General features: G+C 34.1%; 3 protein-coding genes and 1 non-coding gene across 4 annotated transcripts; 1 reads left to right on the top strand and 3 right to left on the bottom strand.

The window, feature by feature from the left end:
• Positions 1-30624: 30624 nt before the first annotated feature.
• On the bottom strand, positions 30625-33020 carry LOC139877517 (DNA-3-methyladenine glycosylase-like). The gene is made up of 6 exons (XM_071864956.1): positions 32697-33020; positions 32390-32461; positions 31811-31934; positions 31448-31518; positions 31042-31099; positions 30625-30943 (listed from the first exon to the last, which is right to left on the bottom strand). The coding sequence occupies exons 1-6, from the start codon at positions 33018-33020 to the stop codon at positions 30768-30770; spliced, it is 825 nt and encodes a 274-aa protein (XP_071721057.1). The 3' UTR covers positions 30625-30767.
• A 2099-nt stretch (positions 33021-35119) lies between these two features.
• Positions 35120-37633, top strand: LOC139876879 (uncharacterized). The gene is made up of 3 exons (XM_071864278.1): positions 35120-36281; positions 37041-37120; positions 37293-37633. The coding sequence occupies exons 1-3, from the start codon at positions 35412-35414 to the stop codon at positions 37384-37386; spliced, it is 1044 nt and encodes a 347-aa protein (XP_071720379.1). The 5' UTR covers positions 35120-35411; the 3' UTR covers positions 37387-37633.
• A 1498-nt stretch (positions 37634-39131) lies between these two features.
• Positions 39132-39213, bottom strand: TRNAS-GCU (transfer RNA serine (anticodon GCU)). The gene has a single exon. It is a non-coding gene; the product is annotated as a tRNA-Ser (tRNA).
• Positions 39214-47247: 8034 nt separating this feature from the next.
• On the bottom strand, positions 47248-60155 carry LOC139877591 (homeobox-leucine zipper protein HAT14-like). Its single transcript, XM_071865024.1, has 4 exons — positions 59815-60155; positions 58975-59372; positions 47776-47855; positions 47248-47670 (listed from the first exon to the last, which is right to left on the bottom strand). Exons 1-4 carry the CDS (start codon positions 60140-60142, stop codon positions 47412-47414), a joined length of 1065 nt encoding a protein of 354 aa, XP_071721125.1. The 5' UTR covers positions 60143-60155; the 3' UTR covers positions 47248-47411.
• Between the last annotated feature and the right edge of the window lie 11934 nt (positions 60156-72089).

Here is a 72089-nt window from a genome sequence, read left to right as displayed (position 1 = left end):
CAGACACACTAATGCAGACCTGGTTCGCTAAGACCACCGCTCTGATACCAACTGAAAGGACCCGTTCATATACAATATAAACGATTCACAATAGTTGATTACATCACGAGGTATTTGACCTCTATATGATACATTTTACAAACATTGCATTCGTTTTTCAAAGACAAACTTTCTTTACATCGAAAATTGACAGGCATGCATACCATTTCATAATATCCACTATCCAACCATAAGTTGACTTAATAATAATCTTTGATGACTCAATGACTCGAATGCAACGTTCTTCGAAATATGCCATGAAATACTCCAAGTAATATCTTTAAAATGAGCATACGCACAGCGGAAGATTTCTTTAATACCTGAGAATAGACATGCTTTAAAGTGTCAATCAAAAGGTTGGTGAGTTCATTAGTTTATCATAATCATTCATTTTCATCATTTTAATAGACCACAAGAATTTCATTTCCAGTTCTCATAAATATACGTCCCATGCATAGAGACAAAAATCATTCATATGGTGAACACCTGGTAACCGACATTAACAAGATGCATATAAGAATATCCCCTATAATTCTGGGAAATCCTTCGGATATGATAAAAATGATTTCGAAGTACTAAAGCATCCGGTACTTTGGATGGGGTTCGTTAGGCCCAATAGATCTATCTTTAGGATTCGCGTCAATTAGTAGATCGGTTTACTAATTCTTAGGTACCAAGCAAAAGGGGCATATTCGGCTTCGATCATTCACCCATATAATGTAGTTTCAATTACTTGTGTCTATTTCGTAAAACATTTATAAAAATTGCGCATATATTCTCAGCCCAAAAATATAAAGGGTAAAAAGGCAAATGAAACTCACCATACTGTATTTCGTAGTAAAAATACATATAACATCATTGAACAAGTGCAAGGTTGGCCTCAGATTCACGAACCTAAATTAAGTATATATAGTTATATGATGGTCAATATTTGTATAGCAATTTAGGTTAGGTCATAGTGTACCACAATCCTAATGCTCGAGTCTAGTATGCAAAAGTCAACAAAAGTCAATTTGACTCAAAATGATTTCCAAAATTTATACATGATTATTATATAGTTTAAATATCGTCATTTTATATTTTTAAATATTTTTAAAAGATTTTATTAGAGTAAATAATATAATTCATTTATTATTAAAATTTATATAATAAAAATATACTTTTATATCTCTTAAGTAATAAAATTTATAAAGTTCAATTAATATAATAAGATAGGTAGTATTAACGTAATTATATTACACGTAGTAAAATATCTTTGTATTACATATTTATTTGATAGAATAACATTGATAATAATAATAAGAAAAACTTGTATTATTTTGTAATAATAATTATTATTATTCTATTAATAAAAATATCTGTAACATCCCAAATATTTAAGGTATTATTTTATGTAATTTTTTTATTGCTAAGAAATTAAATGGTAAAGGTTATTTTATGTTAAATGGATAAAAGTTAAGTTTATTGGTTAAGTTAGGAAGGACTAAGGGTGAAAAGTTAAGAATAAGGACTTCTCTAACCATAGTTGTGGTGGGGAGGGTAGAAATTGCTAATAAGCCAAAGTTATTTTATATAAAAGGGATTAAAATGCTGGAAAAATAAATTATTAAGTGCAAAATACAGAAAACCTTCCTGGAGTTCTTGTGAGTGTCGACATTTGCAAAGGGAAGAGGAGGATCCATCAATTGTTAAAATTAAACTCATGCAATCTTGAATTAGTGAAATCTAAGACACCCTAATCACTTTAGCAAGCTCTAATCTTCCAATTTCACTCTCTTTGTGCACAATTAGGGTTCTTAAACTCTAAAAGTCAAGGTATGGATTTTGTGTCCAAGTATTGCTTATATGGTGTGTTTATGATGAGTTTTATGCTTAAATAGTTGCTAGTTGTTGAATTGTGCACAATTGTTTGAGTTAGAATGTAATTGTTATTGATTTTGGAAGAGGAATTATGTATAGACTTGCATGATGGATTTTTTGTTATGAATATGGTGAATTTGGTGATGTTCTAGTTAAGTTTCTAGTCATGCACACCAAGTGTTTGTTAAAATGTCTCAAAGAGATGATTATGTGTTCTAGCTAGAAATTGTGATGAAGGATGTTCATGTATGAACTTTTGTTATAGTTGTAAGTTATAGAAATTGATAATTTGATAATTTAATGGTGTTAGTAATGAAATTGGATTACTATGCACATTTGATGATTAATGAAAGGATTAAAGAAAAAGTTGCATGATAGAGCTAAAAGGGATGAGTTAGTAATGTACATGATTAAAATGTGATGTTGAATTGGTAACATTGTCATCTTAGGAAAAATGAGATTTTAAGGCTACTTGTATGCTTGTTGTGATTAGGGGGTTAAATGTGTGTGTAAGTATGAAAAGATGTAATGATTCAAGAAAGTTGTGTTTTGATTGAGTTATGTGATTAATGGGGTTAGCTCATGTATAGGTGCTAATCAAGGAAAAGAGATTTCAAGTGATCAAGGAAATTCAATTAAGCAAGGTGAGTTCATAGGGGGTAATATGGGCGGGTCAAGAGTGGCTTAGTGTTCTCGGATTGCATCCGTGCAAGAGAGAAACGACTAAGTGCACTAGTTATGTAGCTTAGATAGAACTATTGGGTTAACCTAATAGTTGTATCTATGGTTGATGTTTAGCTTAGGCAAGGTTATTACATTGCTAGTAATCTTGCCTATGGTTTGTGTTAGCTTAGACACATTAAGTGTCTATGTATGAGATGATGATAGCTTAGGCATATTTAGTATGTCTATGGTTAGCTTAGGCATGATTACTAGGTTCGGCCTAGTAAGTCATGTCTATGGTATGAATGAATTGGATCCGAATGTATGCAAGCAACCAATGGGTTGAAGGATAAGTGTTATGATTTGTGCCCAAATGTTTTGTGTTTTGTGTTTTATTACTTTCCTATAACTCACTAAGTGTAAAAACTTACCCCCATGATGTTTTATGTTTTAGGTACTAAAGTCCATCGTGAAGGTAAGGAACCCGTGTGAAGCACTTGAGGAGCATTGGCATTAGAGTAAGTGGTATTGCAAGTCCCTTATTGTAAACACGCTCCATGGTTACCGCTTATCAACGCCTAGTGTTTTGGTATGAGTCATGTTTGTTGTTGTCAAACTTGGGACCTAATGATGGTTGGAGTATGAAAACATGTTTTGAAGTCTAAATGTTGTTTATGGATGGTCTAAGATATTAGAAACTGAATCTTTATGTTGGTGGATGAATTATGCTGTTTTAAATGTGTTTGAGAATGATGAAATGTGCAAAAGTTGGTTTAAGTAAAATGTTGCAGGTCAGGCACCCGGACCAGTGTTATGTCGCGCCGCGGCCAAGGGCTCCGCGCCGCGGCAATGAACTAAGGTTCAAAACAGAAGTTGGGTTAAGGAGATAAAAATTTTATGTGTTGTGTCGCGCCGCGACAAGGCAGGCCGCGCCGCGGCAAATGCCTTGTCCGGCCAGTAACTTAACCTTTCAAAAAAAAAAAAAAAAAAAAAAAAATTTTACTCGAATCAAGGCGTTAAAAGTTGGTATCAGAGCTGAGGTTTAAGGGACTTGGATAACCCACGATAGGGATTATCTAGGCTTAAACCATTGTTGTGAAAGGATAAGCGGTTTAGGACTTGCATAAGTGTTTAAGTCGTATAGTTGTGCCATGCTCCATAGGGTAGAGTCATTGACAAGACCCATAGAATAATGAATAAGATTACGAATTGGTTTATGTAAGGAGTTTGATACTCGCTAGCCATGATGTCGTGGTAGACTAGATGTGTAATGAAATGGTGTAATAACAACAGGCCATTGCTATTACTTCATTCTAGTACACATGGACGTCTACTATGGTCATGGTGAATCGAGTTAGGAATTCTTTCAGATTGTTTGGTTTTGATGAATAATGGTGTTACCGGTATTTGAACTAATGGGTTGAATGTAATTTTTAGAAATGGCTATTGTATCACCAAACCGAGGTCAAGATGAGGATGATGAGTACGTCCGCACCCCATCCACGGAGTCTATAGAAGACTCTCAAAACGAATCGGAAGAAGTTAACATGCCAAATGACATTTCGGGGCAAATAGGGCAAGCCTTGATACGTTATACCCCAACCTTGTTAGAAAAGATCAAGACATTGATCAATGATCAATTAGATGAGAAGTTAAAGACTCTTATTGCTAATAACCCTACCTTAAGAGGTGAAGGCGGTAGTGGGGTAAGACAAGAAGAGGTAGAAGCCCCAAAGAAGAAGGATGATCGTTTTGAATACAAGAACTTTGCAAATTGCCATCCCCCCGAGTTTCATGGTAAGGTTGACCCAATCGTTAGTCAAAGGTGGATAGACGAAATTGAAGAAACTTTTATGTTATGTGAATGCCCCGAGCATTTAAAGGTAATTTACGCGGCACATCAAATGAAGGGTAGTGGTTATGAGTGGTGGAATTTTATAGTTAAGTCTCATGGGCGAGACGTGGCTACAAGTTTCTCATGGGACAAATTCCGTGAAATGTTTATGACTCAATTTGCTCCGCCCGCCGAGGTTAGTAGGTTGAAATCCGAGTTTATGAATATAGAGCATGGAAGTAAGTCGGTGACCGAGTTTAATGCTGAGTTCAATGACAAGTCTCGTTTTTGTCCGGACTTCGTGTCAAGTCCCAAGTTGATGATGGATCATTATCATGAAAAGTTAAATCCCGAGATAAGTGAATTTATCGACAAGAGCACTTATAAGACCTTAGCCGAGATGATGAATAGAGCACTTGTTAGAGAGCATGAACTTAGGAAGAAGGCGGCGTTTAAACGGAAGTTAGATCAAGACTCTAAGGCGATGCATAATGTTAGTCCGAAGAAGGGTAAGTTTGGTTCCGAATCCCCGCACAAGTCAAAAGGGGGTTTTGTGTCGTAAGAAAATAGTGTTAGTTCAATCACCAAGTGGAAAAGTTATATGGATTTATGGGAAACGAGCTAGGCGTGCAATTCCTATATGCACATATGCTAAGGCTAAAAGATTTTTGTCTCATGGGTGTTGTGCGTTTTTGGCACATGTTGTTGATGATTCGAAAAAGGTTGTTGAATTAGATGATGTACCAATAGTTAACGAGTTTCCGGATGTGTTTCCAAGTGAATTGCCCGGTGTACCTCCCGAGCGAGAGGTAGAGTTTAGAATAGATTTGATACCCGGGGCCACGCCAATTGCCAAAGCTCCCTATCGATTAGCCCCGTCGGAAATGAGAGAAATGATGACTCAATTACAAGATTTGATAGATAAAGGTTTTATACGTCCTAGTAGTTCACCTTGGGGAGCTCCGGTTTTATTTGTGAAAAAGAAGGATGGAACTATGAGAATGTGTATTGATTATCGAGAATTGAATAAAGTCACTATTAAGAACAAGTACCCGTTGCCAAGGATAGATGATTTGTTTGATCAACTACAAGGTGCTAGTTTCTTTTCAAAGATAGATTTAAGGTCGGGTTACCATCAATTGAAGGTGAGGGAAGAAGATGTCCCTAAAACGGCTTTTCGAACAAGGTATGGTCATTATGAGTTTGTGGTTATGCCGTTTGGATTAACAAATGCTCCGGCCGCGTTTATGGATTTGATGAATAGAGTTTGTCGACCGATGCTTGATAGGTTTGTAATTGTGTTCATTGATGACATTTTGGTATATTCTAAGAGTGAAGAGGAACATACGGTACATTTAAGACAAGTATTAGAGACTTTAAGAAGAGAAAGATTGTTTGCTAAGTTCTCTAAGTGCGAGTTTTGGCTTCGTGAAGTTCAATTTTTGGGCCATGTCATTAACAAGAAGGGTATTTGTGTTGATCCGGTGAAGATAGAGGCAATTATGAGATGGGAACCACCTACGAATCCTACCGAGGTTAGGAGTTTTCTAGGTTTAGCGGGGTATTATCGGCGATTTATACAAGATTTTTCTAGAATAGCCACCCCACTCACCAAGTTGACTCGTAAAAGTGTGCCATGGAGATGGGAAGAAAAGCAAGAACAAGCGTTTCAACTCCTTAAGGAGAAGCTCGTTCAAGCTCCCATATTGGTTTTACCGGAAGGGAATGAGAACATGACGGTTTATTGTGATGCTTCTAAGAAAGGCTTAGGGTGTGTATTGATGCAAAATGGGAAGGTCATAGCTTATGCTTCCCGACAATTGAAGGAACACGAGAAACGCTATCCTACGCATGATTTAGAATTGACGGCCGTGGTTTTTGCTCTAAAGATTTGGCGTCATTATCTTTATGGTGTTAAGTTTTCCATTTATACCGATCATAAGAACTTAAAGTATTTGTTTGATCAAAGGGATTTGAATGATAGGCAAAGGAGAGGTCTCGATTAGGTGAAAGATTATGATTGTGAGATCTTATATCACCCCGGAAAAGCGAATGTAGTAGCGGATGCTCTTAGTAGGAAGTCAAGTCATCAACCGATTAAGATAACAAGCTTGGCTATGGTAATATCACCTCAAATATTTGATGATATTCGTGTTGCACAAGGTGAAGCATTATCGCCCGAAAACGTGAGAAAAGAAAGAATCAAGGGGCAAGTTGACGATTTTGTGGTAGATTCTCGTGGTTTAAGGCTTAGATATGGGAGAATTTGGGTACCTTTGCAAAGTGATGTTAGAAGTGAGCTCCTTGACTTAGCTCACAAGTCTAAGTATTCGATTCACCCCGGTGCTACGAAAATGTATAGAGATTTAAGGAAAGACTATTGGTGGCCGGGAATGAAGAGGGATATAGTTAAGTATGTGCACAAGTGTCTTACTTGTCTTCAAGTGAAAGCCGATCATCAAATGCCCTACGGTAAAATGCAACCTTTAGAGGTACCGGTGTGGAAATGGGAGCATATTACGATGGATTTAGTGACTAAGTTGCCTAAGACCCCTAGACAACACGATGCAATTTGGGTTATTGTTGATAGATTGACTAAGAGTGCATTATTTTTGGCAATAAGAGAAGCTTCGTCGTCGGAAGCAATGTCAAAGTTATATATGAAAGAAGTTGTTGCAAGGCATGGAGTGCCGGTTTCTATTGTTTCGGATCGAGACACCCGATTTACATCGCGATATTGGAGAAAGTTTCAAGAGGAAATGGGTACTAAGTTACATGTAAGTACCGCGTTTCACCCGCAAACGGATGGTCAAAGTGAGCGGACTATACAAACTCTCGAGGATATGTTAAGAGCATGTGTTATCGATTTTGGTGGTAGTTGGGATGCTCATTTACCATTAGTTGAATTTTCATACAACAATAGTTATCACTCTACAATTGGAATGGCACCATATGAGATGTTGTATGGAAGGAGGTGTAGAACCCCGATTTGTTGGGGCGAAGTAGGTCAACGGGAATTAGGAAGCACGGAAATAGTACAACAAACCACCGAGATGATTGACCAAATTCGTGAAAGAATAAAGGCGGCACAAGATCGACAAAAGTCTTATGTAGATAAAAGGAGAAAACCGATAGAATTTCAAGTAGGTGATAAAGTGATGCTAAAAGTTTCTCCATGGAAAGGCATCATTCGTTTTAGAAAGAGGGGAAAATTGGGTCCAAGGTTCGTGGGACCATTTGAGATAGTGGCGAAAGTTGGGAAGGTAGCCTACCGTTTGGCTCTACCCGATGAATTGAGTAATATACATGACACGTTTCACGTGTCACAATTGAGGAAATGTTTGGCGGATGAATCAACCTATGTTCCTTTGAATGAAATTGAGGTCGATAATAAGTTAAGGTATGCGGAAAAGCCGATAAAAATTATGGATCAAAAGGTTAAGCACTTGAGGAATAAGTCGGTAATATTATTGAAGGTATTATGGCAATTTAGAAAAGGTTCCGAGTGTACATGGGAACCCGAAGAATGGCTCTTGAAGTATTATCCGTCGTTGCATCAAGAATGGTTCGCAAGGACGCGAACGATCCAAGAGGGGGAGAGTTGTAACATCCCAAATATTTAAGGTATTATTTTATGTAATTTTTTTATTGCTAAGAAATTAAATGGTAAAGGTTATTTTATGTTAAATGGATAAAAGTTAAGTTTATTGGTTAAGTTAGGAAGGACTAAGGGTGAAAAGTTAAGAATAAGGACTTCTCTAACCATAGTTGTGGTGGGGAGGGTAGAAATTGCTAATAAGCCAAAGTTATTTTATATAAAAGGGATTAAAATGCTGGAAAAATAAATTATTAAGTGCAAAATACAGAAAACCTTCCTGGAGTTCTTGTGAGTGTCGACATTTGCAAAGGGAAGAGGAGGATCCATCAATTGTTAAAATTAAACTCATGCAATCTTGAATTAGTGAAATCTAAGACACCCTAATCACTTTAGCAAGCTCTAATCTTCCAATTTCACTCTCTTTGTGCACAATTAGGGTTCTTAAACTCTAAAAGTCAAGGTATGGATTTTGTGTCCAAGTATTGCTTATATGGTGTGTTTATGATGAGTTTTATGCTTAAATAGTTGCTAGTTGTTGAATTGTGCACAATTGTTTGAGTTAGAATGTAATTGTTATTGATTTTGGAAGAGGAATTATGTATAGACTTGCATGATGGATTTTTTGTTATGAATATGGTGAATTTGGTGATGTTCTAGTTAAGTTTCTAGTCATGCACACCAAGTGTTTGTTAAAATGTCTCAAAGAGATGATTATGTGTTCTAGCTGGAAATTGTGATGAAGGATGTTCATGTATGAACTTTTGTTATAGTTGTAAGTTATAGAAATTGATAATTTGATAATTTAATGGTGTTAGTAATGAAATTGGATTACTATGCACATTTGATGATTAATGAAAGGATTAAAGAAAAAGTTGCATGATAGAGCTAAAAGGGATGAGTTAGTAATGTACATGATTAAAATGTGATGTTGAATTGGTAACATTGTCATCTTAGGAAAAATGAGATTTTAAGGCTACTTGTATGCTTGTTGTGATTAGGGGGTTAAATGTGTGTGTAAGTATGAAAAGATGTAATGATTCAAGAAAGTTGTGTTTTGATTGAGTTATGTGATTAATGGGGTTAGCTCATGTATAGGTGCTAATCAAGGAAAAGAGATTTCAAGTGATCAAGGAAATTCAATTAAGCAAGGTGAGTTCATAGGGGGTAATATGGGCGGGTCAAGAGTGGCTTAGTGTTCTCGGATTGCATCCGTGCAAGAGAGAAACGACTAAGTGCACTAGTTATGTAGCTTAGATAGAACTATTGGGTTAACCTAATAGTTGTATCTATGGTTGATGTTTAGCTTAGGCAAGGTTATTACATTGCTAGTAATCTTGCCTATGGTTTGTGTTAGCTTAGACACATTAAGTGTCTATGTATGAGATGATGATAGCTTAGGCATATTTAGTATGTCTATGGTTAGCTTAGGCATGATTACTAGGTTCGGCCTAGTAAGTCATGTCTATGGTATGAATGAATTGGATCCGAATGTATGCAAGCAACCAATGGGTTGAAGGATAAGTGTTATGATTTGTGCCCAAATGTTTTGTGTTTTGTGTTTTATTACTTTCCTATAACTCACTAAGTGTAAAAACTTACCCCCATGATGTTTTATGTTTTAGGTACTAAAGTCCATCGTGAAGGTAAGGAACCCGTGTGAAGCACTTGAGGAGCATTGGCATTAGAGTAAGTGGTATTGCAAGTCCCTTATTGTAAACACGCTCCATGGTTACCGCTTATCAACGCCTAGTGTTTTGGTATGAGTCATGTTTGTTGTTGTCAAACTTGGGACCTAATGATGGTTGGAGTATGAAAACATGTTTTGAAGTCTAAATGTTGTTTATGGATGGTCTAAGATATTAGAAACTGAATCTTTATGTTGGTGGATGAATTATGCTGTTTTAAATGTGTTTGAGAATGATGAAATGTGCAAAAGTTGGTTTAAGTAAAATGTTGCAGGTCAGGCACCCGGACCAGTGTTATGTCGCGCCGCGGCAATGAACTAAGGTTCAAAACAGAAGTTGGGTTAAGGAGATAAAAATTTTATGTGTTGTGTCGCGCCGCGACAAGGCAGGCCGCGCCGCGGCAAATGCCTTGTCCGGCCAGTAACTTAACCTTTCAAAAAAAAAAAAAAAAAAAAAAAATTTACTCGAATCAAGGCGTTAAAATATCAATATTTATATTTACTAAAAGTGATATTATGAATAAACGATAATTCTAATTATGATAACTTTAATATTTACGATACTTTTTAATATTAACTTTAAAATAATAACTCTATTTAAAATGATAAAAATAATGATATTTTATAATAACAATGACATTTATATTAAAATGATAATTTTCGTTAAAATGATAGTTTTAATACTAACGATACTTTTAATAATAATAATAATAGTAATAATAAGAACGGTAATTTTATCTAAATCAGTATCTTACAATATTTTAATTTCATCATGATACTCATACTCATTATTTCCTAATCGTTTCGTTTAATAGCTTTTAATCGACTTTTATATCGTGTTCATAATAATGATAATAATAGTAATCAAAATAATTAAGTGTTACTAATATTAGTTTTAATTACAATAATACTAATAATGATAATTACTATGACATTATTAACGATAATAATAATAATTATTTTAATGATAAAATAATACTAATAACAATAACAATAACCATTTTTAAATAATGATATATATATTAATAACGATAATAATAATAATAATGATGATGATGATGATAATAATAATAATAATAATAATAATAATAATAATAATAATAATAATAATAATAATAATAATAATAATAATAATAATAATAATTAGATAATAATAATAATACTAATTATAACTTTAACGATAATAACGATAGTAATAATAATAATAAAAATAACAATTTTTAATGATAAATCCTTTTATTGATAAAGATAATAATAATAATATTAATAATAAGATAAAACTAGAACGACGCTAATAACGACGATAATAATAATCATTTTTACAAAAATTCAACTGACTATAACTTCTAATCCGTTCATCGAAACCATTCGATATCTAAATGAAAAGTTCTTAATTTTTCGCTAGCTTTCCAACGACATGCATATCTTATACCTTATCTCAACCGCATATGTAACTAATTCAGGATTCAACATAACCTATCTACTGGCAATATCAAAAGTACAAGCATGCATAATCCTATATTCTCGAGCACTAGTCAGGGATGCACTATTAATATGTAAAAATTAAATTATGAGTACTCACGTATCAATATTGAGATTCAATATTGCAGGAAAGGTACGTAGACGTAACGGAGATGATAAATACTAGATTGACCTCACGAGCATACCCATAAACCATACTCCTCACCTCCATAGCTATAACCCATAATTTCCTTAGCCCTATCCTACTCGAAAAACCATTTTTGAAAACATGCGAGCAGAACCTCGTCGTAGTATTTTATGTATAATACTAATAATAACACTACTTAAAAATACTAATATTAATAAGATCAATATTAATAAACTTAATATTAATAATAATAATATTATAAATAATAATAATTACATGCGAAGTGCTAGATATATAAAGGTGAATGTATGTGTGCTTAAAACTCGATTTCATTTGCATTTAAAGAACAATTTCAAGTCTAACACCTCATGCAATCGCATAAGGTTTCTGTGTGATGCTCATGTGATTGCATGAGCCTACTTTTACAGCTCATTTGCATTATATCTCATGCCGACACTGTTTTTATATTATTTATATATTTATATATTTAATTATATATTATATTATATTTATGCTCATGGTAAAAATGTAATTTTTACGCAAATGACATGGACGTTGTCACTCGACTCATGTCCTGGTTTCGGTTTTTCAAACGTCGTTTCGTACACTAAGAAAACTAGCCTTTTACATGTAATGACTCGTACCCTTAATAAAACAATAGATTTAAACAATGAAAACAATCTCACTCAAAATGTAACTTTATTCATTTGAGTGTTTTGGTCATTTGCTTCTATAAATCAATGTTTTGTTGTTTGTCAAAATGTATATTTTTAATTTAGACGTTTTATGACTAAGATAATATAATATCTATTACCTTGTAAAATACATATATGTTTCTATATATATTTATGTATTTATTAAAAATACAAATTTGTACGTATTGTATGTAGTTGAAATATTTATTTAATAATATAATATTTAGTTTTCAAAACTAATTCTATTTTAAAGTTTGTTTGAAAATCGTTTAGAAAAATAATGTAACACGTAACGTTTTTATTTTTAAAACTTAAATAGATATAATTCATTTATGTACTTAATTGTTTTAAATATTAATCGCATCACTAAGCGAATGTTACTATCGTGTTCTATACTAATTTAAAAACATAAATATTTAATGAACATATTTTAATGTACGTTGCAAGTTATTCATATATCTAGCAACTAATATTTCAACTTACGTTATTTAAACATATATATTAATAAACTAGTTCTATTTTGTCGAAAAACATTTTTAACTTAAGAGAGTAAAATAATATATAAATCATAACAGGTTTCAAGTTATTAACTTATAGTTTATTCATGAGTTGTAGGGTTAGGTCAAATGGATAAATGTACGTATGAAATCATCTTAACATGACAAATGGTTTTATCTTGCCGACGAACATTAACTCAATTATTTACTCTTCATGAGAAAATATTATTAAAGCCTAGTAATTAACCTATCAATAGTCACGAGAAAATTATTGTAAGGCATGTATTGAAAATCAAACAGGAGTCTCCACTAATCCTTGTCTAGTTCCCATTAATTGACACTTTTGTTCTTACTTGTAATTCACTTTACCAATTATTCCGAATACCGTTAAAAAGGAAAGGTTTTTCTAAATCAAAGTGGACCTCTCAACAGAGACTAGTAATCATAATTCAATGTACCTGATAAATCAATCATTTGATCTTATCTTCTAATTCCATCGATAAATATTTTGAAACAGATACAATCATGTAAAGTATTAAATCTAATATTTTATTTATGTTTCAAGTTATAATATATACATATATACATATATAATCATATTCGTTCATATAATGGTTCGTGAATCATTGGAATTTGGTCGAGGTTAAATGAGTGTATGAACACAGTTTAAAATTCTTGAGATTCAACTTACAAACTTTGCTTATCATGTCGGGAATATATAAAAATTAAAGTTTAAATTTGGTCGGAAATTTCCGGGTTGTCACAGTGCCTAGTAAGTAAAACGTAAAAAAGCGCATGTATTCTCAGTTCTAAAAATAGTATAAGTAAAAAGGGAAGCTATAACTCACAGTGATAAAAGCGGTAAAGTCGATAATGAAAGTATGCAAGTAGTAAGTCGGTGCGAAAGGTCGTTGAAACGACTCGTCCATATTACTATAAACGCAGTACGTTATTCATTGATCCCATAGCGAGGTATTTGACCTCTATATGATACATTTTAGAAAAATATTGCATTCGTTTCATAAAAAGCACACCATTATTATACATAATGCATGTTTTAAACAAGTGGGCGATTATTTAAGAAATAATCTCCATGATACATCGGTTACCAAATACTACACACATGATATAACAGTCGAATATAATACATGACAAAGGTTTTATTGAATGCAACACTTCATTTAAACAAAAGCATGAGACTCCATGCACAGCTTGCTCAGATAATGCAACAGCGGAAGACTTTCTTAAGGACCTGAGAATAAACATGCGTAAACAGTCAACACAAAGGTTGGTGAGATATATAGGTTTACCATCGATATAAATATAGACCACAAGATTTCATAGTTATAAATATATGTACACTCGCAAGTGTATAAAAGTATTCTATAAGTTGTTGAGCGCTTCGGTAACCATACTTAATCATTAATGTGGCATATTCCCTTTATTATGAAATCTCCCTACACTGTACCAAGTGTAGTAAAAACGAAGTACTATGCAACCATTTACGATACTAGAGCGACTAGCCCAGTTGGGGTTGTCAAACCCGATAGATCTATCAATAGGATTCGCGCTTACATGTTCTTACAACATGTAAATATTAGTTACCAAGCTATTAGGGAAGATATGCAAGGTGGTACAACTCAACGTAGAATATATTTCAAGTACTTGTGTCCATGGCGTAAAACATAAAATGCATGTATTCTCATCCCAAAATATTTTTAGAGTTTAAAAAATGGGACTATATACTCACAGTAGTAAAAGTATATTAATAATAAGTTTTTAACTTATTAAAAATATGACCGTCGTCCTTGGATTCACGAACCTATAACAATAATAATGATTCAGATAATAATACGACATATGAATAAAATAGAGCAAGTTCATAGAATACTTATATAATAATTTTTAACATTTTATGTTATTAGTCCATTGTTAGTAGTCCTTTGTTAGTAGTCCAAAATAGTCCGAAAAGTCCAACAGTCCAATAATCGGTATATATATATATATATATATATATATATATATATATATATATATATATATATATATATATATATATATATATAATCTTAGAATTACCCCATGACGTATTGTATATGTATTGTCTTTGCATCAACCCAGAGACGTATTGTATACGTATTGTCTTAGAATTAACTAAGACGTATTGTGTACGTATTGTCTTAGGATTTATCAAAATGTATTGTATACTTATTGTGTTAGGACGTACCAAGAATATTATTATACATATATACAATCACAGAATTAACCAAGATTATAATATTTTATTATACTACTGATAACATGTCCAAATATATATAGGATATAGGAAAAGTTAACAAGGATATGGTTAATATAGTTTTTATAATATAAATTTCGTCCATACAATGTTAATTTTAGCAGATTTTGTTTTGCTCGCCAAATATTCATTACAACTCCGTTTAAAGTGAATCAAATTGCTATGGATTCATTAAGAAGTAAATTTTACAAAACCAGTTCGATAAGTTCATCCCAAGTAGTAATTTTTAGAGCTTTACCCTCTTTATGTGTCGGTGGACAGATTTGGAAAAATCCCGGCATCTACCTAATATATGATTTTTGATAAAATACTTTCACTTTGTCTAAAATCATGAAAACAATACTGGAAGTCTTATTTACATATATTAACATATTTCCAAAGTCTTAGCCTCGAACTCAAAGTCTAAGATAGGTTTTTAATTCCCAACCCAAAACAGCCCGCTTTTTACCGAATGGAGATTAAAGGATATATGTTAAGCTTCAAGGTGTTCTTCATATGTACAAGTTATAAGTTCTTATATTAACTTAATATAACATCATAATACATATAAATAAGTATTATTAGAGTTAAGTTAGAAAGATTAGATTAGTTTTTCAAACAAGCTTGGTGTTCACCAAAACAAGTTCTAGTTTTTACAAGTTTTATAAGTATAATAAGATAGCAACTATACAAGGAATTAAACAAGAATTTTGAGAAGTATTTTACCTTGATTATGAAGAGGAAAGTTACTGAGATTAAAGTATGATATGAGAGCATTCAAGTGTGTGTTTTTAGTTTGAGAAAATGTGAAGTAAAAATGAGTTAAATGGTCCTTATTTATAAGCTTATAATTTTGGATTTTAGTGAAAATATCTAAGAAAAGTTAAATTGTATTAAGTCATGCATGACATATTAAATTGATTAGGTCATGGATGACATATTACATAAATAATTGCAGATTTCTATTGGTATATACCAATAGTAAATACTTCTAGAAGCTGTGTATAATATGGGTAAAAATACCGTATGAATGCGAGTAGAATTCTTGAGAAAATTGAACAGAAATACGAGTATAGTTATCCTTTATATGTATTGGTATATTATAATGTGTATTCAATACTTGTAAGGATGTATTTACACTCGTAATACATTATATGTAAATACATTTTAACATAAGTTAATTACGTCGTTTAAATAGTAACATATATATTGTTTGAAAACTCTTTAAATTAGTAGTATGAAAATATATATATAATACTTTGTTAATATACTTAATGAGATATTTAATTATCATATTTTCAAGTTAAATATATATAAATCCATATATATACACAATAATTAAACAATTAAACAATTAAATCAAGTTATGACGTTCGTGAATCATCGGAATAAAAGGGTGACCAAAAGCTTGTGTAAAACTCTTTCCGGAGGTTCAAGATTTATTAAAATTCATTGCTTATCAAGTCGGAATTATATAAAGATTAAGTTTAAATTTGGTCAGAAATTTCCGGGTCGTCACAGTCGTCAACCTAAGTCAAAGGTCACTAGGTCAGTATATTGTTTCCAAAGGTTTAAAAGTGCATAAATTAAGTTTAAGTGTCATCATCATCATCATTCATCATCATAAAAGCTAAGTAAGTTTGACAAGAATAGAGATTCGATAAAATAGGCTGACTTCGGTCAGCTGCTACGACTTCTATACAAAACGAAAAGACGCGTAGTCAGTGGCTATGGCTCCGTATATGAGTCCTCTAACCGTTGACCAATTTTCAGAAACTAACTCATCTTCATTTGACCGTGGCGACGGTTTAAGTGCGAGTAGGTCAGAAATTTCAGCACAACGTTACAAAGGCGTAGTGACTTTCGGAGGGCTATAAATCCTAAACCGTATATCGGATTAAGACGAGGCCTAAACGAAAAGTCATCTGCTCGAAACGAACTAACTGAAAATCAATTTTCAGAAGTCCAGGAATCTGATCAGATCCCAAAAAACAGTAAACAAGTGCTCCGGTGGAGTTCTTGGTGCTTGATGCTCATCACGGTTCTCATCATTGATGCTTGTAAGCTTCAAGTGTACAACTCTTTGATGGGTTAGCATCACCTTGACCAAGATTCAACCATCAACACACAATATGTTAAGACCAAGTAAGAACACAACTCATTTAAAAGTCTTAGATGGATGATGAACCAATGTTACATCATATCCTTAGTCTTAACACAAATACAAGTTCTATTTACAACTAAAACTACAAACTTTACTTCAATCAAACAAATATGAACACAATCTTAATCAAATGAAGTGATGGAACCCTAAGCTAGAGAGCTTGGATTCTTTTCACACAAGTTATAAGATTATAAAGCTAGAAAGCTTGAATCTTTGGTGTTCTTGAAGACCTTGAAGCATAAAGCTTAGATCTTCAAGTTACATGAAGACCACAAACACAAGTTTTGATCTTTATAACATAATAATGAGATCATAAGTTAGAAAACTTAGATCCAACAAAAGAAATAAAGATTCAAAGTTAGAAAGCTTGAATCTTGGTTTTTCTTGAAGATCTTGAAGCATAAAGCTTGGATCTTTAAGTTACATGAAGATTACAAACACAAGATTGAATCTTTATAACAAAATAACAAGATTAAAGCTAAAAGATTTAGATCTACAAAATAGGTGAAGATTCAAAGCTAGAAAGCTTGAATCTTCCATGTTCTTGAAGGATTCAAATCCATGTTTGAATCTACAAGATGTAATCAAGATCAAAAGCTAAAAAGCTAGACCCTTTGATGATGATGATGATTTCGTGAGAGAGAAGGGAAGAAGAAGAAGAAGAAGAAAAATCAAATACTTACACTTTTTAGAGAGAGAAAGGCTAGAGAAAGAATTAGAGAGTAAGTGTGTGTAAATTGCAAATGAGATTAAGTGTGAAATGGGTGAAATAAGGCTTGTATTTATAGGTGGTGAGGTGAGGGAGGGGTGATGGTGGCCGTGGGTTGGGGGGGGGGGGGGACAAGGGAGACACCTTTTTACTTTTTGGTTAATGGTTGTCTAAAGTTGGTGCTTATGTTAGGAACCCATGCAACATTAAGGATAATACTTGACAAAAATGCTAGTATGTTCCCTCTAATAAATGAACATTTGTCTTACTTATTAATGGGTCACTAGTTATTTATAATTGGGCTAATTAAATAGTCCACTAGCTAGTGTAGGGTGGGCTAAGGTCCAACAAGGTAGAAAGTCCAACAAGACTAACTAGTGTGCTCTAGTGAATTACTAAGCGTAATTAAGCATCCAAAAACCCAAGTAATTGTTATTATAAAATAACAATTAGTATTTCGTAGTCATAATATTCCGATTACGACAAAAGTTAAACGTGTACGCAGTACGCAGTTCGTTAAAAACGTCAAGTAACACTAACGGTCATAAATGCTTCCGGGGGTTAAGTTAAGTAATCTGCGTACTTAAAGGCACGTTTTAATATATAAACGAAAGTAATCCATACGTAGTAAGATCCCAGAGTATAATATAGTTCAGTACGCACAAATACGCAGTTTCGTGAAAGCACAAAGCACAAAAGCAAGTCGAAAAAGTCGGGTCGTTACAATTGATCTATTCAATGATATGAACACAGATAAAGAATGAACAAATATCGAAGAGATTATTAATATTGAATTAGCAAATGGGAATGAATTACAAGTTCTCTATTTATAGATTGAGAAACACGCTTCTCAAATCTTCAAAAATCTATTCCATAACTAACTATTCGAAATATAAGGAAACTAGATAATATCAAATCTCTTCAATAATCTTCTCCTAGAAATCAGAGATATTCGCTTTGATGAAATATCTTCATTCTTATCTTCTAGGATTTCACGCGTATTAGATTCAGTCTTTATCTTTTATCGGCATCAACAAAATCTGTGTTTCAGTAGAGCAGATTATGTATTCTTCAATCTTTCAGACTCTAATTGTACAGACTTTAATTTTAGAGACTCATCGGATTCACATAATTCCTAATACGAACATCCATTGCCATCCCTAGTTGTGTGTTTTCTTGCCCTCTCGAAGTCAACATCCATCTAATTCCCATTTAATATAGGACAATGCTACACGTTATCCTAAGAGTTACGTTTATCATTTTTCTTAATTTTATATTGACAGAAAAAAGAGTAAATAAAATGTCTAACTATAAAAATAAAAATAAAAATTAAATTAATAATTATAATAGGGATGTCAAATTTTTACACCATAACTATAACTTTTATTGTTATACTCCGTATTAATTTAGGAGAAATGATATTTTCACTTTAGTTTTTAATAATTTCATTTATGTTTGTGCATTATCAGTTTGTATTGTACAATAAAAGAGTGCACTAGTTTATTTATTGAATTTATCAAAATATGAAGTGGAAATATCATTACCCTTAATTTAGTGGTGCATAATATATATTTGTTTTATTTGCACGAGTATGATATAAAAAGATGAAATACATTCATACATAAATTACATTAATATAATTAAAGTAAGAAAGTGCATTTTTAATTGTTTTATTTAAGCTTTGCACATGGGACGTATGGAAAAAGTTGTCTGAAGATTTCCCGCACGAGACGTTTGAATTTCAGCTTGATAGATGGGAGATTAAATTACCATGAGAGTTTAAATTTATTTTTCTAATAAACTCAAACTATAAACTAATAGTGAAATGATCCGTGAAACCACGAGTTTTTTTAAATGAAACAGTTTAATGATGTGTTTTAGGTATTAAGTGAACGTAAATACTAAAGTCATTTAGTTTAATGACCCGTGGAACCACGGAGTCCGACTTTGAAACTCGTCAGCTGAACATTTCATCAAACACCTAAAATGCATATTATACAATCCACATCCAATCATAAGAGATAATATTGATTGTCATTTTATTTTAAAAATTTAAATTAAAATATAAATTTAAAATTAGTTTCCTTCTGCCTAGCTTTTATACCTTCTCGTACTCAATTCAAAATAATTAATTAAAATAAATTAAATTTATATAACTTTAATAATGTAAATGATTATTAATAAGATTTAATAATAATTAATTAATTAAGAAGATTTAATTTTAGTTCAAAATTATTTAGATTAATGACATCACCCATCATGCTTAGATTTTTTTCTTTTATTTTTGATTTTTTTTAACAAAAAAATTAGTCTAATAATGACATCATCATTATAGGGTTTTAATAGAAACTGTAGATTGAAGTCTATTTTTGCTTATTTCAATAATTTTCTCTATTAGTATTGTTTGGGTGAAAAATTTATGACGATTATATATAAAACTTTTCTAAAAAAATAAAGTAGTTGACTTGACTTATAAAATAATTTTTTGTAACGGTAAAAGATTTGGTAAAAGTTTTTTTTAAAGACTCTGTACAAACTAACGAAAAGCTAAAAAATATAAAGGATTACAAAGAGTATAGTGGTTATGCAATTGCGAAAAATGAACGTGTGGGTGATTTAGTCCCCTCTGGGTAATCATGAACTAATCCAGAACTGTAGTTTAAAAAAAAAAAAGACAAGGAATATAACCGTTATTGAAGCCACGTCAACGGCCAATTACATAAGCTATAAAATAAACTTATAGGTTATGAAATATTCGGTAAGAAATTACATAATACACTTGGTATAATGGAAATATGTGATATGTGATTAACATGTAAATTCGAGGAAAAAGCATGAAGAATTTCCTTCAAGTTCAATTTTTAGAGTCAAGTGGCATATATTTTGATATTGATTAATTACGACAATTTGTTAGCATCCAAATCTCCAATGTAATTTCGAAGAAACTATAATATCGCGACCTTTAATATATGACTCACATTTATTATCATATAAAAAAACATACGTACCTCAAATCACTATACTAGAAATTACTCAACTTTTCCTTATTGGTGTAAACATCGACTCAACTGTAATTTTTAAATAAACTATAGTTATTCATGAGTATTATTATTGGTGTAAAAGAGCCATACTATTAGAGTATTCTTATTGGTGTAAAAGAGCTATACTGTTAGAGAACTAAGAATTTGAACATTAGTTTTCTTTTCGAAAACGTTTTCCGTTTTTTATAGAAGTTTTCGTTATTTTGTCAAAAAAAATAATAAAAAAAATTGAACATTAAATAAACAAGTTCGACTTTTATAACCGAGCTCAAAGAAACTAGTATGCCTAAAACCTTAAATGCCTGAATGCATATATGATTTGTTGATGTGACATCCATGTGCATGCACATGTGGTACATATTACTTCGGTAATGAACAATGCCGATCAAGATCAAGATCAAGATTAGAAAATCTAAAGGGTGATTAAAAGGATTAATCTCTTGCAACTTGTTGGTCAATATCACTTGCCTCCTGAGGGATTGATCACTTGAACTGTGAACCATTTACATTTTAGTACATGTGTTATACTTACAGGCAGCATATAATAGGATGGTCAGTGAATTGAGTCAAAAACAAACGTACAATAATCTAGTTTTAGCAGCGTACACCTTACTAAAGTACTCGTATTCATCATGTAGCCCATAACACACTAACCTTATTCTATTCAACAACATGCTATCAGTCGAGCGCAATGCAATACATCGATAACACTTTTATGTGATGGTAAGCAAAATTTCAAAACATCAAAAGTTAAAAGATAATATTAATTAGGATTTTGCTAACGTTAGCCTTTAGGTTTGTCAATAACGTGCTTTATTTATTGTACAATTAGATAAGTGTCAGTTAAAAGTGATTGGTAACTGATATTACTTCAGGCACAGTCAATGAACCCAAATCCTTTAGTTTCAGAGAATGCAAGTTCAGGAAATTATCTTTCTTTGAGGAGACTTTCGGTATGGGTTGCGGTACCAATGATTAAGATGCGATTAATGGCGGTTCTTGTGGACGGTTGTAAGGATTTAAAAGGTGGTGCGATGGCTGGAGCTATTCAGAGCCTGCTAATATTATCAGGTCATTTAAACTTGCTGGTATGTTAGAAAGTGCAATTCGGTCTTCTAACACACAATATGATGATCCTGACCTTTTGGATAGATTGCGGGTCAAAATGATGCCACATAATGTTGGGAACCGAAGGTGGGATGTGTTTTCGTTAGACTATGATGCAAGAACCCCGTTATATGCTGTGTTTACAGAATCTATAATGGCTAGAAAATACCAAGGTACAAATACATTCGTTATAAGAAAAAAGAGTAGCAGTCAAGCCAACAAAAAGAGAACGCTAAATGAGGTAGAGGAGGCAATTTCAGGTCCTGTTAATGAGCAGAATATTGGTGAGAAGATTGCTGATCCTAGCGCATCGACTTGGTCAACTTTCGTTGTTGGTAAGAATGTGTGTCATGGTTTATGTGTTTGTTCGAATATTAAGTGTCATGGTTGTTGTCGGGATCAGTTTGATCACAACAAGAAGGGGGGTCGAGTTCCGTTGAAGGTGCAAAGTTAACAAGGGGGATGATGAAACTTATTTCATTTACTACGCGACAACGAGGATGATGAAGCTTTTGGTGTTCTGGTTCAAGATTTGTTTGATACGGAACTGGTTGCTAAGGATCTTGATGTTTGACCCATTTCATACTCTTATAGATTGTCGATTAACAACTTTGCATATTGTTAAAAAAAAAAAAAAAACACTCTGCATACTATTAAACATTCTTTATGGATAACGATATTTTCAACTTTCTTTTTACTACATCCACCATTATTTCATTTTTTTTTTTTTGAACGGCAAATTATATTATAAAAAAAAACCCAAATGATACAAAATGTTCTCACAAGATGGAAACATAGCAATACTGAGCTAGAATCCTATGTTTACATCAAAACACACAATTACATCAAAAATTATAGCAAAAGAACTTGAGGATTACATAACCAATCGAGCCACTCAAGTTTTTTAACTTTGCACCGGTTCCCAATCCACTCGAAACTTTTGAGTTGAATATCGCACAAGGCAACCGGAGGCGTCCAACATTTTTTCGAGAAGACCATTTGATTTCTATTTTTCCAAATGAGGTATACACACGTCCAAAGCACTCCTTGCCAAATCTTCGCACCCATATCCGAGAATTGTGAATACGAGGATTCGTCAAGCAAACTATCGAGGCTTCGAGGTAATGAGCCCATCCCCCACCAATTGAAAACTTTAACCCAAACGACCCAAACCTTTGGACACAAGAATAATGCATGTTCCACCGTTTCGACTACATCACCGCATAGGGGACAGAGGACGGAATGGAGATCAATACTACGCTTGTCAAGTTGTGACAAACCGGGATTCTCTCCCTCCGAACCCTCCACACAAAAATACTCACCTTTTTTGGAACTAATTTATTCCTTAATGTTGCCAAAGTCGACCCGTTTGCAGCCTGACCTGAGTCTATGAGAAGATTAGAGAGAGCCTGTGTTGAGAAGGAACCCGACCTGCATAGCTTCCAATTCCAACGATCTTCCCTGCCATTCGTGAATGAGAACCCCGAAATCATTTCTTCTAATTCTAACAATTCACCTATCGTTCTCCCTGTGATGTCTCGAATCCAAACCCATTCGGTAATCCACTTGTTGCCATCCCATTTTATACGGTCCGCCACTCTCGCATTTATATTGGATTCTAACCGAAACAACCTCGTGAATTTTTGCCTTAAAGTTTTGCCGCCTAGCCAGACATCATCCCAAAAGTTCGTCAAGTTTCCATCGCCAATCACCTTCGAAATTGAGCTGGAAAAATTCACGCCCATTCCATCTATTTCGTAACCTGTTTTAACAACATTCCTCCATGGAGAGTTAGAACGCGAAAAAGTAGAACCCATCCCCTGAATAATTGACCCCGAAATCCCAAAAATGCTTTTAATAACGCTTACTCACAAGGAGGTGGGTTCGGTAAAAAACCTCCACCACCACTTGCCGATAAGCGCCATGTTTTTAAATTTAAGAGAACCAAGATTAAGACCCCTCTCCGCCCAAGGACGGATTACATCGTCCCATTTTACCCACGAGATTTTTGACTCGTCACCCGCCCCACCCCAAAAAAATTTTCTTCTCACACTCTCTAATTTTTTGAGCAAGCAAGGCGGGGCACGGAAGATCGAAAAGTAGTACAAGGGCAAACTATTGAGAACCGAAGAAACAAGTGTCAAACGGCCACCAAAAGACAACGTACGTGCCTTCCAATCCGATAATCTTTTTTCGAATTTATCTATCACCGGCTTCCAACTTGAGTATTTATTCATCTTAGCACCAATTGGCAACCCAAGGTAGATAAACGGAAATGACCCGACATTACAACCAAAAGTACTCGCAATCTTTTCCACTTCACTTTTATCAACTCCCACACCATAGAGATTACTTTTGTTGTAGTTGATCTTTAGTCCCGAGCACCACTCAAAGCATTTAAGAAGTTTCATAAGGCTCTCAAAATTTTCTATGCTCCAACTTCCGAAGAACAAAGTGTCATCCGCATATTGTAAGTGAGAAATCAGAATGTTATCATTGCCTATCTTCACCCCACTATAGAGATCATTTGCTACCGCCGATTTAGTTAGCCAGTTAAGACCCTCAGCCGCAATAATAAAGAGGAAAGGTGAAAGCGGGTCACCTTGTCTCACACCCCTACCAAGTTTGAACTCTTTCGTTGGGGAACCGTTCACAAGAATCAAAATGGAAGCCGTCTTTAAACAAGATGCAATCCACCCTCTCCATTTAGCACCGAATCCCATAAAACCCATCATGTCGTCCAAAAATTCCCAACTAAGACTATCAAAAGCCTTTTCGAAATCCACCTTGAACATCATGCTTTTTATTCTATTATTTTTTAAGAACTCGAAAGACTCATTTGCGATAAGGGCACCATCCATTATATTTCGACCTTTAATGAAAGCACTTTGTTCCAATCCCACAAGACGTGGTATAACCTTTCGAAGTCTCAATGAAAGTAGTTTCGCAATGATTTTGTAGAAACTACCAATCAAGCTAATAGGCCTATATTCGCTTAGGCTTACCGGGTCCGCCTTTTTAGGGACAAGTGTGATAAAAGAAGAATTACAACCCTCCGATAATTCGCCTTTATCCCAAAACCAATTAACTGCCGCAATCAAATCATCACGAATAATAGCCCAAAACTTCTTAAAAAACCTCAAGTTGAAGCCGTCCGGGCCGGGGGCTTTATTACTAGCACACTCGTTAACCGCCCTCCAAACTTCCTCCTCCGAAAAGGTGACCTCCAGGCTAGAGGCTTCCTCCTCTGTTAGCTTCAAACAATCGATACCACGATCCCGTCCCAACTGATCGTGACCAACAGAAGCTGAGATGTTGGCCTGATCAGGAGCATAGAACACTGGCCCAACATTAATCGGCCCATCAGAATTGATCTCAATTGGCCTGTTTAACTAACTCGGCCCACCTGTAGATGATCCACTTCCATCGTGGATGAAACCACCCAATAATCTGGGTCTGACCAAATCAGCAGCTCGAAATTGTTTATGGAAGTGCTCGAAAACAATTTCTTTTACCAACTTCGGCTCTTCTATCCATACCCCGTCAACCATGATACCCCTCAAAGCACACTTGTTGTATTTTCTTCGAATCGTAGCATGAAAATATTTCGAGTTTTCATCCCCATCAAGGATCCACTTGACCTTAGCCTTTTGTTTAAGCATATTTGTTTTGACATTTTCTTTTTCACCCCAAAGACGTCTACATTCAAGCCATTTATCTCGATCCGAATCATCAAGAGGTTGACATTCCGCTTTTAGTTCCCAATCCATCGCTTCCTTCTTTAATTTGGCTATTTCATTGTCAAGAGACCCGAATTTAGATGCACTCCAAGATTTTAAAGCAAGTTTAACACTCTTTAATTTATCTCTAAAGATACAATCTTTCCTTGTCCCTCTAACCGGTAGAACCCAAGCCTCCATGATTATTTTATCCACTTCGACACAATTATACCACTCATCGAAAACTTTAAAAGGCTTTGGCCCATAATCAAAAACTCTATCTCTTAGAATCAATGGGCAATGATCCGAAAGGTGTCGATCTAAGGCAACAATTGAGAGATCCGCCCAAAGATTTAGGAACCCATCCGAGACTAAAAACCTATCCAATTTAGTAAGTTTAATCCCATCGTCGCTTATGCGTGTGAACTTTCTTCCGCTAATTGGAATCTCAATCAAGCAATTCCGCGTGATGAACTCATTAAATCTATCGGCCCGACTTTGATGGAATTGTGAATTCAACCGATCCGAGCAATTTCTAACCTCATTAAAGTCTCCACATAGAAGCCACTTTGAACTAACACTACCCAATAAGTTATCTAACAATTCCCACAATATCTTTTTGCCCCGGTCGTTGTGTGGTCCATAAACATTCACAATAGTTGAATCTTCCCCCGTTCTTTCCCATTTCCCCCTCACCGCTAAGAAATAATCACAACAAGTGTAGCTTTCTACTTCAAATTCATTTTTATCCCAAATAACCAACAATCCCCCAAATTTTCCAACCGCATCCTTTTGAAGAAAACCAAGATTAGAGTTGCCCCACAACAAGTGTACCCAATTTGCTGAAACCATCTTACATTTTGTTTCTTGGAAAACCGCTATAGAGGGTCTTTCTTTCAAACACATACTACGAACCCACCCGAATTTCCCCTTAACCGCAAATCCCCGAACATTTAATGAAAGAATCTTCATTGAGAAACAAAGACAAACGAAACAAAAGAAGGAGACAACTTACTTTGGAATTGAGGTGGACCACCTCAATCCGATTTGTTCCCCATATTTTTTTACCTCATCGCTATTGAGCGATTTGGACTTGCCATCAACTTTCTTCTCTGTTGCGGTCCTGTCTTTTTTTGGAATCACCACTTTTCTTTTCCCTATCTTCCCACACGATCTACAATTATACGACTTGCCTTTAGCAAATTTAGAGTCACAACGATTATTAAAACTCTTAATTCTTGTTGCTGCTCTACAATTAGACATAGCCATCACATAGCAATCGCTGCAATATGATATCTCAGTCGATCTCTTCTTAGTACCATTAGACTTACTGGTTTTCTTCTTAAGTAATCGAATAATGGGTTCACTCTCACTTATGGAATTACTTTCAACAGACAATGGACATTTAGAATTAGCCTCCTTATTGACCCTACCATCATCGTTAACTCCCAGGTCATAATCACCTTCTATATTCGCTCCTTGGCCTGCTTCGTGATTATTAAGATTCTGACCACTAATATTTGGCCCAACAAATGTGTTCTCTCCTTTATTATTCTTTGGGCTTCCCTTACTTGCAGGCCTGTTAGACTTCAGCCCACTATTAGAATTTGAAATTTTACCAGGATTGAAATCACGCGTGACATTAGTGCACTCATTATTAGTGGGATTAACATCATGCTTTGATTTGTCCACAAATTCGCACGCCTTATCACCTTTATTGAGATTAGGGTTACTTTCACGCTCTGCATTAATTACGATATTGGGGCCCCCAACTAGCCCGTCGCTTTCCTTCCCTTCGCTTTCCATCCCTTGAGATTCTCCAACAACCTCATCATCATCATTATTACAGTTGTCACGAATTTCACAGTTGCCTGACTCCTCATCTTCGATGTTAACACCTTGAGGCATCACCGAAAGGTTATTGCTTGCCGGAATATCATCTTCTTCATCACCTGATTGATCTGAATTTCCTGACTCATCCGAGATATCCTCATCACTTTTAAGGACTTCATTTAGGAGACTAAGCTCATCATCCTCAGGAGAAATATCATCATCCTTATTACTGTAAACCTCATCAGAATTGACACTATCTGAATCCCAATAGTATGGATTTTGTTCTCGAAAACATATATGACACCCATGAGCATTTCCGCAATAGTCTGATATAGTATCCTTATTCTCCATCTTAACCTCATTGATTTCCTCATTGACATTGATAAAGTACACCTTGGACTTGTACACAAGCTTTAAGGCATCCTTGACTATTTCTGGTTCTTTTAACTTCACGAAAACTCGACCATTTAACAACGATTGATTGCCGGTGATAGAGCAATTTTCTAATAAGTAAACAACCCCATACCATTCAGCAATCGAGGAGAATGTTTGTTCCGACCAACAAGGCAATGGAACCCCACTGATCGAAATCCATGCCATCCGACCTTCAGGCCAGTTAGAGATATCCCATTTACAGATCTTATGGATCCACTTGTTTAATGTGAGTTTACCCTCAACTGCTTTTTCCACCGCCTCAGTTGAAGATAAGATCAATACAATGCTCAACCCCCCTAGTCGTTTTACCTCAACATCCGGATAACCTTCATCTCTGAGTATCGAATCAAGGTTTTCAAGGATTCGTGGAGTTCTTGCCTCGGCTACAATCGCCCTGTTCAGAACCTCATTGTTTTCCTTGCATGAACTATCTTTAATATGCACCACCTTTTCCTTCTTTTTCTCATTCAAGTTAGGCGCACCCCTCATGTAACTAGTTTTCTGTTTCCTCAAGTCATTTAGAGATTCACTAAGATCCCTTTTATCCCTACCTAGAACCTCACTGAACTGACGACCGTCTTGTAATTTATTAGTGTTGGCATCCACCTTTGATCTTGGGTTGTTACGATATATTGGAGGAAAATCCTCATTCTTTCTAGGAGCCCGAACCGTTGCCATGAAAATCGTGATTCTGTGTTCCTCTGATTCAGAAAACTTGATAGCTTCAAGTGATTGTAATAATCTAGAGCTATCTTTGACATCCGCAAACCTTACGAAGGCAAATCTCTTGCCGTTTTGAAGTCGTTTCCCTGGGACATATACATCCCTGACCATCCCATATTGCTTGAAGATTTTCCAAAATTCAACCACCTTCGATTCCTCCGGAAAGTTAAAGAACATGAACGATGTGAGACGGTTGCGATTCAACCACCTGTTGCTGTAGCTCTCATAGTTGCCGTTGTGCCGCCCTCGTTCTCGATCCGACTCTGCCCTTGACATGCCTTGCCTCACTCTGTCACTTTCTCTCTCTAGTTTTTCTCTCTCACACATTCTCACCTCTTTTTTCCCATTATTTCATTTTAATTTCCAAAATACCCTTTTATCTCTTCGAGTACTACGTGCATATCAATTTGTGCATATCAATTGATTTACTCTGTACGTATTTTTCCCCTTTCAATCCTTCCATCTTTCTTGCATTTCTTCCTTGACTAGATCTTGCAATTCTTCTCACCTAACTTTTTGTTTATATTATTTCTCATTTCATGCTATCATCATCCCTGAACTAGCATACTACTCCGTATGATTCTATGCATGGGCGGAACTATCAATAGACAAGGGAGGGCACTCGCCTCCCCAAAATTTGGAGTTGTATGAGTAATTGTATAGTATTTGAGGGTATAAATTAATTTTATATAGTGTTTGCCCTCTTAAAAAATTTCAGCCGTACAATTCATTTTGAGAAGCCAAACCGTCTCTTGAATCTTCTTCAAGAGTGTTTTTAAGAATTTCCCAAATCAAATCACTTTGACACATACAAATCACGTGTTTGTTCACATATTTTTATGTTAATTATTTTTTTTTTTGGTCTCGCTATTATGTCAAATTCATATAATCTTTCTGTTTGTTATTCTAGCACTTGAGTTTATAAGTTTGTTATTAATTTACATCCCAGTACAATATTAGCTACTTAAATTTTGGATTAAACTCATTAACCTTTTAGTCTGGTTTCTTGATTTACTCTTCTCATTTTTCTTTTTAGATTTATTTTTTTTCTTTAGATCCGAAGAAGTACTTTTCACAAATAACATTCATTTTATAAGGGTTGCCGTAGAATATTATATATCTTTTGAATTTATGGAATGTTCTAATGGTTTGGGTTAGTAATAAGATAGGTTTGTTAAAAAGGAGGTGAAGGTTTTCAAACTGACTTGTAATATTTCTCATTTTCGGATATACTCCGTAATATGACGATGTTGATTTAATTAACTTTCGCCCTCCTAAAAATAATTTTCAACTTCCGCCACTGATTCTATGACTATTTCCTACCTGTAAGTTTTTGTTTTCAACTCAATATTTGGTTTATAGTATTCAATCGGTTTGAATACAAAGCCAGTAATTTTTAACAAATATTTTGATTCAACAAAATGGGTTTTACTTAAGTTATTCAATGGTTGAACATGGACAAAAGTTGTTGGGTTGAGTAAAATCGGATTGAAGTGAACTCAACAAATGGTTCGGATTAATGTAAGATGGATTACGGAAATAAAATTGTGAAGGAAAAAAAATAGAGAATTTGTGTGATTGAATGACAACATATTTTTGTTTACCGATAGATACAAATTAATTAAAATTAAAAGATATAGTAACTTACATAAAAGGATCAGAGAGGAATAATCATTCACTCCGTAATCTGTATTAAAGAAATATAGAATAAGGGTATTTTAGGAAATTACACAAAATATTGGTGGATGGAGTAAAAAATGAGGTGGAAATATCAATACTCATTTATACCTCAGATAGTGTTGAATAATAATGTTCTTGTCATTACAAACTGCAACTTAATCAAAAACAAAAGTATGATTTACGACTTTACGTAGTAAAAATAAATCCTTTAATCATGACTACAAATAATTTTCAGGAGGATTTCAGTCTTTCGGATCCGACCCATTCACGCATTGCCCTTTTACCTAAAAAAATATATTGAACTTATTCGAGATAAAACACAACCCAAAATCATCGGAAGATTTGTAAATGTGTCTAGATAGCCACCTTTGTTGATGTATTCACCAAAAGGTTTATAGCACAGAACGACATGATTCACTTTGTTCAACAGTTGAAATAATGCACATCCAAAGTCAAAACTGTAATTCATTGATTTATTAGATTTACATTTCATTAGTTTTTACCTTTATGGTTCAAGATCCATACAACAAATAACTATACATGAAACATAGAATATGATTTTCGTCAACGTTAACAACAAAAACCATTTGTGATTGATGTTCTTAACCAGGAGATAAAGGTGGCCTGAGGGTGTTTTTAGGTGCACTTATCCAAGGGCTACCTGCAATTGCAAACCTCCATAATGCACTAACATGTTCGGGCAAAGCATAATCTATACCCACGCGTGGACCCACTACAATTTCCTTCACTTCTGGCCCCTCCAACAGTTCCAGCCCACCTAAAAGACCAACCCATTTGATTATTTCATTTTCATCTCAATTTATAACAAAACCTTCAAAAAAAAGAACAAAAAAAAAATGTTTCATCAACTATTACCAGGAGTGAAGAGGGCATGTGTAGACCACTCAGTTGAAAGCCCTAATGCTTGACCGACCTAAATGATGTAATCCAACAAAATTATCACATTTTAGAACAAAATGTGACTGTGGGCGAGCCAATCTGGGTTCGTGATCCAGCAACTTTATTATTAAATTGTGTATATTATAATTATTAAATATAATTACAATTACAAAAACATAATTATAATATGATTTTTTATATAATTGAAGAAGTTATTGCACTATGCAATAGTAACACTTTTGCAGCTTAACATATATGACCCATTTGACCACTTTGCTTTTAGGAAAATTTATATGGTCATAAGACAACACAAATCAACACATTTATAAGCAAATGGGTCAAAATTGAGACTTGTGCTTGGGAAAAGGCGATTGAGACTAACCTTGCCAGGCCCAGTAAGAAGAACTGGCTTCTCGGTATCCAAACCCCTACGCTGTTTAATAGTATCCAACCCTGTACTTCAGATCAGATGTTAGTAACTAATACTTGTTTCCAAAGTTAAATATTAGTTTGTTTGACCTTGAAAGTCAAACATAGCTAGCTTACACGTAATCTTTAGATTAAAAAAAAATTGAACATTTGACTTTAATGTCATGTATTAAGACTATTACTTTTAACCAAACAGCAGAATCTTAATGATTTAAAGAACCTGCGATTGTTGTGGAACATCTAGACCGAAAAACATGCAACTTTTATTCGAGTATGCAACAATAAGAAAGAAAAAAAAACAATCATAAATGATTACCAGAAATAGGAGCACAAGAACGAATCAAGACAGCCGACCCAATTCCTTCTTTGTCAGCTACAACATTCAGCATGTTGTGCATACCGTAGCAAAGATACACATAAGCATGCCCTCCTGATCCAAACTATGCAATATTCCAAATGATAAACGAAAATTAAAACTTATTAAAATGCTAAAAAAAAATTTGCCAATTCACATTAAACACCACATAATGAAATTTTATGCAAATTATAGCAACTTTTGACCTCTACTGTAGCATACCTTCAAAATATAACAAATTATTGCAATATAAATCTTCGGTTTATAATTATTGGGTAAGATGACATGTGAAGCTTCTAGGGCAAATACAATTAATGGAAGAATGCCTAAACTTTCATGATAATACTTTTTTTATTCAAAGATTAAGATTTTATTGTCACAATACTAATATGCTCATCAAACAATATACAGAAGCAATCTTTAGGTACATCTTACGTGCAACATGATCTTAGAAACAACTTCATATCGTCATCAACCTAAAGACCAATTCATACGAAAAGGCGGAAATTGAAATCGAATTTATGTAGTAGAATGTCTTACAAGAGGAGCAGTTCTTGATGTAACGCCAACTCGACCATGACAAGCTGAATCGTTAGACCTGTATGCTTCTACCTGCAATTTTACCAGTTATTTTGATATACAACTCATACACACACAAATATATCATACACTAATCAATATACACCTCAATTTAATACCATGAATCCCTAGTTTTTTAAAATATATATGCAATAAAAAACAACTAAATTAATAATAAGCATACTTGCTTCTAGGGTTCCATTTTACTAATAAGCTCTTAAAACATAAAGCAAAAATAAAATAAATAAATAAATATATGATACTTTACCTCTGTAATTTGGAGAACAACATCATCTTTCTTAAGATACTTGCCAAGCAATTGAGGTGCAAGTTCAAGAGCATCAATTTGATAAAAATCAAGACTCAATATTTTTGGGGGTTTCTCTAATAAAAAAGTGTGCTTTAAGTCTTCTAATTTAACATCAGATTGGGTTATGGATTTTTTCTTGATTGTTCTACGTTTTGGTTTGGGTTTTGATTTAGGGTTCAATATTGGGTCACTTTTTACGATATGAGGTTTGGGTTTACTATTGGAACAATTTATGGGTTTTAGGGGTTTGATGACTCGATTGAATCGTTTAGTGATTTTCATTTTGAAGATAAAGTTTAGGGCTTTTTGATTGGTTTTGTAGTGAGGAGACAATTGTTTTGGCGGGTTTTCGATGAACATATATACTGTAGGCAGGGGGAAAGTGTTAAGGGTCAGGGGGCGGCCACGGTGGATTTTTTTTTTTTTTTTTTTTCAGTGTAAAAATTTTGGGTTTTTCGACTTTGTCTCCGGTGGATTTTATTTTTTGCCCTCAAACTTACATATTTTGCCTCAAAACCTTCATATTTTGACTCAAATTCTACAACTTTTGCCCCAAAATTTTCAAATTTTGCCCCAAAATATCCAACTTTTGTCCAAAAAAATTGCTACGATTAAAATTTTTTTTTTTGCCCCCGATGAAAGAAATCCTAGTTTCGCCACTGACTGTAGGGATGTATGGATGGGTGTCTCCTTCAAATAAATCAAATAGAATTACCGAGAAAAATTATACACAAAAAACTTTTCTATATATTAATCATATATTAGTATTGAAACTTTTCTAACAAACAATTAGTTAAAACTTTCTAAAATGCACGTAAAAGTGTCGATTATATGTTGAATTCAAAGTGACAGTTATTGAATTATATAACCCTAAACTAGACTATGAGTTGTTACTTTAGTAAACATAACCCGAAAGTCGCGCAAACCAGATCACTAACGCTAATTCGTAAACTTTAGAATGGGACGCCCGACGACCAATCTCGATAGTAAGCATTGGGCGAGCGATAGGGAGGACGGTCTCTGGACTGATTTCTGTTGGCAAGGCATAAGAGCCGTTACCTATAGCCTGTGTGTTCTTCTACGGAATTACCCAATGAATGTCTCCTAACGCCGCAATAGGGACTACTTTTATACGTGTAAAAGACATGCAATTCTTATAAAACTTCCACAGTATATACTTTTCTTTGTTTGGCAATCTTGAAAATACCTTATCATTTTACTTATTTTATTTGTTATACCTAAACATATAAGATTTATCTATATATAAACAGATAAATTTTGTGTGTTCAGAGACAAACCTTACTCATATGTATATGAAATAGTTTTTCCTTAACTACTTCAAAATATACTACTAATTAAGTTTGAATTTTAAAATGTTTTGTGAGAATATCAAGACGTCAACTAGTATGTCATATGACTTAATTAACACACAACAAGGACATTGCCATTATAAAAAGCATCAAAAGGAGATAGGTCTACAAAGATAAACACGACTTACTAAAGGGGTTGTAATAATCTTAAACACCTAAATACACGTAAAATGGAGTATTTACGGATGAATTTTTTGGAGAAATGATGGTACGTTAACATCAAATTGTTATAAACATTTAATAACAACTGTAAACTAAATAACCAAATGTATGTATCAAAGTTATCAATATTCTATATCTTCATCAGAATATCCTACAACTTTTAACAACAAAAGTATAGTTATATGGTAAAATCCTACAATTTAGGGCGGAAGATTTAGATCTATCAATGGAATGCTTAGGCTTTGTTCTAGAGCCGTTATTTGCAGAGAAAAGAATTGATTTGAAAGGAAATCAAAATCACAAATGTGTTCCCAAGTTTTGACAGGAAAGAAAGTGATGGGAATAGATGGGTATTTTACTCTTCGACCCTTCCTTCCAAATTGGAAGATTTGAAATCCATCCCTTTCATTTCATTTCCCTTATAAAAAAACTGGAGAACAAACCCTTATAGTTGACTATTCTCAAAATATGTTACAAACGACACAACATCATGTATGGCTTTATATACTAACTTTTGTGATAATCATTGTTAATAATATTGTTTCACTTCTTCTGATCTTAAGACCAAGTCGATCACTATCAGCTGATTTTTTTATGTTACCTCATCAAATCTTTCAATCTACCATGTAAAAATAATCTTAAATATTAGTACTTCTTTCGTCTCATAGTAAATGTCCAGATTACTGTTTTGAGTTATTATGTTATAAGTATTTACCTTCTTGTTTAACCAAATTAAAAAAGATTAGAGTGGATAGTAATGAAATTTGATAGAAGAAAATTGTAGTTAAATGCGATTTTTAATATGATACCAAGTAACTCGGGCGAGTTAACTCAGCAAACCAAATAACAGCCGCCCAATCGATGGAAACCTCCAATTAACTAATTTATAACTAATTTAACCACCATCTTCTAGATCCTTCCGTTAACCAACTAACCACCGCCCCCCCAAATTTCACTTTCATTCACTCGCACATAAATCTAGGGTTAGGGTTTCCAACTTCTAGAATACTCTTCTCCCACTTTTTGAAACCTCTAGATACACACTCGTCTGAATCTATAATTTCCTACACTAGCAACCAATCGACGTCGTCTAAATAGCAACATACACTCTAATTTCACACACTAAACCCTAATTCAACAAATGGCGAAATACGGCGAAGGTGATAAACGTTGGATCGTTGAAGACAGACCTGACGGAGCTAACGTACACAATTGGCACTGGGCGGAAACTGATTGTATGCAATGGTCAAAGGATCTACTATCCAAATTACTTTCAGATCATGTAATTTTATCAGGTGAAGGTAATTTGTTTATTAAGACTAAAAAAATTGAGAAAATTGAAGGTGAAGCTTATGTGAATGTACGGAAAGGGAAAATTATACCTGGTTATGAATTGAGTTTGTTGATTAATTGGGAAGGGGAGGTTAAAGATAGTGATGGAAAGTCAATTTTAGTTGCTGATGGTGTTGTTGAAATTCCGTATATTTCGGACGAAAATGCTGACGAGGATCCGGATATTCGGGTTATTGTTAAAGATGAGGGACCGATTGGGAGGAGATTAAAAGATGCTTTTTTGATTAAAGGGAAGGAATTTGTGTTGAATCAGGTTAGGGTTTATGTTGATGCTATGGCTAAAGGTGGACCTGCTAAAGATGAGTTGGAAGTTAAGAAAGTGAATTCGAATTCGAAGGTGGTGGGACCGGATGTGAAGGTGAAAGCGGAACCGGTGGTGAAGAAGGTGGAGGTGAAGGAGAAGAGGATGGAAGGGTTTAAGACGATAAAGATGACGGAGAAGTTTAGTTGTAGGGCGAGTAATATGTATGAGATATTGATGGATGAGAATAGATGGAAAGGGTTTACGCAGAGTAATGCGAAGATTAGTAAGGAAGTTGGTGGTGAGATTAGTTTATTTGATGGGTCGGTTACGGGTACGAATTTGGAGTTGCAGGAAGGGAAATTGATTGTGCAGAAATGGCGGTTTGGAAGCTGGCCTGATGGTCTGCATTCGACGGTATGTTATGTTGTCCTCACTCTGTTTGTTCAATTATTCTTCTGTACTTTATTGTTATTGAGTTTGTCTGCTTATAAAACTGTTCTGTTAATTATATAATATGCTTATCACTATTGGTATTCTAAAAGCAATTTTTATTGGAATATTGGATAAATTTGTATGTGACAATTGGGTTTATAGGTTTATATGAAAGAATGACAAATGCTTTGAGTGTGCACATGTATCCGGACATAGAAATCCTATTTTTTTCACTATGAAACTTAAGAACATAAATTTTACTTGGACATGTTTCATGTAAATTGCTTAGTTATCTACAAAAATTTGAAAGATCTTATGAAATTAGTACTATTTAATCAATTATAAATGAGGTTTATGCCTGCAGCTGAATGTCGGTGGAGGTACGTAGAAGTAGTGATATAAGTATTTTGGGGAGGTCATGGGCTTTTTGACATAACTCTTGTATGTAATGTTTAGTAAGATACACCTAAGTCTTTGATGGTAAGGATTTTGTTGCTTGCTGAATTTAACGGCTAATCAAACCTACTAACTCATGTATGTGTGTACGGGCATAATGGGCATTATATATCTATCCTCGAATCATAAACTCATAATGTGACGTTTTGTATGAATCATATGTCTTGAGTTTAACCATAGAAGTTGGTGTTTTTCTGTTTTCACAGGAATATTTAAATAAAAACCACTCCAGTTTTAATCACAAAGTTTTCTTCAATAAGTTTGTTTAATCTTTGACTTGTGCAGGTGAGGTTGGTTTTAGAAGAGCCTGAACCTGGAGTTACAGTTGTGAATCTGACTCAGACCGATGTCCCAGAGGAAGACAGGTTTGTTTTTCGTTGTTAGAAATTTGATTATTCTTCTTGAGTAGAAAGTGTCAAATTAACCGAATCTTTAAAATCTGGCCATCTTGTGTATCATTGATAAGTTAAACAAGTAAAGCAGAATTTAGAAATTTTCTTTACAGAAACAGGTTAAAGTGACATTTCTTTGATGCAGGTATGGAAATTCAACTGTTGTTGAGAATACGGAAAGAGGATGGCGGGATCTCATCTTTCACAAGATAAGGGCAGTTTTTGGCTTCGGTGTTTAAAAAAGCTTCAGATTCTATTTTCTGTAATGTAAACGTATTAGAGTAATAAATTCAGATCGTTGTGGATCACTTGAAACGACTTGAATATGAGGGTTGAACTCTACATATCTTGGTATAACATTGCAGACTCAGATTTTGTTGATTTTGAAATGTATGATGGGTTTATTTGTCTTTGTTTTACTTTTGTGCATACATTATAGGAGAATGCTTCAGGTTTCTTATTGTAACAAACTAGTTGTGGAGCCCTCGCTTCGCGCCGGGGGCTCCGTTTTTAATGCGAGTTAAAAAAAAAAGTCTTGATCTATTTTGTAAAAAAAGAATTTTTTTCCGACACTAACATTGAAGGGTTGTTCTTTTTGTGAAAGTTGTTTCTTTTAACGTTAAAGTTAGTTGATCTATTTTGTAAAAAAAATTGTTTTTTGACATCTTTTGATAGCATTGAAGGGTTGTTCTTTATCGTTGAAGACAAAAAAAAATGTAGCATAGTAGTGGCCTATGTGAGTCCTACTGTTTGAGCGCAGTGTACAAGTCGGTAAAGCGTGGTGGGTGTTATTATTCAGTATTTTTGGCGTTAGTGATGGGATAAATAATAATTTAGAATATAGGTATAAAGTGGAGGGTTCGATTTGTATTTTAATGAAAGTTAGGGGGTTAGGTTTGTGAAAAGTGAAAAACAAAATAGTACTATTCATAATAATTAAGACAAATGTTGTCTATTAGTTACGTGGTTAATTAGCTATTGATTGCCTAATTCAAATCAAGGAGTTTTTTTCTTCGAAAATGAATGTATAAATATGGCAAGGGATTTTGATTTTTTGATAATTGATCTTTATTGAACAAATTACATATCCACCGAATCTTGGCTTGAGTGAGTGGTATGTGGGTGAGATTCAATTGGGGGTGTTGTCAGTTCATTTCTCACTCCAAGCACGGAGTTTTCAACCTTTGATGGTACTACCAACATTGATGCAGAAGGTCTGGGGGTTTTTCCAACCTTCGACGGTACTGTTAACATCATCGCGAACTGAGTTTCCTCCTAACGCGTGTGTGGTTTCCTCCTAAGCCGTTAGGAGTGATTGTGGACAGGAAACCCCATGCAAATCAAGGACATTTAAAAGCGAAAGAAAAATTTCAAGTTTTTATTATCGTAGACATAATAAGAGACACAATTTCTATTCCGATCATAAGCCCATTTGTTATGGTAAATTGTAATGTTGTTGTGGTGTTGGAGAATTTTTGTTTGACGTGGTAAAATATATTTGGTAATGTTGGTTTAATAAAGATACAAATAAATAAAAACTTGCCAATCAAATTCATCCTTCTCTGGCGTCTTCATTATTGTTCGCCCCACAACATTCACCACGAAGCAAATGACAACAGTTGCACATTGCATCGTTGTCATTGTTGTGGTTCAACGATGATCATCCTCGTTTCCCACAACTCATGGTCGAAGTAGTAATACGGGTGATCACAAAATGTAAGTGTGTACGATTTAATGAAGCTTATATTCATTCAGAAGCGTGGATTTGATGCAGCTTGTATTCATCCTAAAGCTTGTAATATTATTAACGATTAATGCTGCCACTTGTACTTTTTCAAAAACTTGTAACATTATTAGCGTTATACAGAGTAATATTTTGATGCAAATCATGAGATCTTACATTAGGGAATAATGTGGGCCTAAATCCAGGTAATACACTATAAAATAATACGTAGTGATAAAAAAGTAAAACAAAAAAAGACACCGACGCCTGAGAGATTCGAACTCTCGCGGGGAAACCCCATGTACTTAGCAGGCACACGCCTTAACCACTCGGCCAAAGCGTCTTTGATGTTGTAACCTTCAACTTCATAATATTCATCCCGAAACAATTACACAAGTGTTATTGTTGGCTCAATTTTTTTTGTCGCAAGGCTGCCTCATTTTTTTTTGTTAATTTAAAATTTGTTTGATAAATTGTCAGTTTGCCCATATATTCAATATAAGTTTGATAAAAATTATATTTTATATAAGAAAGGAATCATTGAGAGTATTAGTAAAAGACAATAGATTTGAGAACTTAATAACATTTATATGCTTGCAAATTGAAAATTACTTTGCTACGTATATAAAAATATACCATATATAAATATACCAGTGAAATTATCCGTGAAACTACGGGTTTGTTTAAACGAAACAGTTTAATGATATGTTTTAGATATTAAGTGAAAGTAAATGCTAAAGTTATTTAGTTTAATGACCCGTGGAACCATAGAGTCCGACTAAGAAACTCGTCAGCTGAACATTTCATCAAACACCTAAAATGCATATTAAACAATCCACATCCAATCATAAGAGATAATATTGGTTCTCATTTTATTTTAAAAGTGTAAATTAAATATAAATTTAGAATTGATTTCCTTCTGCCTAGCTTTTATACATTCTCGTACTCAATTCAAAATAATTAATTAAAATAATTCAAAATTATTTGATTTTAATAATTAAAATAATTATTAATAAGATTTAATAATAATAATTAATTAATAAGATTTAATTTTAATTTAAAATTATTTAAATTAATAACATCATCCACCATGCTTAGATTTGTTTCTTTTTCTTTTTGATTTTTTCTTAACAAAAGAATTAGCCTAATAATGACATTATCATTATAGAATTTTAATATTAACTATAGATGATATGAAATTTGGTGATTTATTATTATTATTTTTTTAACCTGAGTATCTAAACGGGCAACTTGACTAATCCCAGGGCGACTACTCGCTACACGAGCAGCCCGGAGTCATAGCAGGCGAACATCCGTGGCTATGAGTGGATATCTGTGGGTTCCTGGAATCGAACCCATGACCTCCACTATGGAAGGTCAGGGTCATAACCATTCAACCACCACACTCATGATTAAATATGGTGATTTATGAAAAGCAAGGTAGAGAAGTTTTTAATATGGAGAGTATAATGTTAGAAAGGGCCGCTAACTTTCAGATGGGCTTGGAGGCTTGCTGTTAGAGAAGGCCCAGAATCAGTATAGATCACGGAAATTGAAGAGATAGTTATGGACTTGTGGTTATGCTTATACTTCTAACATACAATGATGATTTTTAGGTGTAAATTTTCAAAATTAGTCAATGTAAATAATTATTATTTGACAACTTTGTAACAAATATTATTAGTTAGTTCCAAGAAAGCTGAATAGAAAGTCTAAAAAATCAAAACTTAATTATTCTTTGAAGACCCCAAAAGGTTTTGAAAAGTGAAATTTGGAATTTGAATGTTTGCGACTTTAAGGTTGGGATATGTTTGAAGAATTGACTACATCAATTATATCTTTTATTTACCCACCAAATAGTAGTTGAACAATCAATTTTACGGTAATTGATTAACTTATCCCTATTTCTAGATTAAATAACAATAACATAACAATAACAATATATATAATAACTAAAAACAATTGATGCAATAAAACTTTTTTTAAGATAAGATTCATTTTTAAAATATTGTTCATAGCTACGTCTAAACACACAAGAAAATGTTGTATAAGAAGTTAGTTACTGTATTAATTTCAGAGCGGTGTTTATTTAATTGTTGAATATTTTTCTAACGTTTGACTTGATAGATTCACAGGATATGTTTAGGAAACTGATTTTTGAGTTATATTGACTATATATCAAATATTCAAATTATACATTTTTCTAAGTGTTAAAATACCAAGGGAGTAGTTACAACTGATGTCTCTGAAACTTGAAACACAAGCTTCTGCTTGTAGATGATATTTAAAGACCATAACTAGTTCTTGGTTACATTATGGTGGTTGCTGTTATAATTCAGTAGGCTTATAACTACCTTTAGTGGTTTGATTCTTGATGTTATAATTCAGTAGGCTTATAACTACCTTTAGTGATTTGATTCTTGATTAAGAATACTAATAATGAAGTGTAAGAATAAAGACGATAATGGAGAGAAAGAAAGAAACACTTTGTAAGTGTGAGAAAATGGTGCAAGTTTAATGCTTGCATTCATGGCTATTTATAGCAAAAATATCACAAGTTTAGGTAATACAATAATATTACTTTTGTGTATCAATAATTGACTATCCATTTATATATATATATTTATATATTATAACACTCTCCCTTGGATAGCAATTTTGTTTGTTGAAGATCAACTGTAAGTTACTGCCTCATTAAAAACCTTGCTAAAGAAAACCCAGTGGGAAAAACTTTAGCTAAGGGAAAAAGAGTGCAGCATGGAGTTGACTCCCCCTCAAGTAGACATCGCTTCGGTTGTTACATCTTTTGAACATGTCTCATGCCAATGTTATGAACGTGTGTTCTGAAAATAGTAGTTGGAAGTGCTTTCGTGAAAAGATCAGCAAAGTTTTTGCTGGATTGAACATATCTCATTTCAATCTCGTTGTCCTTAATGAGATTTTGAGTGTATGAGAAGAATCTAGGAGGTATGTGTTTGGTTCGGTCACTTTTGATATACCCTTCTTTCATCTGTGCTATGCAAGCTGCATTATCTTCATAGATAATTGTTGGACTTTTATCGCGTTCTAGTCCACAAGAATCAGTAATGATTTGTGTCATTGATCTCAACCAAAAACATTCCCGAGTAGCTTCATGTAATGCAATCACTTCGGCATGATTTGATGATGTAGCAACAAGTGTTTGTTTTTGAGAACGCCATGATATTGCAGTACCTCCATTTAGGAATACATATCCAGTTTGAGATTTAGCTTTATGTGGATCGGATAAATAACCTGCATCAGCATAACCAACCAAATCTTGTTTTGATTCGTTAGAATAAAATAATCCTAAATCAGTAGTTCCTCGAAGGTATCGAAATATGTGTTTGATCCCATTCCAGTGTCTTTTGGTAGGAGCAGAGCTGAACCTTGCCAACAAATTAACTGCAAAAGAAATGTCAGGTCTTGTACAATTTGTAAGATACATAAGAGCTCCAATTGCACTAAGATATGATACTTCTGGTCCAAGAATATCTTCATGATCTTCACATGGACGAAATGGATCAGTTTCAACATTGAGTGATCTAACAACCATAGGAGTACTTAATGGTTTTGCCTGGTCCATATTGAAACGTTTCAAAATCTTTTCAGTATATGTTGTTTGATGTACAAGTAAACCATTAGGCATATGCTCAATTTGTAAACCAAGGCAATACTTGGTTTTTCCGAGATCTTTCATTTCAAATTCTTTCTTTAGAAGTTGAATGGCTTCATAGATCTCTTTATTTGTACCTATGATGTTAAGATCATCAACATAAACAGCTATGATCACATATCCTGATGTTGTTTTCTTAATGAAAACACAAGGGCAAGTAAGGTTATTTGTATACCCTTTGCTTATCAAGTAATCACTTAATCGGTTATACCACATACGTCCCGATTGTTTTAACCCATATAAAGATCTTTGTAATTTAATCGAATACATTTCTTTGGGTTTTGCATTTGATGCTTCTGGTACCTTAAATCCTTCAGGTATCTTCATATATATATCACTATCAAGTGATCCATATAGGTAAGCAGTCACAACATCCATGAGATGCATTTCTAAATTTTTAGAAACTGCCAGGCTGATTAAGTACCTAAAAGTAATTGCATCCATAACAGGGGAATAAGTTTCTTCATAATCAATTCCCGGTCTTTGAGAAAAACCTTGAGCTACAAGTCTAGCTTTATACCTTGTAACTTCATTTTTCTCATTTCTTTTTCGGACAAAAATCCATCTGTATCCTACAGGTTTCACATCTTTAGGAGTGAGAATGATGGATCCGAAAACTTTTCTTTTATTGAGTGATTCTAATTCAGCTCGTATTGCTTCTTTCCATTGAGCCCAATCATGTCTATTTTGACATTCAACCATAGATGTTGGTTCTGGATCATCATCATTATTCATGATGTCATATGCAACATTAAATGAAAATTTCTCATCAAGATTTTTCATTTCATTTCGGTTCCATAATATTTTTGAATATGCATAATTGATTGCAATTTCTGTATTGACATCATCAATCTCCTCTGCAGTAGGAGTACTGATTTGTGGTTCTTCTTGAACACTTTCTTTTACTTCATTATCAGCTGATTTTCTTTTTCGAGGATTTTTATCCTTTGAACCAATTGGTCTTCCACGTTTCTGACGTGGCAAAGATTCATGAGTGACGTTATTGCCAGCTTTTGGAATTTCAATTCGAGCTGGAGTATTTACTGCTGGTATATATGATTTTGTCACCGTTTTTGTATCTGTAAATGCATCAGGCAATTGATTTGCAAGTTCTTGTATATGCATTATCTTTTGAACTTCTGTCTCGCATTCTTTTGTGCGAGGATCAAGATACTTTAATTGAAGTTCACACCATGAAACATCATTTTCTTTATTTTTCATTTCTCCCCCTAATCTAGGGAACAATGTTTCATTAAAATGACAATCAGCAAAACGTGCTGTAAAAACGTCACCTGTCATAGGTTCAATATACCTTAATATTGAAGATGTTTCATATCCAACATATATTCCCAACCTCCTTTGAGGACCCATTTTTGTACGTTGTGGTGTCGCAATTGGAACATACACTGCACAACCAAATGTTCTAAGATGGGAAATATTTGGCTCTTGACCAAAAGCAAGTTGTAGGGGGGAATATTTATGACTTGCACTTGGTCTGATGCGAATCAATGCAGCAGCATGTAAAATTGCATGACCCCATATAGATACAGGGAGTTTTGTTCTCATTATCAATGGTCTAGCAATTAACTGTAAACGTTTAATCAATGACTCGGCTAAACCATTTTGTGTATGCACATGAGCAACAGAATGTTCAACAACAATTCCTATAGACATGCAATAGTCATTAAATGCTTGAGATGTAAATTCACCAGCATTATCAAGTCTCACCCTTTTAATGGTGTAATCAGGAAAATGAGCTCTCAATTTAATAATTTGGGCAAGAAATTTTGCAAATGCCACATTACGGCTTGATAACAGACAAACATGAGACCATCTGCTAGATGCGTCTATTAGAACCATGAAATATCTAAATGGTCCACATGGTGGATGAATTGGTCCACATATATCACCTTGAATTCTTTCAAGAAACATTGGTGATTCTTTCTCAACCTTAAGTGGTGAGGGTCTAGTTATCAATTTTCCAAGAGAGCAAGATGTACATGGAACCATTGTATCATGATGGATTTTTCTATCCTTTAGTGGATGTCCATGAGTACATTCAATAATCCTTTTCATCATTGTTGATCCTGAATGGCCTAATCTGTTATGCCATAAACTGAATACACCAGGATCAATATATTTTTCGTTAACTACCATATGTATTTCTGGTACATTTATATGTGTATAATGTAATCCAGAACTAAGTCTTGGCAGTTTTTCAACCACATGACTCTTGTCAGTGATACTTAAATATTTCTCATTTTTTGTTGTCACTGACTGATAATCATACCCGTTAAGGTATATGTCGGAGAAACTCAATAAATTTCTGCTTGACTTGGGAGAAAATAAGGCATCATTTATTAAAAATTTTGTACCATTTGGTAGTATGAAATTTGCCTTTCCTATCCCTTTTATCAAGTTAGCAGGTCCTGATATTGTATGTATAGTTCCTTCCGTTGGTTTTAGATCAATAAAATATTTCTCGGATTTAAGTATAGTATGTGTAGTTCCACTGTCTGCTATACAGAGATCTCCACCACTTGATTGATGTTGTATTCCAGCAAAATTCATATTGAACTTCATATATAAGAAATAAATAGTGAGTACATTAATATTACACAATATTTTACATGCAAATAGATAGTACTGAAACATTTAGCAAACATAATGACAAAGACAGACGATATTAAATCGTTTATTTTTCGAAAGACACACAACTTAAACATTCAAGAAATCTTCATATAAATCAGATGGTTTCTCAGTGACTGTTGGATCGACGTTATCCACAAAGTTTACTTCCTTTTCTTTATCTTTCAGCGAATCCTGATACATCTTAACAAGATGTTTAGATGTTCGGCAAGTATTAGCCCAGTGGCCCATTCTACCACATCTGTAGCAAGATTCTTCAGAATTTTTAGAAGAATTTTCTTCAACATCTTGTTTAGTGGGCTTGTTTTGTGGTTGATATTTATATTTTCGTGGATTATTATTTCTTTGACCACCACGACCACGACCACGACCACGTCCTCGCCCATTACCATTACCATAAGGATGGTTTCTACCATAGTTATGGCTTTTGGCATGATGATGGTGATGGTTATTATAACCACGACCTTGCCCGCGTCCTTGTCCCTGTTTATAATTATTTGCAGTATTTGCTTCAGGGATTGCAAGTGTACCAGTAGGACGGGATTGCTGATTTTTCATTAATAGCTCATCATTTTGCTCTGCAACTAAGAGATATGAATTAAGTTCAGGATATGTTTTGAACTTTAGCATTCTCAAATTTCTTTGCACTGTGATGTTTGCAGCATTCATTGTGGAGAAAGTTTTCTCCATCATGTCCGCATCACTTATTTCATGTCCACAGAATTTAAGTTGTGAACATGTATTATACAGAGCTGAGCTATATTCATTTACTTTCTTAAAGTCTTGGAACCTTAATGTTCTCCATTGTTTCATAGCAGCTGGAAGTAAAATTTCTCTTTGATTATTGAATCTGCTTTTGAGACCTTCCCATAAAACATGGGGATCTTCTACAGTCACATAATTATTTTGTAAGCATTCATCAATATGTTGATGAATAAAGCAACATGCCGTTGCTTGTTCTTTTTCAGAACAATTGTTGTTTTCATTTATGGCTTCAAGAATGCCCATTGATTTAAGATGCATTTTTACTTTTATAACCCATGGCATGTAGTTGTTTCCAGTTGATTCTAAAGGAGTAAATTTAAGCTTTTCCAGATTCGACATTTTCTATTAAAACAAACAACATGATAAATTATAGTCACTTTATATTCATAAGTATATAAACATTAAACATAAATTTAATATAACATAAATGATAAGTAGGTGACAGTGTCGACCATATGTAAGTAATCATTAATAAATGTTATATAACATAAATATAAATATTAGTAAACATAAATGATAATTAGGCGACAGTGTCGGCCATATAAATGTTAGATAATAGAAATATAAATGTTAGTAACATAAATGATAATTAGGCGATAGTGTCGGCCATATAAATGTTAGATAATTGAAATATAAATGTTAGTAACATAAATGATAATTAGACGACAGTGTCGATCATATATTATTCAGGTGGTATAACCGACCATATATCATTTAGGTGGCAGAGCCAACCATAATTAGTATTAAGATTATCGTGCTGATAACGTGTTATAATTCAGTAGGCTTATAACTACCTTTAGTGGTTTGATTCTTGATGTTATAATTCAGTAGGCTTATAACTACCTTTAGTGATTTGATTCTTGATTAAGAATACTAATAATGAAGTGTAAGAATAAAGATGATAATAGAGAGAAAGAAAGAAACACTTTGTAAGTGTGAGAAAATGGTGCAAGTTTAATGCTTGCATTCATGGCTATTTATAGCAAAAATATCACAAGTTTAGGTAATACAATAATATTACTTTTGTGTATCAATAATTGACTATCCATTTATATATATATATTTATATATTATAACAGTTGCAACCAACAAACATTCTTAAATTCCCACTTATCATTTTAAATATAATAATATACTCCGTACAAAATACTATTGTAAAAATGAGGAAAAGATCTTTGTCATATAATATTAGAAAATCTTGTCATATAATATTAGAAAATTCTTAGTCAAACCATTACATCTAATGGAACAAAGAAACGAGCTACCAAATCTAGAAGGAGAAAAAACAAATCAGCATATGGTCAAAAAAAAGGCAAAATCTTTACATATGCAAGCATGCTAATTGCATTTCTGTTTTAATTTTTTTTTCTTCCTAATCTTGTTTAATTAGTCAAAATCCCATTAGCCAAAACAAATTAATTAACGTGTTATTGCTAGTGTTGGTGGCTTCCGGTGGGCGTTTGTTGTTGGCGAGGGGTGGTAGTTGCGGTGGTGGCTGTGGTAGTAGCAACTCGTTCACAAGATGGGCACATAGTTAGCGTAGTGGCAGGCATTTGCATGTAGAACGGTTGAGAAGTCTTCAACGCTCGTAGTTCTTGAAGTTCTTTTTGCAATCTTCGGTTTTCTTCGGTTAGGGTTTCACAACATCGCTTTAAATACTCGCAATCGACTTCGGTTTGCTTCAATTTTGTCCTATGGTTTTTGATCATATTAGTTTTACACTTCTTGCAAGTATGTATATTCTTTGCATAAACATAATTCATTGAAATTATGAAATAATTAGAAATTTATGCATACCTCGCTCTTCGGTTTTGAAACCAAACTTCAACTTGTCGCGGGCGTAGATTCAATTGCTTTGCTAAGGCTTGCTTTTGTTTCTACAAAACAATCGATAAACAAAAAGATATCGCTTAATTTCGCTGCTTCATCGAATCGGTTGTATGCTAGTATATTAGTTCACAGTAATTCAACTATGAACACCAGACTCTTAATTTCACACAAACAATAGGAATTAAAGTGCAGAAAATTAAGAGAACACGAATTAGAAGAAAACCAATAATATATTAAGCACAATCGTGTTTTTTTTTGATATATATCTAAAAACTGCAAACATAAACGTGTATTTATACAAGAAGAACCAAATCTTCCAGATTTGGTTTCTTAACAAACTACTCTACAAAATAGGAAAAGATATACAAGGATCAAAGCTAAACTTAAGGAGATTAATTCTGGAAGATAAACACAAAAACGCATCATCATATATCTTCTAAATATAAAAGAGATCTTCCAGAATCTTCAAATGGCTTTATCAACAAGAAATCATTCGGCAGTTGACTTTTGAAAACTTCAGACTCTAACATCATCTGCTCCTCAGACTCTAACATCATCAGACTCTAAAATCTGCAAAATACTTTGACTCATCAGATTAACTTTCCCAACAATCTCCCCCTATCTGATGATGTCAAAACAATTCAAGCTACTAACCCATCAACTTCTTGACCTCTCTTTCAATCAGCTTGCACTTATGCTTCATGTGTGAGATCTTCTTCATCATACTGATCTTGCTGTACAAGTGCATCAACAACTTTCTTCGAAAAGGTAAGGTCTGCAGAGATTCACACCTTGTCATCAAACTTAATAGCAGCTCAATATTAGCATCCTCAAACTGATCCACTCTAATCAACATTCTCCTTCCATTAGAAGTTTTAACCAGCAATGCATCCAAATACTCAACATAAAAATCATCTATAAACTCCATATGTTCAGGAACAGCATATGTATCAACTATCCTCTTGACCCTTCTTTCTTTCTTTCTCAAATTAAAGGCTTCACAGAAAACTTCATAATCCTTCAAACTAATAAACCCTTCTTCAAACACCAGATGCACAAACATAAAAATCCTCTTAAACACCTCACTTAAAATCACCCTGTCACCTTCACAACCTCTCAAACCAAATGCAATTCCTCTCCATTCACAAAATCCTAACCTCAATATTTGATTCAACTTCACCCTTAATCTTTTATCAGAAGCATGAGATAAAGTCAGAAACAAACACACTCCATCATACTCAGTCCTATCAATTTCAACCTTCAACACTTCTCCTTCATACCTTCTAAATCTAAACCTTTTATTCAACTTAGCTCTCAGATCATTCAAGACCGCAGGATTTTCAGAAATATCACCAGCAGATTCTGCAATCATCTCACCAACAGCTGCAACATTTTTACCCTTATCCTTAACACCACCAGCAACAATTTCATCACCAACAGTAACATTCTCAACCACATTTTCTGAAACCACAACCTCATCAACAACAATGTGCTCCCCCTCAATTTGATTCTCCCCCTCAACAGCAGCTCTCTTATTCTTATCACCAGCAACCTCTGCATCATCAACTCTCTTTCTTTTCTCCCCCTTTTTGACATCATCCACCTGAAGAGAAGATATGATTTCCCAGATTTCAGCTTGTTGATTTTTTAAAGTAACCAAATCAGAAGCAAACCCTGTAAAACAACTTTCTACCCCATCAACTTTCTTTTCCAATACATCCAACCTGTCATTAAACATCACCACAGAATTTGAATTACCAGCACCACCCTGCAACTCCCCAACCAACCTCCTCACCTCCATCAACTCTGATTTTGAAACAAAATTATTATTAAAGTTTTTAGAAAGATCAGACTGCACAACAGATAGTTTGTCATCAAACTTCTTAGTCAAATTAGTCAAAGCCTTATTCAAGCCAACCAATTCAACTGGTGCCCCAGTCTGACCTGCAGTGTCAATAGATGTGGGTATGGTTGGTATATCCTCATGACTTTCCTGTTGTGAAGAAAAGCAATCCTTGGATAAAGAAGGTGTTGAGGCCTGTACCACACCCTGTGACATGAGTGTGGCATTGGCAGCCTGTGCAAGAGTGTGTAAGGATGACATGCTCTGGAAAGGTAGTGACAGACTTAAGTCTGAGGTAGAAGTAGGTTTGGCCATTTCAGTAGGTTGTTGAATTTGGTTTGATGAGTCCAGGATTGGGACCTCTGTTTGTAAGTTAACTGAGGGGGTTGCATCAGTAACTGTAATGTGGGTATCCAAGTTAACTAACCTATCAGGTTTGGTTAAGGTCAAAGCACTGCTTGCAACAACCTCTAGCAGAGGTGAAGAAACAGTACTAGCACCATCTTGCCTAGTGAATTGTAATGGTGAATTCACAGGTGCTGAATCATCTAAGGGTTCAAGTATGGTGGTATTCTCTGTATGAACTGGTGAGTTCATAAGGTTGTTTGATGAAGATATTTGCTCAGTAGCAGTGGGTGAAGATGGGTTAGATTGAAGTGGTGTTTCTTCAACCATATCTTCAGCCTGCTCTGTTTGATTGACAATATGGGGTGGAGTAATTGGGAGGGTAGAAACTGAATGTTCAGATTCTGTTGAATGTTGTTGACCATTGTTGTGACCTTCTTCAGATTCTGATTGCTCAGATCCTGAAGAAGATGCCCCTTCAGATTCTGATTGCTCAGGATCTGCAGGTTGGTCTGCACGGCCCAAATTGACCCAATGCATCATAGCAGCTGTAAGAGGGACTTCTTGACCATCATCAATGTGCCTATGAAACATTTTGACACTGCATTCAGGTAAATACCTGTACTCATAGACATTAAAAGTTTGCAAACCATTGTACAAAATTGATGTCATTGCTTGTTCAAACATTAGACTCATAAATCTTATGAATGGCACATTGTGATCTCTTAAAGGTTTTTCAGTAAGCACTAAGAGTTCATTAAAATACAGACGTGCAAAGTCTATATTTCTCCCTGTTACCATGGCATCAAAAATATGAGCCTCAAAATCATTTATTTCAGTTAGACTCCCACATTTAAAACTCAAACTTCTGATTATATTTGACAATAGAAACATCCACCTTGGACTGAACATACTGATTTTGACACTAGAATTGGTTAAGGGCTGACCAACTAGGTTAAAACAATTTCGTACAGCAGATTTTGCTGCTGTTCGAACAAAATTCTCATTAAAAGGAAGGTTTAAAGCAGCCCTTAAATGATTTTCAGTAATTGTTAAGGTGTTGTTACCATTCCTGTAAGTACCAGTAATTGACCTTGCTTCTCTGTTCCCATTACAAGTGTACCAGAACTCAGCCAGCATCTCAGGATACATCACCGTTGTCTTAAAGAAGGCATCCTTCAAAGGATGATTCCTCATAAACAGCATCAATTCCTCATATCCCTCATTAGCAAACCCTTCTGGAATTCTACCACAAGCTACCCTATTGTTCACCGATACCTGTACCTCCTTATTACCTCTAAAATCCTTTGCTCGATGCATCCTTTCAGTTGGTTCCAGAACAAAAGGGATGAATTTCATGTTCGCCATTGTAATCGCAAGAGAATTTCGAAAAACAGATGAGGGTTTTGAGATGATCGACTGATTTGACAAAAAAATTTAAAATTTAAACCCTATTAAATAATTCTGACACCGCCAAAAATTTTACCATTTACCTCCTCAAAAAGTTACAGTTTTGACCCTTTTATTATAAGAAATAGAATAAAGAAAAATAAACTTACCTAAAACAGAACAAGAAAAAAACTTTATTTGACTCAAGATAGAAAATAATTTACACAAAATTACATCAAAAATACACCAGAGTCACACCATCTCAGACTCTGAAATAGCATTACCTCATCCAGACTCATTAAAACATCAGACTCCGGAAGAGTCATCACTAGACAACATTTCACTAGATGGATTTAACATTCCAAGTTGTCCAAGAAGATAAAAATGCCTTTCTTCATTAAGTGCCTTAGTAAAAATATCTGCCAATTGATCCTTTGTACCAATATGCTTCAAATACACTTTGCCCTTTTCAACACAATCCCTTATAAAATGATGTCTGATTTCAATGTGCTTTGTTCTTGAGTGAAACACTGGATTCTCAGTAATAGCAATTGCACTCTCATTGTCACACATGATTGGAGTGTTGGACAATGTCAACCCAAAATCCAAAAGTTGATGTTGCATCCAAAGTAATTGAGCACAGCAGCTTCCTGCAGCAACATATTCAGCTTCTGCTGTAGAAGTAGCAACAGAGTTTTGCTTCTTACTAGACCAGCTAACCAGTTTTCCACCTAACAATTGACATCCACCAGAAGTGCTTTTCCTGTCTAACTTGCAACCTGCATAGTCTGCATCTGTGTAACCAATTAGATCAAACCCTGAGTCTTTGGGATACCAAAGACCCAGGTTAGGGGTACCTTTTAAGTACCTAAAAATCCTTTTCACAGCTTTGTAATGAGACTCCTTAGGGTCAGATTGGTAACGTGCACAAAGACATGTAGCAAACATTATATCAGGTCTACTTGCAGTTAAGTATAACAAAGATCCAATCAAACCTCTATAGGTTGATTGACAAGTGGGTTTACCAGACTCATCCTTATCAAGTTTTTCAGAAATGCTCATTGGTGTTCTTATAGAAGAACAATTTTTGAAACCATATTTGTCTAACATGTTAGCAATATAGTTACTCTGGTTTATAAAAATACCCTCAGAACTTTGTTTTATTTGCAACCCAAGAAAATAGTTTAATGTACACAAATTACTCATTCTATACTCTTTTGACATAATATCAGAAAACCATTTTCCCAAGTTAGGATTAGTAGACCCAAATATAATGTCATCTACATAAATTTGAACAAGTAGCACATCACCTTTGTCCTTTTTGACAAACAAAGTCTTGTCAATAGCTCCTCTGGAAAAATTATTTTCTAGAAGAAATGTTGACAAGGTATCATACCAGGCTCTTGGAGCTTGCTTCAGACCATACAATGCCTTTTTCAATTTGTAAACATGTTTTGGAAATTTCTTACTTACATAACCAGGAGGTTGTTTCACATACACCTCTTCTTGCAAAACTCCATTCAAGAAAGCACTCTTCACATCCATTTGAGATACCTTAAACCCTTTGTGAGCAGCATGAGACAAAAACAATCTGATAGCTTCAATTCTAGCCACAGGAGCAAAAGTCTCATCATAATCTATCCCTTCTTCTTGCCTGTACCCTTGAGCAACCAACCTTGCCTTATTTCTGATAACAATACCATCTTTATCCACCTTGTTCCTGAATACCCATTTTGTGCCAATGATAGTTTTATCATCAGGCTTTGGAACCAATTCCCATACTTCATTCCTTTCAAACTCTGTAAGTTCTTCAGTCATAGCCTCATTCCAGTCATCATCACCTAGTGCCTCATCAATCTTCTTAGGCTCAATAAGTGAAAGAAAACTTGAAAACAAACAGAAATTAGCTATGGCAGATTCAGACACAGCAGCCTGATTAGAAGAACTAGTCTTGGGTAACCCTGTAGTATCCACAACATAATCATCAAGATGCTTTGGATGAACTATGCTTCTTGAAGATCTTCTGATAGGTACAATGGGATCTGAGGTGGTATCTGATGATTGGCCACTCTCTTGATTAACAACAATCTCTTCTTCTTGTGTAGATTCTTCTGTATGAACACCTTCAGCAATAATATTTTTAGAGTCTGACCACTGTTCATCAGACTCAGACTCTGAATCCAGAGTCTGAACAATGTTCTCTGAAATTAACTTAGACATTTCTTCAAGTGCAGAATTCTCAGAATTGGATGATTGATCCATTTCTAAGGAGCTTTCATCAAAAGAAACATTGATAGATTCTTCAATCTTCATTCTCCTCTGATTGTAAACTCTATAAGCTTTAGATACAGAAGAATATCCCATAAAAATACCTTCATCAGACTTTGGCTTCATCTTATCAAGCTGATCTCTTTGATTTAAAATGTAGCACTTACACCCAAAAACTTGAAAATAATGAATAGTAGGCACCTTTTTGTGATATAACTCATAAGGAGTTTTACCATGTTTCTTCACAATCAGTGACCTATTTTGAGTGTAACATGCTGTGTTTACAGCTTCAGCCCAGAACCTTAAAGCTACATTCGATTGACATAGCATAGTTCTAGCTGCTTCAATAAGGGTTCTGTTTCTTCTTTCAGCAACTCCATTCTGTTGAGGAGTTCTTACAGCAGAGAAGTTTTGACCAATTCCAGATTCTTCACAAAAATCAATTAAAGTAACATTTTTGAACTCAGTACCATGATCACTTCTTAACTGTTTAACAAGAATACCCTTTTGAACCTGCTCTCTTTTGATCAACCTGATGATTTCTTCAGGAGCATCACTCTTTGCAGCCAAGAAAATAACCCAAGTAAATCTGGAATACTCATCAACAATCACAAGAGTATACCTTTTTCCACCCAAACTACTAGTATTCATTGGACCAAACAGATCCATATGAAGCATGTGAAGTGGATCACAAATGGTAGCCAGGGTTTTTGAAGGAAACTTGGTTTTGGTTTGTTTACCCATAATACAAGCAGAACATGGCTTATCTTTCTTAAAGGGTTGCTGTGGAAGACCTCTCACCAATTTCTTCTTAGACAGCTCATTTATATTCTTAAAATTAAGATGAGAAAGTCTTTTATGCCACAGCCAATTTAGCTCATTTACAGTCTGAGAATACAAACATGTCTCAATACCAGAATTAACAGAATTCAGATCCAATACATACACATTCTGATGTCTCCAGGCCACAAGTGTTGGCCTACCTTTTGGATCATAAATAATACCAGCTTTCTTTCTGATTCTTATTTCACAGTCTTCATCAGCAATTTGACTAACACTTAGCAGATTACGCATCAACCCTTCAACTAAGGCAACTTTCATCAAAGTAACACTACCAGCTTTCACAGTACCATAACCAACTGTCTTTGCAACAGAATTATCACCATATCTCACAGGAGGACCCTTCTCTTCTACAAACTCTACAAGATGTTCTTTGCATCCAGTCATATGTCTTGAGCAGCCACTATCCAGATACCACTTACTACCCTGCTACACAAGACACAAACAACTACACAATTAATTCTTGGAGGGAACCCACTTTTCAGTGGGTTCAATAGGAGAATCTTTTACTCTCCATACAAAAGCTTTGTTACCAATCCAGATCAACTTGTCTTTAACAGATTTCAAAACACTTTCACTTTCACAGACTTTGGGTTTCCAACACTTTTCAATTCTCTTTGGAAGACAACATGTACTCTTAACAGGAGATTTCTCTTTACTTTTGATTACATTATTAAGTTTTGAAATTTCCTTTTTAAGTTTTCGAATAGTCTTAGTCTGTTTGGACTTTGACTTTCTTTTTGACCTTTTAGAATCTGGACTGGTACTAGTAACAGAAGATAAATCAGATATGTCCTTGCAACTTGACTCATGGGTGATAGACTCCTGGTCAGAACATTCACTTTTAATTTTCAAATCTAAACTGTTAGAGTCTGAAGATTTCTCAAGTTCAGACTCTGATTGACTTTTACTTTCTGACCAGTTAGAGTCTGATGGTAACAAAATTTCAGACTCTAAAGGATCTCTGCTCTCAAGTACAATGATGTCTAAAGGCTCAACAGGATCTAATGATTTTACAAAAGCATTTGTCAAAATCTTTTTATCACCATCAAACTTTACAAAAGTATCTGGTAAAATATCAGGTTTAAATCTATTAGGATCAGCTTCCACATTATTGTCTAATATGTAGTTTTCACCTAATATAGCCTTAACATCATCTGGAATTTGTTTGGCAATAGCATCAGAATTCTTTTTAGAAGATACACACCAAGATCTACAAATTGACTCATAATGTTTTGACCTTTTAATTGATCTTCCTAATTCTGTATTTAATCTTTTAGTTTCTTCAGCATATGCCATTTTATAAGTGTCTAATTCAGCCTCACACGATTTTAATCCTTTAATTTCAGCATCTTTTTCCATAATTGACTGTTTAAGATCAAAGATTTGTGTTCTTAACCTATCAATGTCTTCTAAACACCACTTAAAGTCAAGCAACAAGTACTGAAACATTCTCACTTTTTCATTATCAAAATAGTTCACAAAGTTTTGTACCTTATAGGCAGAAATTTTATTACAAGAACTATCCATATCCATCTTCTCAATAGCCTTCAGATCCTCTTCAAAATTACTGGATCCACCAACCATTTCAGTTAAAGCCATAAAACACTTGTCTTCCTCATCATCTGATGATGAATCTTCATCCTCCCATGTTTCAGTATACAAAGCCTTCTCCTGTTCTTTACCCTTTGCCTTCTCAGCTTCATTCTTTAATTTCTTGTACTTCAACTTGTACTTTCTTGCTTTGTCAACAGACTTGTAGGAATCTGAACCTCCTTCAACCTTAAACCAGCAATCAGCAGCTATATGCCCTATCTTACCACACTTGAAACACTTAGCTTTCTTTGGATCAAATGAACTCTTACCTTTACCCTTCTTAAAACCAAACTTTCTTTGCTCAACTCTCTGAGCCAAAAGAGCTATCTGGGCCTCCAGATCATCATCTTCCTCATCTTCTTCAGATTCACTATCATCAGAAGTTTCATCATCCTCAGATTCAACCTTACTAGAGTAACTGGAGAACAACTGTTTGTTCTTCTTTGTAGTAGCCACCAAAGCTGCCTCTGGATCTTTAGCAACCTTCTTAACATTGATCTTGTTCTTCAACTGTGTTTCTTCAAAATTTGATAGAATACCAAACAACTCACTTAGCTCATACCCTTCAATCTTCTCACTTATTACCATAGAAGTAATAACCGATTCAAAGTTTGAAGGTAGTAATTCAATGAACTTTTGACACAAAACTTGTTGTGTCTTTTCTATACCAACACTTTCAAGATCATTTATCAAAACCTGAAACCTTGAGTGGAGATCACTTAAGGATTCTTTAGGCTCAGCAGCAAAGTTTTCATAGCATCTGATCAGATTCTTTCTCTTTTGAGTCTTAACAACTGTGACTCCTTCATAATCATTAAGTAAAAGATCCCACATAGCTTTAGCAGTCTTGGCATGACTAATTTTCCTGAGAATAGGAACAGTGACAGCATTACCAATAATACTTCTTATTTTGCTGTCAAGCTTAAACTTTATAGCTTCTGCTTCTGTCCATCTTTCTCTTGGAGTTGAACGAAAATAAGCAGGTTGTGCAGCAACAGTATCTGATCCAGGAACAGCATCGACCATTTGACCTGGTGTAATGGGTCCTGTGGTAAGGACAGTTTCTGCATCTTCATGAACAGATCCAAGAAACCATAGAACTTTTAGCTTCCATGTTGCAAAGTCTGTGCCATCAAAAATCGGCACACCTTTTCCAGCCATGACTGGAGTAACAATTGTACTGGTAGACATCTTGATTTCTTCAAAGATGAAAAATAGATCGTTTTAAAGATTACCTTTGACGGATTTACACCTTACCCGCTCTGATACCAGTTATTAGTTCACAGTAATTCAACTATGAACACCAGACTCTTAATTTCACACAAACAATAGGAATTAAAGTGCAGAAAATTAAGAGAACACGAATTAGAAGAAAACCAATAATATATTAAGCACAATCGTGTTTTTTTTTGATATATATCTAAAAACTGCAAACATAAACGTGTATTTATACAAGAAGAACCAAATCTTCCAGATTTGGTTTCTTAACAAACTACTCTACAAAATAGGAAAAGATATACAAGGATCAAAGCTAAACTTAAGGAGATTAATTCTGGAAGATAAACACAAAAACGCATCATCATATATCTTCTAAATATAAAAGAGATCTTCCAGAATCTTCAAATGGCTTTATCAACAAGAAATCATTCGGCAGTTGACTTTTGAAAACTTCAGACTCTAACATCATCTGCTCCTCAGACTCTAACATCATCAGACTCTAAAATCTGCAAAATACTTTGACTCATCAGATTAACTTTCCCAACATAGTAATATTTCATAACTAGTACAATATATAAGCTTTAGTGTATTAATTATTAAATTTAACACATAATTCAATAAAAGTAAACTAAGATATGATTCAAAACCTTACAGTATCAAATGTAAATGTATTTAATTGAATGATTAAACTACATGGCATAATGACATGCACCATTTATCATGTCATAAAGGTGTAACATTCAAATAAAGTTAGTTTTTAAATAATGTAAACTTGTCGGACTACAATTATACATCCCATACATATAATCAATGTAATGGTACAACATTACATATGGTTCTTGATAAACTAGCACCGAATATTTACTCCTTTCAGTTGCGTTCTACACCCAAGTCATTTATTTCTCGTACTTATGTGTGTGTGAAATATGTGATAGATTAAATCAAGTTTGGTGGTCATATAATTTCATACCATGGGTAATTTGAAGTGAAACTTAATGCATATACTAGCTATACATATAGATGTAGATAAGAATTTATTATAGCAGATTCTCTAACTCATCTTTCAGATTCAGTTAGCTAAATCAAATCTTTATGGGATGATATGATGTGACATTGTGTTATTTTTTATATTTTATTTTTTGCCCCAAAAAAAAACGAAATTTTTATAAAAAACGAAAGGGAGACTACGATGATGAAAAAACCCCATTTTTTTTTTAATTTTTTTTTTTGAAAAGCAAGGTCCCAAAGTAAAAAAAAAAAAAACCAATTTAAAGAGCCCGATTTATATTATTTAAAATAGTGGTGATTAGTGGAGTACATAACTAAATTAAAATTAAAGTGGTGATTAGAGGTGTACATTTAAATCACTCGACATATTTTCAAGTTAAATTTATTGGATCAAATAAACCAAATATCTATATCTATCTATCTAAGGTAAGACAAGAAAGTAATATTTTTGTGTTGTACAACATATCTGAAACCCTAACATTTACATTATTCAATACTCCGTATCATTAAAGATTTCATTTTTATGGTTCTACACAATAAAAACTAACATGGGGCTATAAAAAAAAGTATAAATTTAAAATAAAATACCAAAAGATAAAAAATTATAATCCCAAGATACAATCTTTATGAAAACGTACACATATCAAGAGAGTACTTACAGGGTTAAGAGTGCTGTGTTCTTTGAAACTATCTTCAAGAAAAGCAGATTGTTCTTTAGTAAGCCGGAGCTTTTTTCGGGTCGACCCGTTTTCATCTTCATCACTAATCATACCACCACCTCTAGTACAGGCTCTTTGTGTAACATCTACTAATTCTAGATTCACTGTTCCTAATTCTAAGTCTCTTTTTCTTGAATGAAATGATGATGATCTTCCATTGTTTTTAAAAATGGAAGTGAAATCCATTTGAAACGACGACGTACCACTGTTACTGTTGTTGGGTGATGATTCTGATCCGGCCACCGGTTCTTCACCGGTTTCTTGATCGGATACTCCAGCAATAGGCTTTGCATCATGTACTTTTGCAGGTTTAGTTTGTGAACCCGGTTCAACTATCACTAGGACATAAATTAATAAAGATCAAAATATAAAAAATAGATAAGGAGTAATATTTAAGTACATCTACTTTTACAAATATTACGAGTAAATCATTTTGAGCAGCTTATGAACAAATTTAGAAAAAAATGGAAAACTATTGTTATGATTAATTAATAAAACTGAATATTTTTCGAATTTTTTGTGTAAAAAACACACATGAAAATATTTTTCTAGGAATACAAATATTTTGCAAGAATTTGTACTTGTAAGAAAATATAATTAAAAGTTTGTTACTATGATCTACTTTAAAAAACAAAGGAATACGTTATATTTAGCTAGTATTTGGTACTATATTTTTTTAAGAAAAGGTTACAACCATAATCTAAAGTGTGTATCTATTTAAAGAAATCAATCTAACATACAAATATAAATAAAAAATGATAAATAAATAAGAAAATTTACAGTTTTTTAATAGCCATGGGAATGGCCGATGAGACGGCGGTGGTGGCGGTGATCGGAGGACCGGAGAGAAAGGTAAAAGATCAAGTTGCAACGGCGGTTGTGTCGGCGGTGATGATGGATCCGATGAAGAAGAACTTTTCCGGTGAAGATCAATTTCATCATCATCTTTTTGACTCATCGTGTTCTTGAAGTTCATATGATCTTTTTCAAGATTTCCTAAGGCCATGCAAAACCCTAAATTTTTGATATTTTGCTGTTGGGATTTATTGTGATGTTCCAACAAAGAAAATGGTTTTGGTGTATCTCCTAAACTCAAAGCAAGTTCCATAATTTTTTTTCACTTTCTCTTTCTAAAAAATCAACAATGATATGGGAACTAAGGACAAATGGAGACTTATATAAATGGGGTACCAGGGTACAATATGGACGTGTATATTTAATATTTAATATTTAATTTTTTTTTTAAGTGGTAGTAATTTTAAGTATTACGGAGTAGTTTCTAGATGAAAATTTCCTTCAAATTATTTACTGTATTAAATAAATGAAATGTACTCCGTATACTAGAATTTGTTCCATTGCAACTATTCACTTTTTTTTTTTTCTTACATACAACTAGTTGTGGAGCCCTCGCTTCGCGCCGGGGGCTCCGTTTTGAATGAGAGTTAAAAAAAAAAAGTTTTGATCTATTTTGTAAAAAAGAATTTTTTTCGACATCTAACATTGAAGGGTTGTTCATTTTGTGAAATTTGCTTCTTTTAGCGTTCGAGTTTTATTTAAAAAAAAAAAGTTAGTAAAGTGGGGGTTCAATTTGTATTTTAATAAAAGTTAGGGGGTTAAGTTTGTGAAATTTGAAAAAAATATACGTATAAAGTGGGAGTTTGATTTGTATTTTAATAAAAGTTAGGGGGTTAAGTTTGTGAAATTTGGGAAAAAATATACGTATAAAGTGGGGGTGCGATTTGTATTTTAATAAGAGTATAAAGTGGGGGTCGATTTGTATTTTAATAAAAGTTGGGGGGTTAAGTTTGCGAAAAGTGAAAAAGAAATAGTAATAAAAGTTAGGGGGTTAAGTTTGTGAAAATTGAATATTAGTTAAAAAAAAGTTAGCAAAGTGGGGGTTCGATTTGTATTTTAATAAAAGTTAGGGGGTTAAATTTGTGAAATTTGGGAAAAAAATATATGTATAAAGTGAGGGTGCGATTTGTATTTTAATAAGAGTATAAAGTGGAGGTCAATTTGTGTTTTAATAAAAGGTAGGAGGTTAAGTTTGTGAAAAGTGAAAAAGGGAATAGAACTATTCATTTTACTTTGCCTTTTAGATATAGGTATAGTGAAAAGTGAAAAAGTGAATAGAACTATTCATTTCACTTTGCCTTTTAGATATAGGTATATAATATATAATAATATAATTCTAAAAAATTTGATTAACTTCATTTTTTAATAATTATAAATATAAATATTTCCTTTTCACAACAACCTCTTTTGATGAAATAAAATACAAAGTAAACATTTAAAATAGAACATTTCAAATTATAATATGGACATGTGTATTAGGATAAAGAAATCATCTTTTTAAATGGAAACCAATGGGCCAAGAATAAAGACATAGCGATTTTCTTTATGAGATACGGAGTAAAAAATTGTTAGAAATATTAGTACTCCTAAAGTCCTAATACGTAACAAATATTTAGAAATTTAGAAAATATATATATATATACGTAACAAATAATTTTCTTACACAAATAGACTAAGAAAAACTTTTCCGTTTATTTGATACATTAATTTGTTTCTATTTATGTTTAAGTTTTTTTTTCTTCCATTTTTTTACTGAAAGACAAGCAGACATACATCTACAAGCTTTATTTCTTTCTCACACAACCAACTTTCTATTGTACCTTCATATATCTCATATATACATTTTTTTTTAATAAAAAAAGGTATAGACTACAAGTTCAAAATCCGTTAATAATATTGACAAAAAGTAATAGATTACACGTTGAAATTCCTTTTATAATATTGACAAGTCACATTCATTACTTCCAAATAATTTAACTGGTTGTAGTCGATGTTTATTTTGTTTTCGTTCTTTTTTTATTTTTAGGTTTTAAATTTTCTATTTTAAAAGAAGAATCTGTTTAGGATTTGATTGGAGGGTAGGAAAAGATTGATTTCAAACAAAATCTTGGTTGACAAACACACGTGAATTTCTTTTTTGTATTAATATTGCATGCCTACTTCTTGTGACTTAGTAGACTATAAAGATAAAGATGGTAGTATTTACATACGTAACATACGTGTTTATATAGATAGAGATATGGTAAATAGCATATGACAATGGGAGATCTAGAAAATAAATTACTAGTTGTACTGTTTTTCAGACATCATTTAATAATATCTTATCTTAATCTTAATACTCATTTCAATAATCACTACCATTTTATTAATCAAAGTTGTTAAGGCTCATATTGTGATGTGTATTGTAGTAGGATATAAGTGATGCAAGTGGTGATCTAAGAGGTATAAATATCCTTACCACATTTAGACTCAAAAAGCCTTCCTCACACTTGTAATCAATTCTCTCACACAAACTCACCAAATTCTCTCTAACTCTCCGTGTAACACTTGATGAATATTGACAATAAGTATTGATCTAAAGATGGTAGTATTTACATACGTAACATACGTGTTTATATAGATAGAGATATGGTAAATAGCATATGACAATGGGAGATCTAGAAAATAAATTACTAGTTGTACTGTTTTTCAGACATCATTTAATAATATCTTATCTTAATCTTAATACTCATTTCAATAATCACTACCATTTTATTAATCAAAGTTGTTAAGGCTCATATTGTGATGTGTATTGTAGTAGGATATAAGTGATGCAAGTGGTGATCTAAGAGGTATAAATATCCTTACCACATTTAGACTCAAAAAGCCTTCCTCACACTTGTAATCAATTCTCTCACACAAACTCACCAAATTCTCTCTAACTCTCCGTGTAACACTTGATGAATATTGACAATAAGTATTGATCTAAACAGTTCCTGATCATCACACATTCATAATGCTACTGTTGTTCATATTCATCTTCATCTCTGTCATACATATACACATAGATACACACAGATATTACACAGATCCAAGCCTAAACACGAATTCATCATCTAAAATTGAGTTAACATGTGGTATCAAAGTTTAATTACGACGAATTTAGTGGTGTACTAATCACCATTTCAACAATCCACGGTTATGTTAGTTAATCTTCATTGATTTTACTTGCACGTCAAGATCAACTTATAGAGTCGATACTTACTGACTTCAAATTTGGACCCGGGCCCTATTGTAAGCTAACAAGTTCTGAATAAACTAAATTTGGAAAGGTGACAATCGATCTACCACTAATTACTAGTGTATTTGCTAAGCTTGTAGATATTGTTAAACCACTATGCGTAAATAACTCTCGATCACTAGTAGTCAAGTGCAATAGTACATTGAAACAGTTGAACACATCCTAGTAAAATGCCCAATGGTCAGAAATATTTGGTCTTTTATTCTAAATGGTGGAATATGCAACCTCAAGTTTTTAATAGCATAAAGTTTTTAATAGCATCGAGGAAACCATTATAGAAAACCAAACTTTAGCATCAACTGCAATCGGGAAAGTCATTGGCAAGCTACAAAGTGGGTTTGCGGGTACATTATTTGAAAATCCAGGAACACAAAAATATTTCGCAATAAGGAGTGGTCGCCTAATATGATTTTCTTCAAAATTCAGTTACTAACCTTCAACTGGATATCAAAAAGATTAAAAAAAACATCCGGCATCGATGGCTAATGAACCCCGGATTCTACGTATCATCAACAAATAAGTGCATCGGTATCGAATGATTTTTAACTACTGACTACTGCTTTCTACTCCAACAGTACTACGAACCAAGGTTGTAAAAGTCGCGAGTCGGGGACGCATCGGTCGAGACCTAAAAAGGACGCGTCGGCCAAGTCAGGGACGCGTCGGAGACGCATCGGTCGTTGACCAACGTTGACTTTATTAATAATCTCTTAAATATATATTTATATATGTATAAAATAGTTGATTATGTACCATAAATTTCTTAAATAAGAACTTGAATTTAAATACAATCTAACTTCAAACTCAATTAATGTTACCGAGTAAATAATCAGTAAAGACACAGAGAAAAGAGCGGCCCAAAAAATGAAAATAAACCCTAATTTTAAAACATATCACATCTTGACGAAAATTTGACTGATTTTGACCGTTTTTGACCAACTTTGACCGTCTTTGACAGACTTTGACCGAAATTTTAGCTTTGACCATCTTTTGAGTCGTTTTCAGAAAAACGGGACGGAGAACCCAAAAAAACGACGCATCGGCTGACGCGTCGGAGAAGTCGGCTGACTTTTACAACACTGCTACGAACACAAAATTAACCTATGTACATACCGCATATGATCACAGCTAGTTAGCAGTGATTAAGGCTATTAGGGTTGGGTTGGGTTGCTTTGTCACTGCTTGATCAGCACTGCAACTCAGTCTCTTCCTTTTTGGTTTCAGTGCTGGGCCATCATAACTTTCTGTCAGAGAAGGTTTCGGTTATAGAAATCTGCTGCAGTAATCATTTACGTGTTTACAGCTGCTACATTTGTGTTAGTTTCTAATGGGTCAAAATGTTCATAGTGTTTAGCTGCAGCTTCGTGTTATTTCTTACCCATCATGTACATGTAGTGGGCCTTTAGGTTAGTACCTGTTCTTGTATAGTTTTATTATTAAATTAATTTATTTTGCCTTTAAAAGAGAACAATATAGTACATCGTTTTCTAATGAAACAATCACCCTACTAGGCCCAGTTGAAGCTAACTCTACAAAACTTTTTTTTATTGCTATAGCGATTATGAATGGCAACAGATTGAGATATGGACCGGAATATGTTATATCCACACCCATAACTATTAATCAAAGTTTCATTCATATCCATCTCCATATTCATTTAATTTTAATTTATCCATCTATATCCATATCCGATAAATTATTCGGGTTATTGGGTTTTCACTGTTAGATATTTTCACCTTAACTTATCAAGAACTATAGTTTGTTATAAATATAAGTCATAACGTTTATAACCTACATACTCTGAATCACCTAACCGACTAATCTTTCGTAACTTTTGTGTATATATACAAATAACATCGAACACACCATACACATTAGAATATGATAATATCTAGGGTTGTGTTGATCGACATATCAGTTAAATATCTAGAAAAATACCCCGTCATTGATACTAGAAAATATTAAAATTTTAATGCAATAATAAAGTGAAAGGACAACTAGTGACTACATCAAACACATTTTTGATTGGATCGAGAGGAGATAGAGATGGAGATAAAATGAGAAGAGAGAGAGAGAGAGCGAGAGCGTGAGAAGAGAGTTTGTGAGGATTGCAAACGGGGGTGGCACAACAACATAAGGAAGGTACAACGGGGACCGACATAATAATCTAGAGATGTTATTCGGACTTCAACTGACATCCTTCATGTTTTTCAACTTCCCGAAACAATGAAAAGTACCATATTTGTGGAGAATCTTCAAAACTCATGGTGCAAATCGAGACGTAAATGGCAGGGAATATATAAATGAATGGGCAACGTTTTGCATTCACACGACTCAGTGATGTTAAAAAGTCAAATCGTCTCCTTACGTCACTGGAAAAAATCTCTTTTGAAGGTAATCCTATTCGCGTTTTCAACGCTGTAGATAGAGGTGGTGAACCAAATAAATACTATGATGTTGAATTTTAAAAGAACTACAAGAATCATCCCATGCATTGGGAGCGGGCCACTAATGCATTCAGAGATGAAGGTAAATTTTAGTGAAGTGGCCTAGCCTTCCAAAAGACGATCTAAGATTTAAACTCACGAAGAACATGAACATTTGGAATGGGACAATACATAGTTCGAATGAAAGAACTATTATAGTCAATGAAAATGAAGTTAACCATGAGTTTTATGGGAAAGCCATTATTGGTGAGCTCAAAAGATTTAAACTTTCAAATCAGTTTGAAAGTTTATCTTTGGCTGAAGGCATGAGCGAATTTTCAGTCAAATATCTGGGTGGTCTTGTTGTAATGAACGTTTGTGATTCGGTGGAGGTGGCTAGAAGGATATTAGATCACAAAGACCATGCCATTCGATGATGGTGCAACAATGTTAGGTTGCTTGATATGTCATACTGGCGAACTGGTAGACTGGTATGGGTGAAGATTTTTGGTGTTCCTGCAACATAGTGGAATAAACATACATTTCGAGTTATAGCAAACTGGTAGGGTAACTCATGTGTTTTTGAAAATTGCAAGATTCGGCAAGGAAACCAAAATCTTACTCATGAAAGTGTGCTCATCCATTCTACGTCTACATCTCATATTGATGGATGGGTTAAAGTTATTTATGGTAGCAATTTTGTCGTTGTAACTGTAAAAAGAAGATTGCAACAGGTTTGTCTAGCTTGATTTAGATTATGAGGAAAACACCGAATCTGTAGCAGATAACCCTAACACAAAAGATGAGAAGGACTTTGTGGATGACACTTTTGAAAGCTATGATGATGAGTATGGGTCCTATGAGGAAAGTTTGGATAAGGTTTTCAACCACTTTAAGGAGATTAATGGTGATGAAAACTGTAATGAAAACATGAACGACACCGGGGAAGATGAATTTTCCGGCAACGGTGATCGGAATCCAAAAGTGGATGACCGAGATGACGAAGAGTCGGGTTACGTGGGAATTGGGAAACATTTTTTAGGCCAATAATGATGAAATCGGCGAGTTCATCAATGACACATTAACTAAGAACAACCCGAAAGTTATTCCAACCGATAATCTTTATGGGGAAGTGTACCTATCTCGAAATGTACATCCTATCGTAACAGATCATCCGATGGAGGATTGTATAATGGGCCCTATGAATCAAGGACAAGCCCAAAATTCAGTTAATGAACCTATTCATGATGGGTCAGACAATGGACCTAACGTTAATGGTTGTTATGGACAAGCCAAAAACATAATCAATGAAACTAAGGGGTTTGGTCCAGATAATGGTCCTAATGAAGGTGATGTACATGGCATTTCTATTAGATCTATTCCTTCTGTGGATCAAGATAACTTTGTGGATACCGGTAAGGCGTCCCTTTCCACTCCTAAAGGCAAATTATCTGACCCCAAAATAAGAGGAAACGAATCTAATGGCCAAAAGTCAAAGAATCGGTCTCAAATCAAATATGGAATCCAGGCTAGCAAGTCAAGCCATACTAGAAACGATTGCTGCCTCACAAAAATCCATAACTGGAAGGCATCCTAGATGATTATGAACGCCAAATGGGTGACCAGAAATGACCAATATCGATAAGAAAAAATAAGATCGGCCTGCCCAGATTGCGGAGAAAAGAACAAAATTGGTAGATCAGTTCCATCAAATAAAAGCATTGGCAATGGGGGTTCATGGCTCCACCTTCTCTGAAGATAGTTAGAAAATTTAGGATGCAAATTGGTCTGAAACGGAAAGATAAAATATTGGGTAAGTCTCAGCAATAATCCAATTTGTCTAATTCGTTTATCATATTATTTCATGAAGATTGTCTCCTTAAATATCTATGGTTTTGTGGGCGAAAAGGAAAGTAAATTCGGGTGCGAAAATTTTTATGTTCAAGTGAAAAACCACGCTTCTTCGCGCTTCAAGAAACCAAATTGCACATTGTTGATTTAAACTGGGTCCAGGCACTTTGGGGGTCGATTAAAGATGATTTAATTCAAATACAGATGGTTGAGAAATCGGGAGGGCAATTACTAATTTGGGACATAAACCAGTTCTGTGCATCAGATGTTTTCGTTCAAGATTGTTTTTATTGCGGTACGAGGTGTATCGAAAATATCTGTAGAGGTTACAAACGTAGAAAGTAGAGCAAGTATAAAGATGACCTTAAACAGAAATTCTGGGATGTACTCAGTCGCATTATAAGAAACAAGGACAAGTCGTGGGTACGATGTGGTGACTTTAACGAGGTGCTGGATTCGACTGAAAGGTTCTACTGCGTCTTTGTAGAAAGTAGAGCAAAATGTTTCAACGATTTTATTGATGATAATAGTCTTTTGGAAGTTCCAATGGGTACTAGATTGTTCACTCGCATTAGTGATGATGGGGTCAAATATAGCAAGTTAGATCGCTTTGTTGTTTCGAAGAATTTTCACAACTTATGGAAATGATTGGCGGTGGTTGCATTAGATAGACATGCTTCTGATCATTGTCCCATTATACTAAAAGAAGACGGTAAAGACTTTGGATCTAAACCATTCAAAGTTTTTGACGAGTGGTTTGACTTGGACGGCTCAGAACAAGTCTTTCGAGATGCATGGAATATCAATATCAGCGACAACCATAAGGACTGTGTGTTTAGGAATAACGTAGAAAAGGTTAAAGATGCATTGAAAGTATGAAGTAAACAATAGTTCGGTATGATATATGGAGATATTGAATTCTTTAAATCTTTAGCAAATAATCATGAACTCAAGGTTGACACGCAAAATTTAGACGATGATGAAAGAGAGTTATGGAGGGATTAGGAGAAGAAGTGGTCGGAGAACGAAAAAGTTAAGTCCAACATACTAAAGCAAAAGGCTAAAATTCATTGGATTCTAAAGGGTGACGTGAATTTGAAATGCTTTAACTCGCTCATCAAAAGGGGATATAATAGATGTAATATTCGCGGCATCAGTTCAAATAGCATGTGCGTAAAATCCCCATGATAAAAAAAAAGCAGCCTCCTGCAGTTCAGGAGAATTTATGAGGCTTAAAGCAGATCTCGGCCTAGCTTATAAGAGCTTAATTATCCTAAACTAAATTCAAGTGAGGTGGCGAAACTAGAAGATGTTATTACAGGTGATAAAATTCTTAACGCCGTAAACGATTGTGGAAGCACAAAAGCTCTGGGGTCGGATGGGTTCAATCTTTGTTTTTTCAAATTTTCTGGCACATAATTAGAGACGATCTCATTGCGGATATTAATTGGTTTTTTGCTACATGTGAGATATCAAGAGGTTGTAATGCATCGTTTGTTACTTTAATTCCAAAGAAAACAAATCCCTTAAACTTCAGTTAATAGCGTCCTATCAGTCTCATTGGGAGATATTGCAAAATAGTGGCAAAGATCCTTGCTAATCGTTTCAAGAAATTTGTCCCGAATCTTGTTGACAATGAACATAGTGCAGTTTTAAAGGACGCTACATTTTAGATGGTGCTTTAGTGGCTAATGAAACTATTGAGTTCTTGAAATAGAAAATGGCAAGGTATCATCTTCAAGATAGATTTCTAGAACGAGTTCAATAGCTTAGATTGGGACTTTATGCTAGAAGTAATGACTTGTATGGGATTTGGATCTAAGTGGATCAAGTGGATTATGGCTTGCCTTCATTCTGCCTCCATTTCTATCTTGGTCAATGATTTTTAATCGGGTCATAAATGCCGATCAATATTGTTATTAAGAGTTGAATTTTACGCGAATATTTGAGGTTTAAAATGCTAGTTTATGAGGTTTTTATAACAAGTGACCATTCGAGACAAGTACGTAAAAAAGGGGTTTAAACGAGAAAAAAGAAGAAAAAAATGGGTCCAGGCGCAAATTGCGATGGCCAGGCGTAAATTTGCGGCTGGCTGGTGGATTTTAGATGCTGACAGAGTCAATTATGGCGCCTTTTTGCACCCATTTTTGAGGCCAGGCCTCAATTTGCGGCCACCGGGTGCAAAATTGCGACTGGGCAAATTTCTGGATATATTTCGAGGCCGAATTTGAGGGGATTTTTGCTTCGGGGACAAGATACATGATGTTTATAAGTAGCAAATCCTAGACCACAAATGGAAGACCATTCTCTGCATATTTTAAAGGAAAAAAACACCAACAACAACATCATTCACCATCAAAGTTCAAGGATTCAAGTGGTGTTTTTCACGCTTTTTCATCAAAAGATCAAGTTTTTCATCATCATCATCATTATGAGTGGCTAGTTTCTTTCTCTTTATTTCTTCCATGAACAATTAGTTCGTGTATTTGTTTCATTCAAATTATTGTGTGGTTTATGATTTTGTAAAACTTAAGTCGTTTGTTTTTATGATTTTATGAACTAATTGGATATTTTTAATGCAAGTTTCATTGATTGTTGATTATTGCAAGTTGAGTTCTAGTAATTTAACATTGTGTGCTTGATCAAACTTAGTGTTAATTAGATTAAGGAGAAAGACAAAGTGTCTAGATTACATAGTTCAAGCCTAAGATAATTGTGATTAATAAGCTTAAGAATTCTTGTCTATGAGATTTAATCAATATTTAGTGAACACAAGACTTATTGAATAAATGCATGCATAATTGGGATTGTGAGGGAATAAAGACCTTTTAAATCATTGTTTACAACTCTTTACTTTAGTTATTTAATTGATCATTGCTCTTGAATCATTAAGTTTTTAGATAATCTTTAGAATTACTAATTGTTTAGTTAATCACAAAACCAAACTCCTGAGAATTGCTTGCTTTTAACCACTATCTCCCGTAAAACGAATCCTGCTTGCCTTATCTAAAGTAGAGTAATTAGGTTCATTTTTGACCGGCTCTTCGACATCGATCAATTCTCTTCCGGGTGAATTTAACCTTGGTAGAGGTGTTGGGCAAGGTGATCCTCTTTCCCCTTTTCTATTTATATTGGTTGTGTAAGGTCTAAATATCCTCACGAAGGCGGCAACCGATAAAGGGTTATTTAAGGGTGTTGAGGTCGGTAATGATAAGATTTTAGTTTCACTTGCAATATGTGGATGATATTATTTTTTTCGGTGAGTGAAATAGGAGGAACGCTTCTAACCTTATGTATGTACTCAAATGTTTCGAGTTGACATTGGGTTTAAAAGTAAATTTCCACAAAATTTTCTTATATGGTATTTGATTTAATTAATAGAATGTCACTGGCTTAGCTAGAAGAATTTGGTGACAAGCCGGTAAATTTCCTTTTATTTACATTGGCCTCCCAAGTGGTGCGAAAATGAATAAGCTTGGTGATTGGAATCCGATTATAGAAAAGTTTAAGTCCAAACTTTCGGATTGGAAAATGCGATCATTGTCATTTGGTGACCGATTAGTCCTTATCAAGGCAGTTTTATCTAGTCTTCCATTGTACTATTTCTCGTTGTTTCATGTTCCCCCATGTGTGATTAGAGTTATAAGAAGTGTGAGGAGATCTTTCTTTTAGGGCAGTTCGGGGTCTCGTACCAATATTTCTTGGGTTAAATTGGAGAGTACTCTACTTTCTTATGATAAGGGCGGGATGAATATTGGTTCTCTAAAAAGCAAAAATCTTGCACTCTTGCGTAAATGGTGGTGGATGTTTAAAATCGAAACCAATTCATTATGGAACAATGTAACTCGTAGCATTTATGGTTCGAATAGTAGATTAGCGTCGAACTCTAACATTCCATCTGTTGGTGTTTGGAATAACATAATACATGCAGGAATAATAATTGAAGAACTTGGTGTACCATTTGATAATTCTTACATGAAATCAATTGGTGATCGATGCACCACACTCTTCTTGTCAGAAAATTGGATTGGTGAAGACAAGCTAAGTGTGCAATATCCCATATTTTTTTGACTGGAAACTGATCAGGAAACTCGCATCTGTGATTGTGTTGCTGGGATTGGTTTGAATATAAATATGGCGTGGAACTGGAGCAGATGTCCTTCTGGACGTACAGTTGATGAACTGCATGATTTTACTAACAAAATTTGCAGGTATAACTTTGAACCCGAGAAATAAAATTCGTGGAGATGACACTTGCAAACGATGGAAGACTCACAGTTAAAAAGTTAACAAAAATCATTGAAGAACGGGTGCTCTCTGATTGTTCTCCATGTCAGTCGACTTTGCGCAACTACTATTGTTCTGAAGAAAATCAAAATATTTGTTTGGAGACATTTGGACAAACGCCTTTCAGTGTTAATCGAGCTTGGTAAAAGAGGTATCGATTTAAATAATGTCCGTTGTCCTGTGATGATGCTTTTGGAGATTCTTCATGGAAAGGTGTCACAACAAATGACAGGACAAGGCAAACTAATTTGGTGTGTCATTGAATGGATTTATGGTCATCTCTTATGGAAGAACCGCAACAATAAAGTGTTTGCAGCAAGTGTTAGACGCCTCTGATGGCCCTAAATGAAATACAA

This window comes from Rutidosis leptorrhynchoides, chromosome 11 (assembly GCF_046630445.1).
Source record: "Rutidosis leptorrhynchoides isolate AG116_Rl617_1_P2 chromosome 11, CSIRO_AGI_Rlap_v1, whole genome shotgun sequence".
Lineage (NCBI taxonomy): Eukaryota > Viridiplantae > Streptophyta > Magnoliopsida > Asterales > Asteraceae > Rutidosis > Rutidosis leptorrhynchoides.
This window is presented reverse-complemented; position numbering and strand designations above follow the sequence as displayed.

Coding starts and splice junctions, on each gene's coding strand:
- LOC139876879 (XM_071864278.1), top strand. CDS start 35,412: ATGGCGAAATACGGCGAAGGTGATAAACGTTGGATCGTTGAAGACAGA. Junction 36,282..37,040: donor CTGATGGTCTGCATTCGACG/GTATGTTATGTT, acceptor TGACTTGTGCAG/GTGAGGTTGGTTTTAGAAGA. Junction 37,121..37,292: donor GATGTCCCAGAGGAAGACAG/GTTTGTTTTTCG, acceptor TCTTTGATGCAG/GTATGGAAATTCAACTGTTG.
- LOC139877517 (XM_071864956.1), bottom strand. CDS start 33,020: ATGAAAATCACTAAACGATTCAATCGAGTCATCAAACCCCTAAAACCC. Junction 32,462..32,696: donor TTGTTCTCCAAATTACAGAG/GTAAAGTATCAT, acceptor GTAAAATTGCAG/GTAGAAGCATACAGGTCTAA. Junction 31,935..32,389: donor CATCAAGAACTGCTCCTCTT/GTAAGACATTCT, acceptor AATATTGCATAG/TTTGGATCAGGAGGGCATGC.
- LOC139877591 (XM_071865024.1), bottom strand. CDS start 60,142: ATGGAACTTGCTTTGAGTTTAGGAGATACACCAAAACCATTTTCTTTG. Junction 59,373..59,814: donor CCCATGGCTATTAAAAAACT/GTAAATTTTCTT, acceptor TTTATGTCCTAG/TGATAGTTGAACCGGGTTCA. Junction 47,856..58,974: donor AACACAGCACTCTTAACCCT/GTAAGTACTCTC, acceptor ATTGTTTTGTAG/AAACAAAAGCAAGCCTTAGC.